This window comes from Podarcis pityusensis, assembly GCF_964106645.2.
Source record: "Podarcis pityusensis genome assembly, chromosome: 18".
NCBI lineage: Eukaryota > Metazoa > Chordata > Lepidosauria > Squamata > Lacertidae > Podarcis > Podarcis pityusensis.
In genome coordinates, this window is record NC_138043.1 from 2,714,212 (window position 1) to 2,783,653 (window position 69,442).

A 69,442-nucleotide genomic window follows, 5' to 3' on the forward strand; every position below is an offset into this window, starting at 1 on the left:
CAGGGCTGCCTTCAGATGTCTTCTCAAAGTCAGATAGTTGCTTATTTCCTTGACATCTGATGGGAGGGTGCCACCACCGAGAAGGCCCTCCGCCTGGTTCCTTGTAACCTCACTTCTCGCAGGGAGGGAACCGCCAGAAGGCCCTCAGGAGATGGACCCAGGTGTCCGGGCTGGACGATGGGGGTGGAGACGCTCCTTCAGGGATACTGGGCCATTTAGGGCTTTCAAGGTCAGCACCAACACTTTGGAAAAAAAAAGATTTTGCAGGAGAAATCGGAGCCCTGCGCCCCTTCTGCCGGTCTTGCAAATATTATGCAGATCTGTGGCGGAAGTAAAGAGAGTTTCCTGTTTGTTTGGCTGGACAGCTGCCGAGTCAGCAGAGTTGACTTGGCCAAGTTATGTATCTAGGCTAGTTCCTCTCCCTCCCAGGAACGGTCAGGAATGATGTCAGGAAATGAATCAGGAATTTAAAAGTGCAGGCTTGCGCGATATATGTAGTCCAAGTACCTGTAATGGTTTTGTTTTATTTTTGTTTTTTAAAAAGAGGGTGCAGGAAAAGGGCAAATGAAATGCGAGAATGTTCTCTGGATGAGGAAAGGACTTTGTGTGTGTGTGTGAATTTTTTATTTTATATATAAAATAAAAATTGTTATAAGTAAAATAAAATGATATATACAGCATATACAGAGAAACGTTGGAAGGGATGGAATAGGACGTCCCTATTTTCACGGGAGAAACGTTGTAGGGGATGGAATAGGACGTCCCTATTTTCAGGGGAGAAACGTTGGAGGGGATAGAATAGGACGTCCCCATTTTCAGGGGAGAAACGTTGGAGGGGATAGAATAGGACGTCCTCATTTTCAGGGGAGAAACGTTGGAGGAGACGGAATAGGACGTCTCTATTTTCAGGGGAGAAACGTTGGAGGGGATGGAATAGGATGTCCCTATTTTCACGGGAGAAACGTCGGAGGGGATGGAATAGGACGTCCCTATTTTCAGAGGAGAAACGTTGGAGGGGATGGAAAAGGACGTCCCTATTTTCAGGGGAGAAACGTTGGAGGAGACGGAATAGGACGTCTCTATTTTCAGGGGAGAAACGTTGGAGGAGACGGAATAGGACGTCTCTATTTTCAGGGGAGAAACGTTGGAGGGGATGGAATAGGATGTCCCTATTTTCACGGGAGAAACGTCGGAGGGGATGGAATAGGACGTCCCTATTTTCAGAGGAGAAACGTTGGAGGGGATGGAAGAGGACGTCCCTATTTTCAGGGGAGAAACGTTGGAGGGGATGGAATAGGACGTCCCTATTTTCAGGGGAGAAACGTTGGAGGAGACGGAATAGGACGTCTCTATTTTCAGGGGAGAAACGTTGGAGGGGATGGAGTTATCTGACCCCCGAGCCAATGACCTTTAGGAGTCTTCTGAAAGCAGCCTTGTATAGGGAACTATTTTTAAATTTAACATTTTTTTATTATTATTATTTCTACGTTGGAAGCCACCCAGAGCAGCCGGGGCAACACAGTCAGATGGATGGGGTGCAAAGAATAAAATTATGACGATGATGGAATTGGACGTCAAGCCTAGCTGTTGCGAAACCAAAGCCTCACCTGTTTGTGGGGAACCAACAAAACAGGTCAGAGACGACGATGACACCATTCCACACGGGCAAAACACCACAAGGAAGCCCCAAACAGGCGATGAGATAACCCTTTCCACGCTTGTGCCAGGTAACTTGTCATTTTAAAGAAATGCCATCCTTCTGGTTGTTGTTATGGCAAATCTTCCCAGGTAAGCAGGAGTCAAAACACATGGAGAGATGCATCTAGGATGCTATGAATCCCATAGAACAGAGCAAACTTTTTCAGCAGGGGGCCGGTCCACTGTCCCTCAGACCTTGTGGGGGGCCGGACTATATTTGGGGGGGGGGGAAATGAACGGATTCCTATGCCCCACAAATAACCCAGAGATGCATTGTAAATAAAAGGGCACATTCTACTCATGTAAAAACACGTCGATTCACGGACCATCCGTGGGACGGGTTGAGAAGGCGATAGGGACGGATCCGACCCCCAGGCCCCATGGAACAGAGGTTTCCAACTTTTTCAGGTCCACAGGTCCCTTGACCAGCTCTTCTTTGGGGTCCTCTGGACAGCCGCAGCTGCCGCCCCTGGTCTCTGAGCTGCCCCAAAGAGGGGTGCCTCTTCACATTGCCCCACAGGGGCTTAGGAAGCAGCCCCTGCCCAGCCCCAGAGGCACCATTCGACTGTGGAGCTTGTAGCCAGGGCTGCTGCAACAAACAGCTGTGCAAGACTTTGGGAGGCAGAGATGCAAGAAGGCATCTGAGGAGGGAGCGAAGGAAAGAGGGACAGAGGCCAGGGTTGCCCGTGGGACCCCTGACCACCCTTCACAGCATCCCAGGGTCCACAACAAGGGCCATCTTAAGTATATCCGTATAGTTCAAGCTATGGTTTTCCCAGCAGTGATGTACGGAAGCGAGAGCTGGACCACAAAGAAGGCTGATCGCCGAAGAATGGATGCTTTTGAATTCTGGTGCTAGAGGAGACTCTTGAGATCCAACCTCTCCATTCTGAAGGAAATCAGCCCTGAGTGCTCACAGGAAGGACAGGTCCTGAAGCTGAGGCTCCAAGACTTTGGCCACTTCAGGAGAAGAGAAGACTCCCTGGAAAAGACCCTGATGTTGGGAAAGATGGAGGGCGCAAGGAGAAGGGGACGACGGAGGACCAGATGGTGGGACAGTGTTCTCGAAGCTACCAGCATGAGTTTGACCAAACTGTGGGAGGCAGTGGAAGACAGGAGTGCCTGGTGTGCTCTGGCCCAGGGGGTCACAAAGAGGCGGACACGACTAAACGACTAAACAACAACAGCTATATATATATATATATATATATATATATATATATATATACACACACACACACACACACACAGACTAAACACGACTAAACAACAACATTTATGTTAGATTCCTGCAGCACCATTGCCTATATCTGTCCCCAGGTTTCCACCTCCCAGAAATGTTTGCAAAAGAAAGCAGGGCAAATATTTCCTCCCAGGGCGGTGCGTTCTCACCGTTTTGAGAGCAAACGGGTTCGGCCTGGCCTCAAATGACGCAGGAGACTGGAACAGCCGCATTCCCCGCAGGCCGGGGTTTTTGGGAAAGAGAATTTGGGTCATTGCTGAGCTTGGAGGAGCAGCAAAAACTGTCAGTGGAACGTGTGTCGCTAGCCATCCTTCTGCACGATGGTCTAACCCTATAGGGCTGTGTCCTAATTTGCATTGCGTTCGCAACATCACACCCAGGGCCGGATTTAGGTTTGATGAGGCCCTCAGCTCCTGAAGGTAACAGGGCCTTTTATATGTCCAGCCGTCCTTTGTCAACAACAAACGGTCGCTGTTTTTTTGTGTTGAATGCATGCTATATGGCCATTGATGGACCTAATAGGTATCTCAAGCCATTTGCACACATTGTAAAGGTGAAGGGACCCCGGACCATTAGGTCCAGTCGTGACTGACTCTGGGGTTGCGGCGCTCATCTCGCTTTACTGGCCGAGGGAGCCGGCGTACAGCTTCCGGGTCATGTGGCCAGCATGACTAAGCCGCTTCTGGCGAACCAGAGCAGCGCACGGAAACGCCGTTTACCTTCCCACCGGAGCGGTACCTATTTATCTACTTGCACTTTGATGTGCTTTCGAACTGCTAGGTTAGCAGGAGCAGGGACCGAACAACTGGAGCTCACCCCGTCATCGCGGGGATTCGAACCACCGACCTTCTGATCGGCAAGTCCTAGGCTCTGTGGTTTAACCCACAGCGCCACCCGCGTCCCTCACCCTATATATAGAAAGGAGCAAACCAGGGATATTTTAGGGAGCAGGCGGGGCCCATGACTTACATCCTAGGAGCCTGCAAAACACAAAACACTGTTGCTGTAGGTAGGTTTTGTTTTATTTGTTATATTTCGGAAATGTACATCCAGGTATTTTTTCCTTTAAATTTTTTTGGGACCCCTAAGAGAGCGGGGCCCTAAGCTATAGCTTGTTTAGCTTATACGTGAATCCGGCACGGGTCAGACCGCATTGCAGGGCTGGCGCAAGGGCACTGATCTCCCCGGTTCCTGTTGTTAGAAACAAGCTGTCTTTCACTCCCTTGAAATTTGATCAAGTGCAGGTAACTCGCAGCTTATGCGGGGATTAGGTCAATGGGAGCATGTTAGAGCCTTTGAACTTCCATCCCAAAGTCTGGGAAGCAAGGAAAAATCTACGTTTTAAAATACAAAAATGTAAACAGCTGAAAGTCTGTACCTTTTGATCATGAACCCGATTTGAAATGGGTTTTGAATCGTTTCGATTGCAACTGCATATATATACAACGTATTTTTTTGCTCTATAAGACTCACTTTTTCCCTCCTAAAAAGTAAGGGGAAATGTGTGTGCGTCTTACGGAGCGAATGCAGGCTGCGCAGCTATCCCAGAAGCCAGAACAGCAAGAGGGATTCCTGGTTTCGCTGCGCAGCGATCCCTCTTGCTGTTCTGGCTTCTGAGATTCAGAATAATTTTTTCTTGTTTTCCTCCTCCCAAAACTAGGTGTGTCTTGTGGTCTGGTGCGTCTTATAGAGCGAAAAATACGGTATATGTGTGTGTGTGTGTGTGTGTTCTTAACATAAACCTTTGCCTATTCATTTTGCATGTGTGTGTCAGCCTCGCTGAACCAAAACAGGATGGGATTTGCAAAGCGCCGTCCGGTGCCAAAGGCACAGAACATCTGGCCAACTGCAAAACAGATTTATGAATGGGGAATAAAATTCCATTCACAGCCACACCTTAGCTCCGCCTCGAAGGTTCGGCGATTGGCTGTCGGGGGGCAGGCCCAGCCAATGTCACGCTTCCTTGTCAGAAGGAGGGAATGTACAGCTGAAATTCTTGTCAATGAGAGAGCTGTTTGGGTTCACGCGAGGCTGGCACGCACCTCTCTCTTCTGTCAAAGCTGGATTCTCCCGGGAGCTTTGGCAAATCGAGAATAAACCGAAAGAGGAGCTTCGAGCTTCCGAGTCGGGGATTCTGGAAGGCGCGGCAAGGCGCTAGAACTCAAGGAAACCGCTGCCAGCTTCTGGAAGGCGCGGCAAGGCACTAGACCTCAAGGAAACCGCTGCCAGATTCTGGAAGGTGCGGCAAGGCGCTAGACCTCAAGGAAAACACTGCTATTTTCTGGAAGGCGCGGCAAGGCGCTAGACCTCAAGGAAACCGCTGCCAGCTTCAGGTCTGCTGCCGAATTCTCTGATCCAGACCAGCAGCAGAACAACAGCAGAATCACAGAAGAATCACAGATCTGCGGAGCTGGAAGGAGGGATCTCCAAATATCATCTAGTCCAACCCGCTACGAGCGCCATGACGCCGTTCGTAGGATGCTGACCATGCCCAACGGTGACCCGTGGGACCTCAGGCCTTGCCGCCGAATCCTTGCCAGGCAGCCTTCTGAAGCCTCATGGTGGCCCTCGCCCGAGAGCCGGGCGAAATTTTCTGGCATGGGTCACCAGGACCCACCGACTGCCCACGCTGCCTGGTGTTTTTTGCTGCTGGTCTGGCTTGCCAACTCCGCCCTGGGGCACGGAGACACGGCTTTGCAGCCGCACGGCGAGTATTGGTGGCCGAGGGGGGGCAGGCCCGCTCGCAGCTACCCCCACCTCCAGGGCGACGCGCGGAGGAGGCGGCTCTACTCGTCCACTCACTACTTCCTGCGCATCGGCGGGGACGGCAACGTCGACGGCACGCGTCGGGTCGAGTGTCCAGACAGTAAGTCTCGCTTGCATTTGATGCTTTCGAAGCTTCTGTTGTTGTTGTTGTTTAGTCATTTAGTCGTGTCCGCCTCTTCGTGACCCCCTGGACCAGAGCACGCCAGGCCCTCCTGTCTTCCACTGCCTCCCGCAGTTTGGTCAGACTCATGCTGGCCGCTTTGAGAACACTGTCCAACCATCTCGCCCTCTGTTGTCCCCTTCTCCTTGCGCCCTCCATCTTCCCCAACATCAGGGTCTTTTCCAGGGAGTCTTCTCTTCTCATGAGGTGGCCAAAGTCTTGGAGCCTCAGCTTCAGGATCTGTCCTTCCTGTGAGCACTCAGGGCTGATTTCCTTCAGAATGGAGAGGTTTGATCTTCTTGCAGTCCATGGGACTCTCAAGAGTCTCCTCCAGCACCAGAATTCAAAAGCATCCATTCTTCGGCCATCAGCCTTCTTGATGGTCCAGCTCTCACTTCCATACATCACTACTGGGAAAACCAGAGCTTGAACTATACGGACCTTTGTTGGCAAGGTGATGTCTCTGCTTTTTAAGATGCTGTCTAGGTTTGTCATTGCTTTTCACCCAAGAAGCAAGCGTCTTTTAATTTCGTGGCTGCTATCGCCATCTGCAGTGATCATGGAGCCCAAGAAAGTAAAATCTCTCAGCTTGCCGGTTCCTCCTCCAGGTGGATCACGTTTGGTCAAAACTCTCCACTATGACCTGTTCATCTTGGGTGCCCTGCTCGGCATAGTTCATAGCTTCTCTGAGTTATTCAAGCCCCTTCGCCACGGCAAGGCAGGGATCCATGAAGGGGAAGCAATCTTCTAGTCCTCATTAAAGCAGAAAAGTGCACTAGCGTCCCCAACGAAGCAAGCCTGGGGAGGAAAGAGTCAGGGATGTTTGGGGAAAACTTTGGTGTTCCAGATTTTGCCTGCCTCACATCCTCCCTGGGAGTTGTAGTTCAGCAGCGCCCGGTGCACTAGAGGTTCCCGATGCCAGCTTTAGGAGAGCAGAATCCTAATTTCAGATGCAGCGATGCTTCTGAATCGTGGCTGCTGAAACGAGAGGACGGGAGAGTTCTCTTGTGTTCGAATCCTGACAGGTTTCCCGCTTTGAGAACAGGTCTAGTCGTTTCTGATGTTCCTCACTTTTGAAGCAAAGCTAGCATCTTAAACCAATGGAGTAAGCTCCTTTGGGGTTCACCTCCGAGTCGACACCGTTAGCAAATGCACTCTGAACGGGCGAAACTTCCAGTTGCCAAATCAGTTTAGTGTCGGTTTTTACGGATAAGGAAGTTGCACAAGTCCTGGCGGTTCTGCAGAGACGTGTGACTGATTATTCAGAGTTTGTTTGTTTTTTTAAAATTGCAGTCTGTATGACCTCAGAGGTCCTCGCATCACAATGACTTGACTTTTTTCATGCTTCAGAGAGAGCGCAGAATCCAAAACTGTGTTGGGGGACAGACTTACCGTATTTTTAGCTCTATAAGACGCACCAGACTACAAGATGCACCTAGTTTTTGGAGGAGGAAAACAAGAAAAAAGATATTCTGAATCTCAGAAGCCAGAAGAGCAAGAGGGATCGCTGCGCAGCGAAAGCAGCAATCCCTCTTGCTGTTCTGGCTTCTGGGATAGCTGCGCAGCCTGCATTCGCTCCGTAAGACGCACACACATTTCCCCTTACTTTTCAGGAGGGAAAAAGTGAGTCTTATAGAGCAAAACATACGGTAAGCTCTAAGTTGTAGGTCAAAGCTCTCAGTTTCCAACTCCAGTTAAACTCCAGTTTTTCTGTAAGATCCTGGCCCCTTCGTCTGCAATCGCAACCAGGGCTAACGATCAATATATTGTCCGCAACCGGTTTGAGGTCCCTGTTGTGCTATTGGTTCCATCATTTCTGACCTGCCAATATATTGCAAATTGTTATACGTGTGTGCGAAAGATTCACGGAAACCGTGAAGCCAGCCAACGCGTCTACGAAGCTCCCTCCTTATTCCAGACGTTGCGATATATCGGTATATCGCCGCGTTCAGCCGGGGATAGATCACAAATCTGAAAACCAGATTATCGCCCAGCCCTAACCGGAGGCGTCAAACTCTGCTTCTCTGCCACGAGAAATAAATGTGAAGCAGGGGAGTTTTGTTTTTTAAAAGAATTTATTTCCCACCTTTTCCCATAAGGAGCTCAAGGCAACGTACTTGGTCCCTCCCCCCCCCCCCCGCTTCTCATTTTATCCTCCAAACAACCCTGTCAGGTAGTTCAGGCTGAGAGAGACAGCGGTTGCTCCATGGTCACCCAGGAAAGTGGGAATTTGAACCCAGGTCCTTCCCCAACTCTCTAACCACTACACCACACTGCCTCTCTGAGGCATCCCTCACTAGTGCTCACCTGCAATAATCTGCGTGCATTTTTAGGGGGTTAATAAGTCTCGCTCTTTTTTTGGTTGCCTACAAGATGACGATGCTTTAAGAAAGGACAACACAGCCATAGTCATTAATGACAACTTTGCAACAATGCATAATCACCAACAACAACAACTTTGCAGCAATAACAACATCCTCCTAAAGCTGTCCTCAGGGTAAGGTAAAGGTAAAGGGACCCCTGACCATCAGGTCCAGTCGTGGCCGACTCTGGGGTTGCGGCACTCATCTCGCTTTACTGGCCGAGGGAGCCGGCGTACAGCTTCCAGGTCATGTGGCTAGCAGGACTAAGCCGCTTCTGGCAAACCAGAGCAGTGCACAGAAACGCCGTTTACCTTCAGGTTACATACACTTCAGGTTACAGACTCCGCTAACCCAGAAATATTGCTTCAGGTTAGGAACTTTGCTTCAGGATGAGAACAGAAATCGTGCTCCAGCAGCGCAGCATAAGAAGGAGGCCCCATTAGCTAAAGTGGTGCTTCAGGTTAAGAACAGTTTCAGCTTAAGAACGGACCTCCGGAAGGAATTAAGTACTTAACCCGAGGTACCACTGTATTTTAGGCAAGTGTCCACAAAAATGAATATAATCGTGAATAAAACTGCAAACAAAAAAAAGTGTTTTTATTGGGATGAATTCAAACCGAAACGCCGAAGGATTTCCGCGAGGATATTTTAAAAAAAAAAACCACAAATCGCTGCAGATGTTCAGAGAGCTAAATCGAAGAAAAGTTACATATGGGGAGAAAACAAAACGGACATTTCCTTCCGTCTCTTAACTCTGGGGCTCTTCTGGCCTACCTCACTAGGTTGTCGTAAACGAGGAGAAGGAATTTAAGTGCAATTTTTAAAAATCAGAAATAAATTAAGGGCTTTTCCCCCGTCTCTTCCAGATATCGTGGAGATCCGATCTGTGCATGCAGGGATCGTGGCCATCAGGTCAGTCCACAGCGGGTTCTACTTAGCGATGAACAGAAAGGGGAAGCTCTACGGCACGGTAAATATTCACAGCAGCGTCTCCTGCAAAACAGCGCCCTGCTGTCAATCGGCTGCTGTCACCCTGTTAGGCGGGTGACACCAGTTGATGCGATGGGGCGAGATTTAGTTCTGCAGAGTCCTCCCCGCATCCACAATGGGTCAACCGGGGGAACCCATGTAATTAATAATAATAATAATAATAATAATAATAATAATAATAATTTATTTATACCCCGCCCATCTGGCTGAGTCTCCCCAGCCACTCTGGGCAGCTCCCAATCACATGTTAAAAACAATACAGCATTAAATATGAAAAACCTCCCTAAACAGGGCTGCCTTCAGATGTCTTTTAAAGATAGGATAACTGCTTATTTCCTTGACATCTGAAGGGTGTTCCACAGGGTGGGCGCCACCACCGAGAAGGCCCTCTGTCTGGTTCCGTGCAACCTCACTTCTCGCAGAGAGGGAACCACCAGAAGGCCCTCGGTGCTGGACCTCTGTGTCCAGGATGGACGATGGGGGTGCGGACGCTCCTTCAGGTATACTGGGCCGTTTAGGGCTTTCAAGGTCAACCCCAACACTTTGAATTGTGCTCGGAACGTACTGGGAGCCAATGCAGATCTCTCAGGACCGGTGTTATGTGGTCTCGGCGGCCGCCCCCAGTCCCCAGTCTGGCTGCCGCATTCTGGATTAATTGCAGTTTCTGGGTCACCTTCAAAGGTAGCCCCACGTAGAGTGCATTGCAGTAGTCCAAGCGGGAGATAACCAGAGCATGCACCACTCTGGCCAGACAGTCTGCGGGAAGGGAGGGTCTCATCCTGCGTACCAGATGGAGCTGCCCTGGACACAGAATTGACCTGTGCCTCCATGGACAGCTGTGGGTCCAAAATGACCCCCAGGCTGCGCACCTGGTCCTTCGGGGGCACAGCCACCCCATTCAGGACCAGGGAGTCCCTTGATGTCAGATGATTTGATAGCTGACTGGCCTTGCTCACCTGTCATGGTTGGGATTAGAGGGTAAGAGATAGATCTGTCCCACTGTGCCAAAAAGTTCCCCCTAGGACTGGTAGGCTCTGGGGCAGAGGCTGAACCCGGGAAGCTTTTGCATGCTCGGCCGTTGACGACTCACAGCCCTTCCCTGAGGATTCGGGCATATTACCCAAATCAGAAGCAAGAACATAGTCCTCATGGTTCCGTTTCGAAGCCGGTTTCGTAGGAACTGCCTTCTGCTAAACGACAAGGAGGCGTCTGCCTCAGCATTGTGCAAGCTGCAGCTGTCTGGGGGGCAGCCCAGATGTCAGGGATTAAAAGGGGAGGTCTCTTCTGCATGAAAGCAGTGACGGATTTAGGTATAAACTAAACAAGCTCTGGTTCGCGGGTGGCGCTGTGGGTTAAACCACAGAGCCTAGGGCTTGCCGATCAGAAGGTCGGCGGTTCACAAAAAACAACAGCAATTTGTTGTGGACAAAGGACAGCTGGACATATAAAGGGCCCCATTACCTTCAGGAGCTGAGGGCCGCATCAAACCTAAATCCGGCCCTGCTTGCAAAGGCAGGTGTCCTAACGTCCGAGTTGCGTCCGCCAGGCCAAAACCAACCTCCATCCTCCTTTTCTCTCTGCAGAAAGCGTACACCCCCAGCTGCAACTTCGTGGAGCGGATCGAAGAGAACGGCTATAACACTTACGCTTCCTTGCTCTGGCACCATGAGGGACGCCCCATGTTCCTCTCCCTCAACGCCAAGGGCGTCCCGCGAAAGGGGCCCAAGACCCGGAGACAGCACCTCTCAGCGCACTTTCTGCCCATGCTGGTCTCCTGACAGAGAGTTGGCAACACACCATGGACTCGTATTGCTTATCAAACGCCTTCTTATATTGAGTATTTAAAAACAACAGAAACTTTTGGGTGGGAGGGGGGTTATTTATTATTTTTGTACGAAAAATAAAGACATGCCGGCATTCGACGCCGGAATGGAAAATCCCAGGAGGTTTGTTGGCATCGCCTTCGTTGCTGTTTTCGGAGCTCAGCAAGGACAAAGTCTTGTTTACACCCTTGCAGGTCCACCCGGAATGTTTCGGGGAAAGGTGCTGCAAGGCTTTGGATGGAGGGCCTAAGGGACTAGCAGCAGGATCACCCAACCTCTGTTTAAAAACCTTCCATGAAGGAGGTAATAGGGCCGGGCGATATATCGGCCAGCACCGGTTCGAAGTCCGTATCATGATATCGGTTTTGTAGCTTTCGAGCTGGCAATATACAGTCGAACCCCAGCTCCTGAACGCCTCCGCTTCGGAACGTTTTGGCTCCCGGACGCCAAAAACCCGGAAGTACCGTATTTTTTGCTCTATAAGACTCACTTTTTCCCTGCTAAAAAGTAAGGGGAAATGTGTGTGCGTCTTACGGAGCGAATGCAGGCTGCGCAGCTATCCCAGAAGCCAGAACAGCAAGAGGGATTGCTGCTTTCACTGCGTAGCGATCCCTCTTGCTGTTCTGGCTTCTGAGATTCAGAATATTTTTTTTTCTTGTTTTCCTCCTCCCAAAACTAGGTGCGTCTTGTGGTCTGGTGCGTCTTATAGAGCGAAAAATATGGTAATTAGAACACAATGCACCCATCCCAAACCACTCCCTCTTGTTCCGATGTTCAGGAGTGTGTCCCTTTGCTTTCGTAGCCATAACAGCACCACATGGCAGACACAAAGTGGGGTGCGTTATCAGGGGGCTCAGGGGAACCCCAAAACCGTGAAACCAGCCAATTCCTTTCCATAGGTAAAGGTAAAGGGACCCCTGACCATTAGGTCCAGTCATGACCGACTCTGGGGTTGTGGCACTCATCTCGCTTTATTGGCCGAGGGAGCCGGCGTACAGCTTCCGGGTCATGTGGCCAGCAGGACTAAGCCGCTTCTGGCAAACCAGAGCAGCGCACGGAAACACCGTTTACCTTCCCGCCAGAGCGGTACCTATTTATCTACTTGCACTTTGACGTGCTTTCGAACGGCTAGGTTGGCAGGAGCAGGGACCGAGCAACGGGAGCTCACCCCAGCACGGGGATTCAAACCGCCGACCTTCTGATCGGCAAGTCCTAGGCTCCGTGGTTTAACCCACAGTGCCACCTGTGTCCTTTCCTTTACATAGCTTTGCCCTTATTTCAGACATTGTGATATATCGGTTTCTGTTGGTTCGGGTCTTCCCCTCCGGAGCAAGAGGTAAAAAACCGGCTCTAACTCCCACAGGGGAGGGCTGCCATACGTCCGGAATTTCTCAGGATTCAAACAGCGATAATAGGACCCAGGGGGCGGAATTTGGAATAATCGGCACAGCGTCTGGGGTTTCTGCTAACAGAACCAGGAAGCGTGTGTTTGGGTATCAATTTTTGCATTTGGGGGGGCGAATTCTCCCCAAAAAGCTCAATAACTTTTTTTGGGATTCCCTCCCCCACAAAAGCTTTTGTGTCCCGATTTTGACACAACCCTACCATAGGGTTGATGGGAGAGCTGAGAGTTTAGGAACCTGCAGAGGGGCTCACAGATATTCTCCCCCCCCCCCCCCAATATCAGTGCCTCAAGAGAGACTGTCACTTGCAAGAAATGGGTGAATGCGTCAGTTTGGGAGAGACAATCTCTCCTGTCACTAGACTCCCCAACCAAATAAGCAAAACACAACACAAAGGAATACGGAGAAATACAGAATATCAGCTCAAGCAACCCTGTATGCAACTATATAGGAAAAGGTAAAGGGACCCCTGACCACGAGGTCCAGTCGTGGCCGACTCTGGGGTTGCGGTGCTCATCTCGCTTTACTGGCCGAGGGAGCCCACGTACAGCTTCTGGGTCATGTGGCCAGCAGGACTAAGCCGCTTCTGGCGAACCAGAGCAGCGCACGGAAATGCCATTTACCTTCCCGCCAGAGCGGTACCTATTTATCTACTTGCACTTTGAGGTGCTTTCGAACTGCTAGGTGGGCAGGAGCAGGGACCGAGCAACGGGAGCTCACCCCGTCATTGCGGGGATTCAAACCGCTGACCATCCGATCGGCAAGTCCTAGGCCCTGTGGTTTAACCCACAGCGCCACCCACGTCCCATGCAAGTTTGGCGAGTTTTTGCTATTTATTTTGTGCTTTCGTTTTTGAGGCTTTTTCAGTTAATTTGTTTTTGTGGCTGTGTGGAACCCAGTTCAGCTACTGATTGATTGATTGTGTGACTGCGGACATGGATTAAAAAAAAACCCATTCAAACAATGACTATCATCAGTGCAGGTAAGAAAAAAAAATGTTTTAATTTTTTTTCATCTACAATACAGTGGTACCTCGGTTTATGAACTTAATCCGTTTCGGAAGTCCGTTCTTAAACCAAAACCGTTCTTAAACCAAGGCGCACTTTCCCTAATGAGGCCTCCCGCCGCTGGTGCCCTTCCACCGTTCGGCTTTCGTTCGTAGACAGAGGTAAAGTTCTCAAACCGGGACACTATTTCCGGTTTTGTGGACTTTGCAAACCAAATTGTTCTTAAACCGGACTGTTCTTAAACCGAGGTACCACTGTACTGTCTTACTTATTTTGTAGAACAGCCCATTGATTATTGCTTTCATTTTATGGATCGATGGTCTCGTTAGATAGTAACATTCATATTAAACTGCTGTTTTAGGGGTTGTTTTAAAAGCCTGGAACGGATTGATCCGTTCTGCGTTACTTTCTATCGGGAGGCGCGCCTTGGTTTTGGAACGCTTTGGTTTTGGAACGGAATTTCTGGAACGGATTAAGTTTGAGAACCAAGGTATCACTGTATTGTCTACAAGGTACACAGCAAATTAAAAATTTACATTTGGCGGGGAAACAGACGGTTCGTGACGTCACAGGTTTGGGCCAATACGCCGAGACTCCTGAGCTTGTGGAACCCCCAGCTCCAGAGGCCGTCTATTTGGATTCCTAGGCTCTATCTATGGGGGAATTTGGCCACTGCGAGGGCAAAAGGCTGGACCACATGGGCCACTGGCCTCTGATCCAGCAGATCAAGTTTCTAGTCCCCATGAAGGGCTGATCTGAACTACAAAATGGTGATTTTCTTGAGTTAAAATGAGACCATCCCTAAATGTATTTTGGGGGTGAAAGCACTGATTATTATTATTTTTTAAATAAAGTATTTTCTACACGGACTGTGAATCTCTCGCAGCCCTAACCGAAGATGTTCAAGCTTCTAGTCCCTGTGAAGGAGCAATTTAAACAGGAAACCTAAGAGAACCAGGGTACCACTGTAGAGACATTCCCTCCGGAAGAGAAGAATTGCTTCTTCTAAGAACCGGGACATCCCTGCAGATGTAAAAGGACTTTCAACTCCTATTGTTGCTTGCCAACATGGATGACAGCGGGGGATCAAGAAGATGTCAAGTTGGCCATCCCCGACTTAGATCTGAGGCCTGATTTTTCCATTCCAGGACAAGTTCATAGATCATAGTGTTGGAAGGGACCACAAATGCCGTGCAACGCAGGAATCTTTCGTCCAACTTGGGGCTCGGACCCACGGCCCTGAAATTCAGACTCTCACGCTCCACCGACTGAGGGTTTCTCCCAAGAAGGCGATAAAATTAGGCCACCGTGTCAAATCAGGCGTTTATAACTCGAAGATGCGGGAACGAACCCAAACATGCGTGTACAGGATCCGAGCTGAAATGTCCGTTTATTTCAACAGCAGTAATAATTTAACATTATAAAAACCCCTTTCTCAACGCCGGGCTGCCCAAAAAAGAAAAAAAAAGGGGGGGGGGAGGGAAAGGGTGATGTTAAAACAGGGGAGGGAGCGGGGCAGAGGAAACTAACGAGTCTGAAAATGTGGGTCCGGTTGTTAGGGTATGCTTTCCGCACACGACCTGTCCCGTCCCCCCCCCCAAAAAAAACCCTTCCTTGGCTGGCTTTCTTTCTCCCAGCTAGGAAGTAGAAAAATCCATTAGGTTGGGACAGGAGGGAAGAGGGAACGTCAAAAGGCTTGAGGAACTGAAAAGAGACCCCCCTCAAAAAAGATGGTCAAAATGCTTTAAAAAAAAACAAACCAAGCTACTAACAGAAACGATTTCCGCTCAAAAAAAAAAAAAAAAAAAAAGGAGAAAACCCAAAAAAGTCTCACTTCAGTGCTTCCACGTTCCTTTGCCGGGTTTTTCCACAAAGAGTCCTCGTTTTTTTAAAAAGGGTGGGCTTCCCTCGTACCCCCCGCACCCACCCCGGAGGAAACAAAACGGGAGAGTGCCCGAAACACCCTTGCGGGGGGGGGGGCGAAGAGACAAGGGTGTGTGTTTGTGTGTGTGCGCGAAGGACCTCGGTGTCATCGCGGTTCAAGGGGGAAATATGTCGTGGGGGGGGGTCGCGTTCTGCTTCCCCTGCCCCACACCCTGCCCCCTTTGCTCTGTGTTCCAGGGCTGGGGGGGGGTTCCTCTCCCATTCCCACCCCTCCACAGACAGCCGCCCGCCCCCCCCAGTTTCGCCAGGTGGGGAGGAAGAGGGCGAGGCGACAAAAGGGGCGCGAGAGCAGCGACGTTTTTGTTTCGTTTTTTGCTTGCGATCGAAAGGTGTGTTTCGTTTTCCGACCCGACTCCCCCCCCAAAACCTCCCGCCCCGCCGTTCCGCTCTCACGAGTTGTTCGCCGCGTTCTCGTTACTCGGCGAGCTAGAGGAGGAGGAGGAGGAGGAGGAAGACGAGGAGGCGAAGTTCATCGCCGAGAGTCCCGGGGGGTTGGTGGCAGTGTTCTGTCCGCTGAGGCTCTTCCGGCAGACGGGGCAGGTGTCGTGCTGGAACGAAACGCGAAAAGGGAGAAATTGAGACGGGCCGTCGCTTCCGTAGACGCCCGGTCTAATTTCTAACACTGGCACTTGACTAATAATAATGATTTATTATTTATACCCCGCCCAATGGGACGCGGGTGGCGCTGTGGGTTAAACCACAGAGCCTAGGACTTGCCGATCAGAAGGTCGGAGGTTCGAATCCCCGCAATGACAGGGTGAGCTCCCGTTGCTCGGTCCCTGCTCCTGCCAACCTAGCAGTTCGAAAGCACGTCAAAGTGCAAGTAGATCAATAGGTACTGCTCTGGTGAGAAGGTAAACGGCGTTTCCGTGCGCTGCTCTGGTTCGCCAGAAGCAGCTTAGTCCTGCTGGCCACATGACCCGGAAGCTGTACGCCGGCTCCCTCAGCCAGTAAAGCGAGATGAGCGCCGCAACCCCAGAGTCGGCCGCGACTGGACCTAATGGTCAGGGCTCCTTCTTTTTCACCAGCCACTCTGGGCGGCTTCCAATTGAGTGTTAAAAACAATACAGCATCAAAGATTAAAAGCTTCCCTAAACAGGGCTGCCTTCAGGTGTCTTTTAAAAATAGGATAGCTGCTTATCTCCTTGACATTTGACAGGAGGGCGTTACACAGGGCGGGGGCCACCACCGAGAAGGCCCTCTGTCTGGTTCCCTGTAATCTTGCTTCTCACAGCGAGGGAACCGCCAGAAGGCCCTCAGCGCTGGACCCCACACTTGCCCTATCCAAACAATGACCATCATCAGTGCAGGTAAGGGAAAAAACTGGTTTTAATTTTGTCTTGTTTATTTTATAGCACAGTGCATTGATTCTCGCGTTCGTTTCTTGGATCAATGGTCTCGTTAGATAGTAAAACTCATGTAAAATTGCTGTTTTAGGGGTTGTCTTTGAAAGTCCGGAATGGAATAATCTGTTTTGCATGACTTTCTATGGGAAAGCAGCGCGCCTTGGTTTTGGACCGCTTTGGTTTTGGAACGGACTTCCTGAAGGGATTCAGTTTGAGAACCAAGGTGCCACTGTATTGAAATTCTCTCTCTTCGCGACTCACCTGCTCCAGCCATGGAACTATGCAGCCGTCGTGGAACAAGTGATTACAGGGCAACTGCCGCACGCTCTCGCCCGCTTCATAATCTTCCTTACAGACGGGACACTCCAGACCGGAACCTGCGGTTGCAGAACAAGGAACCTTGGGTTGATTTACTGGCCCACGTTGCAATAAATAAACAAAGAAATAAAAAGGGGGGAGGGGAAAAACCTGGCAAAAGAAGCAACGACGTTTTGTGCGGTTGTGGGCACACTTTTCCTTCCACGTGGGCTGGGAGATTTGTGATCCTTAAAAAATATTTACAGCCCTGCTCCCCCGGAATTTCCACAACAGTCAAGTGAAACACTCTCTGGCCCCCACCATGAATTTACTTGAATTTAACTGGAGTTATATATGGTACAGAGACACGGGTGGTGCTGTGGGTTAAACCACAGAGCCTAGGGCTTGCCGATCAGAAGGTCGGTGGTTCGAATCCCCGCAATGACAGGGTGAGCTCCCGTTGCTCGGTCCCTGCTCCTGCCAACCTAGCAATTCGGAAGCACGTCAAAGTGCAAGTAGATAAATAGGTACCGCTCCGGTGGGAAGGTAAACGGCGTTTCCGTGCGCTGCTCTGGTTCGCCAGAAGCGGCTTAGTCCTGCTGGCCACATGACCCGGAAGCTGTATGCCGGCTCCCTCGGCCAATAAAGTGAGATGAGCGCCGCAACCCCAGAGTCGGCCACGACTGAACCTAACGGTCAGGGGTCCCTTTACCTTTTTATATGCAGTACGATCGCATCCAGGGCCAGATTTAGGTTTGACGAGGCCCTCAGCTACTGAAGGTAATGGGGCCCTTTATATGTCCAGCTGTCCTTTGACCACAACAAACGGTCACTGTTTTTTTGTGCTGAATATATGCTATAGGTAATTTATGGACCTAATAGGTATCTCAAGCCATTTGCACATACAGAATGTAGGCACCCTATATATGGAAATGAGCAAACCAGTGATATTTTAGGGCAGGCATGGGCGAAACCTGGCCCTCCAGATGTTTGGGACTACAATTCCCATCATCCCTGACCACTGGTCCTGTTAGCTAGGGATGATGGGAATTGTAGTCCCAAAACAGCTGGAGGGCTGGAGTTTGCCTATGCCTGTTTTCGGGAGCAGGCGAGCAGGCGGGGCCTATGACTTACATCACAGGAGCCTACACAACACAAAACACTGTTGTTGTATGTTGTTTTATTTTGTTTTTATCTTATATTTTCTCTTCTATTATATTTATGTAAATCCGGCACTGATCGCGTCGTTTGCACAACCAACGTTTCGACCCCTGGTCCCTGGCCTCTGGCCGTGCCGCCGGCTCGACTGGATGAAGGGTTTAGAAAAGGGGGTGCGAGTCTGTTTTTGTGCAGAAACTGGCTCTGCTATGTCCCTTTTCCCCCCATCCCGAAGAATGCCCCCACGTTGACCCTGTCTGAAGTTACAAATGCCATATCTATCTATCTCAAAGGGCAAGAGGAAGAAATCAGCAAAACCAAGCATAAAAACAAGCGATGTCATGAGATGTTACCGTAGTTTTCACTCAATAAGACGCACCTAGTTTTTAGAGGAGGAAAGCCCCGGTTTTGGGGGGGATCAGTTCACAGTTTTTTTGCAAAGGGGAAAAGCCCCCTTTTTTGAGGATCAGCTCAAAGCGGTTGAGTTTACTTTGCAAAGGGGAAAAAATCCTGTTTTTATGGGGTTCAGCTCACAGTTCTGCAGCTTCTTCCCAGACAGATAATCTAATCAGCCAGTCACATGTCACTGGGGAAACAAACAGCCTCTGTCTGCAGAACATTCAGCAATGGAGGCCTGGGCAAGGGAGCCAGCGATCGACCACACATTCGCTCTATAAGACGCACAGACATTTCCCTTTACTTCTTAGGAGGATAAAAAAGTGCATCTTATGGAGTGAAAAATACGGTATATTTTGGGGGGAGGGAGTGAGAGGAGAAAAGAAACGCGGAAGAAAAAAAGAGACTAACCTACGTGTTCCTCTGTTATGTGGATCGTGGGGAGCGCTTGGATTTTCTCCTTGTCCGCCGGAGGAGGCCCCGTGTTCTCAAACTGATTCAGAAGCTGGAAGAGAACAGGGATGCGGGAGGTAAAGGTAAAGGTACCCCTGCCCATACGGGCCAGTCGTGTCCAACTCTAGGGTTGTGCGCCCATTTCACTTAAGAGGCCGGGGGCCAGCGCTGTCCGGAGACACTTCCGGGTCATGTGGCCAGCGTGACGAAGCTGCTCTGGCAAGCCAGCGCAGCACACGGAAACGCCGTTTACCTTCCCACTATAAAGCGGTACCTATTTATCTACTTGCACTTAAGGGTGCTTTCAAACTGCTAGGTGGGCAGGAGCTGGGACCGAAAGACGGGAGCTCACCCCGCCGCGGGGATTCGAACCGCCGACCATGCGATCGGCAAGCCCTAGGCGCTGAGGTTTTAACCACAGCGCCACCCGCGTCCGGGGATGCGGGAGAGAGTGAGGCAAAAGCCCCGAGATGCTTCGAGTCCTCGCCTTGTTGCAAAGGGGTGGGGATTCCAGATAATATCAAGAATTAACTTATTACTTGTACCCCGTCCATCCGGCTGGGCATCCCCAGCCACTCTGGGCGGCTCCCAACAGAATATTATAAACACGATAAAACATCTAACGTTAAAAGCTTCCCTCAACAGGGCTGCCTTCAGATGTCTTCTAAAAGTCAGATCGTTGTTTATCTCCTTGACATCTGCTGGGAGAGCGTTCCACAGGGCGGGACTACCAAAAACACCCTCTGGTTTTAACCTCTAATAAATAATAATAATTTATTTATACTCCGCCCACCTGGCTGGGTTTCCCCAGCCACTCTGGGCGCCTTCCAACAAAATATTAAAATACAGTAGTCCAAATGATAAAAGCTTCCCTAAACAGGGAATACCAAACCTACAACATAAAAAAACACACAAATTACGTAATAAATATAAGAACGGAAACAAAGCTATCATTTCCCAGTCCCAGAAACACATTTAAAAGGATATAGGGTGTCAATTAGCTGAAGACCCAGTGGAAGAGGAATGTTTTTGCCTGGTGTATAATGAAGGCGCCGGGTGAGACTCCCTGGGGAGAGCGTTCCACAGACGGGGAGCCACTGCAGAGAAGGCCCCGCTCTCGTGTTGCCACCCTCCGGACCTCTCGTGGAGGGGGCACACGAAGGAGGGCCTCAGAGGATGATCTCAGGGTCTGGGTAGGTTCATATGGGAAGAGGCGGTCCTTGAGGTATTGCGGACCTGAGCAGCTTAAGGCTTTATAGGTCAAAACCAGCACTTTGAATTGGGCCTGGAAACTGATCGGTAGCCAGTGCAGTCGGACCGGCATCGGGGTAATATGCTCAAACCGTCTTGCCTTCCGGTGAGCAATCTGGCCGCTGAATTCTACACTGGCTGAAGTTTCCGAACTGTCTCCAGAGACAGACCTACATAGAATGCGTTGCAGTAATCTAACCTTGAGGTTACCAGGGCACAGACAACAGTAGTTAGGCCGTCCCTGTCCAGATACCTACAGGACCGCCTCTCCTGGTATGTCCCACAGAGGAACTTACAATCTTCAAACAAAAACATCCTGAAGGCCACAGAGAGGTTAGGCTGGCCTCAACCAGAGCCAGGGCCTTTTCGGCTGTGGCTCCGATCTGGCGGAACGCTCTGCCACAAGAGACTAGGGCCCTGCGGGACTTGACATCTTTCCGCAGGGCCTGCAAGACAGAGCTGTTCCACCTAGCCTTTGACCAAGGCACAGCCTGACTCCCTCCTTTGGCAATCTTCACAGAACTCTAGCCCAATGGTTGCCACCAATTTGATTTGAATTAATTTTATAATGAAATGATTTTAGAATGTTGTATTATTTTATTGTTGTTAGCCGCCCCGAGCCCGGCTTCGGCTGGGGAGGGCGGGATATAAATAAAAATTATTATTATTTATTATAGGGGCTTAGCTGGGCCACCAGCCGAAGCTGATGGAAGGCACTCCGGGCCACTGAGGCCACCTGAGCCTGGAGCGACGGCAAAGGATCCAGGAGGACCCCCAAGCTATGAACCTGCTCCTTCAGGGGAAGTGTGACCCCATCCAGAGCAGGCTACCCCCCAGCCACCTGGTCTATGGGTCTGGGTCGGTTCATATGGACAGAGGCGATCTATGGCTATCAACCTTCCCCCACTTTTAGGCCTGAGAAGCTGAGATTCAATGGCAGCATGCTTCTGTACATGGAGATTTTATTTAACCTGGGCTTCTTGGTGGGCTAGCTACCGTATTTTTCGCTCTATAAGACGCACCAGACCACAAGACGCACCTAGTTTTTGGAGGAGGAAAACAAGGAAAAAAGATATTCTGAATCTCAGAAGCCAGAACAGCAAGAGGGATCGCTGCACAGTGAAAGCAGCAACCCCTCTTGCTGTTCTGGCTTCTGGGATAGCTGCGCAGCCTGCATTCGCTCCATAAGACGCACACACATTTCCCTTTACTTTTTATGAGGGGGAAAGTGAGTCTTATAGAGCAAAAAATACGGTAATTTTTATTTTAGTTTTGGAAACGCGGACAGTGTCTCCGCAGAAGACGGAAGCGACGCAGATTTCGAAACCAACGATTCCCCCCAGGAGGGCAGAGAGGTTTTACCTGGGTAATGATGGCGTCCAAGCCGTTGGCTCCCCAGGCGTAGTCCATCGGATTCGAATGCAGGACTCCCCTTCAGGAACGTAACGATAAATGGGGTTTGGGGGGGGGAGAAGCAGAGAGGAAGGGTTAAGATTTCCGCCGGGACCAAAAGGCCTCTGGGAAAAAGGACGGAGTGGGGGGGGCGGGAACTCACCAAGGCCCCACGCCTAGGTTCGGTATCGTGGTGGGGGCGATGATGCCGTTGACCAGTTGCTGAATGATTCTGCAGAAAGAGGAGGGAGGTGGAGAGAAGGAAAAGTGAGCCGACTGCCGGGAGAAAGAGGAAAACTCGCGAACGCCGCTCCTCAAGGCTTTGGGACTCCGACCCAGCACCAATCCTGACCATCGTATCTGTATCTTTTCTCTCATGCTCCATCTGCAGCTCTCAGTTCCATCAGGCGGGGCGGGAGGAAGGGGGGGGGAAATAGTGCCCGAAGTAAACCCGCAGATCAGACCATCTATGCTAGTCACTACAAATCTATGGGAGAAGCGCTTGCGGTCCTTCCTCCGCTTTCCCCCAATACAGTGGTGCCACGCAAGACGAAATTAATTCGTTCCGCGAGTTTTGTCGTCTTGCGGTTTTTTTCGTCTTGCGAAGCACGGTGTCGGGAAAGTTTTGGAAAAGCTTCAAAAATCACCAAAGTCTTTAAAAACCTCAAAAAAGGCTACCACACCGCGTTCTATGAGTTGCTCCTCGAAGTCAAGTCGCAACTGTATTAACGGCGTTAAGGAAAAGGAAACAAACTTGCAAGACGTTTCCGTCTTGCGAAGCAAGCCCATAGGGAAAATCGTCTTGCGAAGCAGCTCAGAAAACAAAAAACCCTTTCGTTTTGCGCGTTTTCCGTCTTGCGAGGCATTCGTCTTGCGAGGTACCACTGTATGGTTAGCCCTTGGAACACCTGCCGGCGCCTCCGCCTCCTCTGAACTGCTTTCTCCATGGTTGCCCTCGCTCTCCTCTCAGGGCTCCTCAGCAATTCATAGGCTATGCCAGGCTGCCCATCTCATCCGGGTCCTTCGTTGGCGCAACTGCAGTACGGCCTAGTGGGAGCGGTGGCGATGGACAGAGGGGAGGCCCCAGGCAGAGATGCCCAGTTCGGTGGCCGCGAGGAGGATGGCGGCGGAAGGGCCCGAGGCTCCCGCCAGTCCTGGTGGGGAGGGGCTCCCAGAGGCCGAGGCTGGTGAGAGGAGGCCGGAGGGGGGCGGGCCGGGCAGCCAAGCAACACAGTTGGAGCCTCCCTCCTCCCTGGCCGGCAGGGAGGGAGGGCGAGGAGCTGCTTCCTTTGAAACCCGGGAAATTTAAGGGACATATTCAATAAGTGACAGCAGCGGGACACGGCGCTGGGATAAGGGACTGTCCCGCCAAATAAGGGACGGTTGACAGCTATGCTGGAGTCGTGTCCTCTCACCCTTCCAGCGTGGGGACGCCTTCGTGCCTGCCGGCGGCCCTCCGCGCCGTGAACCTCGCCCGGGGCTGCCTGGTGCCGTATCTGTGCCGGGACTGGTGTTCCCTCTCGCGCCGGTTCTCCGCGTCCCGGTTGTCCTCGGGCTGAGCGTTGGACCCGAAGGCTGGGAACTCGAAGGTGTCGTCGATGATGCCAAAAGCAAACTGCCCGTAGCCCTGGGGCAGGGTGAATAAGTGCTGGTCGGCGTTCTGGAGCGGAAGGGGAGAGGGTCAGGGGCGTTGGGAAGACGCCTTGTCTACAGGTGCGAGGTTCTAGCTCCGCCTACTCCTGCCTCTGACCCCGCCTAGCGCTGGGACGCCCCGCCCCAGAAAGGTACGCTGCCCTCATTAATTCATCACCGTATTTTTCGCTCTATAAGACGCACCAGACCACAAGACGCTCCTAGTTTTGGGAGGAGGAAAACAAGAAAAAAATATTCTGAATCCCAGAAGCCAGAACAGCAAGAGGGATCGCTGCGCAGTGAAAGAAGCAATCCCTCTTGCTGTTCTGGCTTCTGGGATAGCTGCGCAGCCTGCATTCGCTCCATAAGACGCACACACGTTTCCCCTTACTTTTTAGGAGGGGAAAAGTGAGTCTTATAGAGCAAAAAATACGGTAATTTATATACAGCCCTATACCTGGAGGTCTCAGGGCGGTTCACAAAAAAGATCAGGCAGAGGCCTCTGCTTCCAGCCAAAGATAACCTCCACCGGGCAAAGCTAGTCGCCTGGAAATGACCCCAACTCACCCAAAGGCGAGTGGCTATTTTGCCAGCAACCCAACTCCATCCGTTCCCTCCCAGCTTCCAAATTCTGGCAAAAATGCGACAGTGCAGAATCGGCCTGCCACACTTGGTGCCTCACCTCGAACGGGTGCCTGCTCTGCTCGCTGGTCGACGCCGAAGAGTTGGATCCATTTTCGACGTTCCTGAAAAGATTTCGAAATAAAAGAGCGAGCTGAAGGCAAGCAGGCAAGAAAGCAGCGTCGACATTTGCTTAGAAAACACACCTCTAAGGCAGGAGAAACTCTGAACAAGTCTGGGTTTTTTTCTCTATCTCTCTCAAGGCTGCCGATTCCTTAATGTGGACTAGAAACTTGCAGAGAGCCTGTGCCCTTCAATCCGCGATTGGTCTTTGCTTGACAACAGTGGGGGCGTTAATTAAGGACTCGTCGTTCCTCTTCCTTGTCCCCCCAGGCTGTCTGCCCACAAGCTGTAGCCATCTGGGGGTCTGACCACCGCCCACTGCCCGAATGCAGCCTGAAAAGGGGACCCTGCCCTGGACCCAAAACTGCAAACCGGCAAAATCTCATTTTGTCCCCAATCAGAGAGTTGGGCTTTACCTAGGTTCTTCCGGCAACTCTTCGATAAAGCCAGATTCGCACCGCGGGCAGATGTAGTCCTGCAGGGGGGGGGGAAACAGTGCAAATCAGCTTTAGAAAACAACAACAATAAATGCACGCAATTAGGACTCTCTCGCACCCAGAGAAAGATGGGGCGCTTGCAAAATGTAACCCGCATTTAAGAATTGATGTTTGCCGTGACCAAGGCTTGTCCCTTTAAAAGGGCTGAGAACCTTCTTCCTTTTGCAAGGAGATTCCTTGCAAATGCTTACAGCAGTAATACTAATAATAATTCAAATTCAAATTTTATTAAATGGTCACAGACCAGGTTAACTCGTACAGCTAGTCAGCGAAGCATAACACCGGAAAAAACAAAGGACAATTTCAATACAGATTAGGCCATAACAGCAATTTGAAATTAGACAGCATAAATAAAATTAAGTATTTGCCTTCGCCTGCATATTGACATTGGAAAGCTCTTGTTTCCTGCGCCTAATAGCGGCTACACAGAATTTAGCAACATTGATCGTAATTTCAGGAACCTTATCTTCTGCCAAGGCTCTCATACGTTGGGGTTCTGGTACATTTTTAAGCTTTTGTAGAACTGGGGCAATAAAGGTCAGGCGTAGATCCTCGTAGTAACTACAGTGCAGCAATACATGCAGACTTGTTTCCACTTCCGATGAGCCACATGGGCAAACACGTGATTCATATGGTTTGCCCTCATATCTGCCTAGCAGCAGGGCAGAGGGCAGAACGTTAAATCTGGCCAGGGTAAAGGAGTGTCTGTACTTAGGTATTTGTAAATCAGCCAGATAATTTGCGGGTGAGAACCCTCTTCCAAAGTCTCTAATTGTGGCATGTTTATCCATTTTGCCCATATGACATTGCAGCTCTATGTCCCTAATGCGTTGGAGCACTTGACTTCTGGCTCTCTCATATCCTGCCGCTATCAAGATCTGCGGGGAGAATCCCAAGCTTCTTATCTTTTCAAACAGGGAAGCTTTCCAGGTAGAATGAAAGGTGTCTAAGAGTGTTAAAGGAGCCAAACCGGCCGGGAAAAAAATAAGTTTTAACCAGTAGTGTATCTTTAGAATCCACAACCGCACGTTAACGGGTGGTTGTCCAACTTCTAAGCGGACAGCTATATTAGATACACAGGGGGGGATCCCCAATAAACACCGATAGAATTTTGTTTGAAATGCCTCCATAGGCGCAAAATTTTTAAAACTGCAAACCTGGGATCCATAAGTGAGTTGTGGGTACTAATAATAATAATAATAATAATAATAATTTATTTATACCCTGCCCATCTGGCTGGGTTTCCCCAGCCATTCTGGGCGGCTTCCAACAAAATATTAAAAATACAATAAAACTCCAAACATTAAAAGCTTCCCTAAACAGGGCTGCCTTCAGATGTCTTCTAAAAGCCAGATAGTTGTTTATTTCCTCGACATCTGAACGGAGGGCGCCACCACCGAAAAGGCCCTTCGCCTGGTTCCCTGTAACCTCGCTTCTTGCAGGGAGGGAACCGTCAGAAGGCCCTCGGAGCTGGACCCCGGTGTCCGGGCTGAACGATGGGGGTGGAGGGCTGGGTGATGTATCTGCGAATCGTCCCGAAACCGGTTCGAAATCGACATGGCGGTGTCGATTTCGGAATTCCAGACCAGGCTATATACAGCGAATCGTCGGCGTTTCGCGCAAGGCCTCCTCATTCCCCAAAGAACCGCCCGAAGCCCACTCCCTCCATAGCCTGGCCACCCCATAATATACTGGCGCAGGTCCAATTGTGACCACATGGAAGATGTTCAGGTGCCAAATTTCTGCCCGATGTCTCTATTTAGCAGGTAAGAAGAACAGCTCCTCTATGGCATTTATCTCCCAACCTTTTTGGTCTGGGAATGAAGTTTTACAAAGTACGCAAGCCGCCATTCTGCTACATCCTCGTGTTTAAAAGGTTCTCAGGTCTACTCGGAAGGCAGAAATCGTTTTCCCACTATCTTTATTCTTCAAAGCCGTTTGCTCCGGAGACAGGCTAGGTCTGCCTGGGGCTCTCTGTTATTTCCACTTTCATTTTGTGCTGTACTTTTTTTGCTTCCGCTGAGTGCAGGAAGCTCCTGCGACCAACCAGAAGGCGCGCCTTGGTTGTTGAACGTTTCGGAAGCCGAACAGGATTACGTTCGACAACTGAGGTTTGACTGTATAAGGTAAAGGGACACCTGACCATTAGGTCCAGTCGCGGACGACTCTGGGGTTGTAGCGCTCATCTCGCTTTACTGGCCATGTGGCCAGCAGGACTAAGCCACTTCTGGCGAAGCAGAGCAGCGCGCGGAAACGCTGTTTACCTTCCTGCTGGAGTGGTACCTATTTATCTACTTGCACGAGCAACGGGAGCTCACCCCATTGGGGGGATTCAAACTGCTGACCTTCCGATCGGCAAGCCCAAGAGTTTTGTATTTCACTTTATAAAGGTAAAGATAGAGGGACCCCTGTCCATTTGTGGCCGACTCTGGGGTTGCGGCGCTCATCTCGCTTTATTGGCTGAGGGAGCCGGCGTACAGCTTCCAGGTCATGTGGCCAGCAGGACTAAGCCGCTTCGGGCGAACCAGAGCAGCGCACGGAAATGCTGTTTACCTTCCCGCCAGAGTGGTACCTATTTATCTACTTGCACTTTGACGTGCTTTCGAACTGCTAGGTTGGCAGGAGCAGGGACCGAGCAACGGGAGCTCAGGCCGTTGCAGGGATTCGAACCGCCTACCTTCTGATCGGCAAGTCCTAGGCTCTGTGGTTTAACCCACAGCGCCACCCGCGTCCCTCCCTTGTATGTATACAGGGCTGTATTAAACATATGCGGCGCCGGGGTGCACAGATCCACCTTGGCTAGTCGCCTGCAAGCGTTCTGTACTCACCCAAAGGCGAGCAGCTACTTATATGCAGCCTAAGCCCCGGGGAGAGGAAGGGGGCTTTATGCTAACAGGCCTGTTCTCCCTCCTGCAACTCAATTGCTTCTCCAGACAATCCCTCATTGCCCAACCAGACTAAGGCGAAACGGCCGGCGCAACTTGTACTCTCAGTGCGGTTAAATTATACCCGTTATGGAAAACAAAATCTAAACAAGACTATTATCTCCAGCACATAATTGAGCGCTGCAAGGAAGGCAACAATGACAGATTATTATTTTTTAAAGAAGCTCTTCTGCTTAATGGCTTAAGAAATCTGGAGGGGGTCGGTCAGGGGGAAATGTCTGTCACAAGAATCAGGCGCCCAGAGATCTTCACAGGGCCGCAAGTGGGCCCGCAGCGGACGCAAAACATGCCAGGCAAATTTCTGATGCTGGCTGCCGCACACCCAGAGCTTCCTGGACGTATTCGGGATCCGTTCAGCAGAAAAAGCGTCCGGGTGGAATCTTAGAAAATCAGTCCAAACGCCCAGCTCAATAAGCCCTGAGATTTTTCAAAACGAGCTCAACGGCACCAAAAGAAAGCTCGGCCGTTTTTGCGTCCGGATTTTCGCTTCTTTTGCAAACACGGAAGCTCTAGTTGAGGACTACATTTCCCATCATCCTGGACGCGTGAAGCTCGGGAAAGGCCTGCGAGCTGGATCGGGCCCAGCTTCCTGTCCCGAAGCCCCCTGAGCAGGGCCTGAGCAAAACTGCAACAGCCCCCAATTGGTATTCAGAAGGAGAACACAGCCATTATGGTTGGTACCCATTGCCAGCCTCCTCCTCCTCGGATCGGTCCTGTGGCAATGAGTTCCATAGGTTTTTGTTATATACCGCCCTATACAGGGGGCGGGTGGCGCTGTGGGTTAAACCACAGAGCCTAGGACTTGCCGATCAGGTCGGTGATTCGAATCCCCGCCACAGTGTGAGCTCCCGTTGCTCGGTCCCTGCTCCTGCCCCCCTAGCAGTTCGAAAGCACGTCAAAGTGCAAGTAGATAAATAGGTACCACTCCGGCGGGAAGGTAAACGGCGTTTCCGTGCGCTGCTCTGGTTCGCCAGAAGCGGCTTAGTCCTGCTGGCCACATGACCCGCAAGCTGTACGCCGGCTCCCTCGGCCAGTAAAGCGAGATGAGCGCCGCAACCCCAGAGTCGGCCACAAATGGACCTAATGGTTAGGGGTCTCTTTACCTCTACCGCCCTATACACAGGGGTCTCAGGGCGGTTCACGGAATAAAATCAAGGTATAAAAACCACAAAACACACAATACAAGTAAAAGCAACAACCCAACTGCCCCACTCCTACAAAAAACCCCACATTTTAAAAGGGCATAGGATGTAAATCAGTTCAACCAACTGATTTGCCTGGCGCCTAAAGGTGTATAATGAAGGCACCAGGTGAACTTCCCTGGGGACAGCATTCCCACAAACAGGGAGCCACTGCAGAGAAGGCCCCGTTTTTGTGTTGCCACCCTCCGCACCTCTCGAGGAGTTCAACTCACTGATGCCTGGAGGAGAACTTCCCTTTTAGCCGTCCCAACAATCTCCTGACATTCAGCTTCCTTGGACTTACATGAATTCTACGGTTATGAGGAAGGCGGGTAAAATATACTGTATTTTTTGCTCTATAAGACTCACTTTTTCCCTCCTAAAAAGGGGAAGTGTGTGTGCGTCTTATGGAGCGAATGCAGGCTGCGCAGCTATCCCAGAAGCCAGAACAGCAAGAGGGATTGCTGCTTTCGCTGCGCAGCGATCCCTCTTGCTGTTCTGGCTTCTGGGATTCAGAATATTTTTTTTTCTTGTTTTCCTCCTCCAAAAACTAGGTGCGTCTTGTGGTCTGGTGCATCTTATAGAGCGAAAAATACGGTACTTTTCCCTACAGCACATTGTTTTGCACACTGTCAGTCGCATTTTCCCTGAACTCAGCCCCCACCCAAAAAGCCTTTCCTTATAGGCGAGGAGTTCCCCAGGTTCAACATTGGTCACTTTGGGTACCGTTCGATCAAACCGCCTGCGCTTTTTCAAAATAAATAAAATGTGTTGCGAGGGGCTTGGGACTGGATGAACGGGTGGGACCTTTCCAGAGCTCCCGTTCTAATTCTGTGAAAATAAATATATTTCGGCACGGCCACAGCTCCATGCACAACTGCCAGGGGTTTTTTTGGGGGGGGGTGGCAGAGGGAGAAAAGGATAAAACGTTCCGGGATTTTTCTTTTCAGCCAGCAGTTGAGGAAAGACATGGGCGGGCAAGGCCGAGAAAGAGATAGTGGAAGAGAAAGAGAAAGCAAGCCTTGGAAAAGACCGAAGTCATGCTGACTGAGTCGATTTCATCTGCAAACGCAGAATGGAACCTCTGTGTTCCAGCATAGTCTATCCCTGGATACCAGCTGCTGGCAGGCGAAGAGGGGAAGCTGTTCTTTTCAGGCACTGCTCGTAATAATAAATAATAATAAATTGTATTTATACCCCGCCCTCCCCAGCCAAGACTGGGCTCAGGGTGGCTAACACCAGATATAAAACATTTGATTGAAATACAACTTAAAAACAGTAGGCCAAACAGGAATCCTGATAGGTCTAGGAGTCTTGGTTGACCACAAACTTGACATGAGCCAACAGTGTGACGCGGCAGCTAAAAAAGCCAATGCAATTCTGGGCTGCATCAATAGGAGTATAGCATCTAGATCAAGGGAAGTAATAGTGCCACTGTATTCTGCTCTGGTCAGACCTCACCTGGAGTACTGTGTCCAGTTCTGGGCACCACAGTTCAAGAAGGACACTGACAAACTGGAACGTGTCCAGAGGAGGGCAACCAAAATGGTCAAAGGCCTGGAAACGATGCCTTATGAGGAACGGCTAAGGGAGCTGGGCATGTTTAGCCTGGAGAAGAGGAGGTTAAGGGGTGATATGATAGCCCTGTTCAAATATATAAAAGGATGTCACATAGAGGAGGGAGAAAGGTTGTTTTCTGCTGCTCCAGAGAAGCGGACACGGAGCAATGGATCCAACTACAAGAAAGAAGATTCCACCTCAACATTAGGAAGAACTTCCTGACAGTAAGAGCTGTTCGACAGTGGAATTTGCTGCCAAGGAGTGTGGTGGAGTCTCCTTCTTTGGAGGTCTTTAAGCAGAGGCTTGACAACCATATGTCAGGAGTGCTCTGATGGTGTTTCCTGCTTGGCAGGGGGTTGGACTCGATGGCCCTTGTGGTCTCTTCCAACTCTATGATTCTAGGTGGCCTGGTGTATAATCAATGCCCTTATTAAGTGGAACCTCCTTGGGAAAGAGAAGTCTACCCTCGCTTGACAAACTGGGGGGGAAGAGGGGAGAAGAGAGGTGGGGGTTCAACACCCCCAACCCAGCCAACCCACATACAGCGGCAAGGCTTGTGTTTGGAGGAGATGGGAGGGAGACCCCCCCTTGGCCAGCAACTGGGATGGGCGCCCCCAACGACGGACACAACTCCACCACTTTTAGAGGAGCCCCCCCCCCCCCGTTTACCAAAGCAAGGGAGCAAAACCCTCCGTTGCAAACAGGCCCAAAACACCCCCTGCAAGAAAGGACTTATATAAATGGGAGGAAGGAACATCCAGCAGTGGAGCCTCCAGGGCAAAGAGCAGTCTACCCCCCCCCAAAAAAAGAGGAGACAAGGGGGGAGGGCAACACCTCCCCACCCAACCCTTCTTTACTTTGATGGGCAAAAGCCTCCGCTGCAAAAAGGCCACCCCCCCAAAAAAGGACTTAAGTGGGAGGAAGCAAAGCCTGGCTATGGAGCCTCCAGGTGGAAGTGCAGTCTACCCCCCTGCCCCTCAAAAAGGGAGAGAGAAGGGGGGAGGGCAACACCCCCCAACCCTTCTTTACCTTGATGGGCAAAACCCTCCACTGCAAACATGCCCCCCCAAAGACTTATATAAGGGGAGGGGTGGAGCCTCCAGGGCAAAGAGCAGTCTACCCCTCCCCTCCTCTTTACAAGGCTTGATTGGGGGGGGGCTTGGGAGAGAACCCCCCCCCCCCAGAAAAGGACCTATATAAGGGGAGAAGGAGTGGAGCCTCCGGGGCAAAGAGCAGTCTACCCCTCCCCTCCTCTTAATTGGGGGGGTCTTGGGAGAGGGAAACCCCCCCCCCCAGAAAAGGACCTATATAAGGGGAGAAGGAGTGGAGCCTCCAGGGCAAAGAGCAGTCTACCCCTCCCCTCCTCTTAATTGGGGGGGGGTCTTGGGAGAGGAACCCCCCCCCAGAAAAGGACCTATATAAGGGGAGAAGGAGTGGAGCCTCCAGGGCAAAGAGCAGTCTACCCCTCCCCTCCTCTTAATTGGGGGGGGGGGCTTGGGGGAGACCCCCCCCCAGAAAAGGACCTATATAAGGGGAGAAGGAGTGGAGCCTCCAGGGCAAAGAGCAGTCTACCCCTCCCCTCCTCTTAATTGGGGGGGGGCTTGGGAGAGGAAACCCCCCCCCCCAGAAAAGGACCTATATAAGGGGAGAAGGAGTGGAGCCTCCAGGGCAAAGCGCAGTCTACCCCTCCCCTCCTCTTAATTGGGGGGGGGGCTTGGGAGAGGAAACCCCCCCCCAGAAAAGGACCTATATAAGGGGAGAAGGAGTGGAGCCTCCGGGGCAAAGAGCAGTCTACCCCTCCCCTCCTCTTAATTGGGGGGTCCTTGGGAGAGACCCCCCCGAAAAGGACCTATATAAGGGGAGAAGGAGTGGAGCCTCCAGGGCAAAGAGCAGTCTACCCCTCCCCTCCTCTTAATTGGGGGGGGGGCTTGGGAGAGACCCCCCCCCCAGAAAAGGACCTATATAAGGGGAGAAGGAGTGGAGCCTCCAGGGCAAAGAGCAGTCTACCCCTCCCCTCCTCTTAATGGGGGGGGGGGCTTGGGAGAGACCCCCCCCCCAGAAAAGGACCTATATAAGGGGAGAAGGAGTGGAGCCTCCAGGGCAAAGCGCAGTCTACCCCTCCCCTCCTCTTAATTGGGGGGGGCCTTGGGGGAGACCCCCCCCAGAAAAGGACCTATATAAGGGGAGAAGGAGTGGAGCCTCCGGGGCAAAGAGCAGTCTACCCCTCCCCTCCTCTTAATTGGGGGGGGGGCTTGGGAGAGACCCCCCCCAGAAAAGGACTTATATAAGGGGAGAAGGAGTGGAGCCTCCAGGGCAAAGAGCAGTCTACCCCTCCCCTCCTCTTAATTGGGGGGGGGGGCTTGGGAGAGACCCCCCCGAGAAAAGGACCTATATAAGGGGAGAAGGAGTGGAGCCTCCAGGGCAAACAGCAGTCTACCCCTCCCCTCCTCTTAATTGGGGGGGGGGTCTTGGGGGAGACCCCCCCAGAAAAGGACCTATATAAGGGGAGAAGGAGTGGAGCCTCCAGGGCAAAGAGCAGTCTACCCCTCCCCTCCTCTTAATTGGGGGGGGGGGCTTGGGAGAAACCCCCCCCCCAGAAAAGGACCTATATAAGGGGAGAAGGAGTGGAGCCTCCAGGGCAAAGAGCAGTCTACCCCTCCCCTCCTCTTAATTGGGGGGGGGCTTGGGAGAGACCCCCCCCAGAAAAGGACTTATATAAGGGGAGAAGGAGTGGAGCCTCCAGGGCAAAGCGCAGTCTACCCCTCCCCTCCTCTTAATTGGGGGGGGGGCTTGGGAGAGACCCCCCCCCAGAAAAGGACCTATATAAGGGGAGAAGGAGTGGAGCCTCCAGGGCAAAGCGCAGTCTACCCCTCCCCTCCTCTTAATTGGGGGGGGCTTGGGGGAGGAAACCCCCCCCCCAGAAAAGGACCTATATAAGGGGAGAAGGAGTGGAGCCTCCAGGGCAAAGAGCAGTCTACCCCTCCCCTCCTCTTAATTGGGGGGGGGGTCTTGGGAGAGGGAACCCCCCCCCCAGAAAAGGACCTATATAAGGGGAGAAGGAGTGGAGCCTCCAAGGCAAAGAGCAGTCTACCCCTCCCCTCCTCTTAATTGGGGGGGGGCCTAGGGAGAGACCCCCCCCCAGAAAAGGACCTATATAAGGGGAGAAGGAGTGGAGCCTCCAGGGCAAAGAGCAGTCTACCCCTCCCCTCCTCTTAATTGGGGGGGGGGCTTGGGAGAGACCCCCCCCCCAGAAAAGGACTTATATAAGGGGAGGAGGAGTGGAGCCTCCAGGGCAAAGAGCAGTCTACCCCTCCCCTCCTCTTAATTGGGGGGGGGCCTTGGGAGAGAACCCCCCCAGAAAAGGACTTATATAAGGGGAGAAGGAGTGGAGCCTCCAGGGCAAAGCGCAGTCTACCCCTCCCCTCCTCTTAATTGGGGGGGGGCTTGGGAGAGGAAACCCCCCCCCCAGAAAAGGACCTATATAAGGGGAGAAGGAGTGGGGCCTCCAGGGCAAAGAGCAGTCTACCCCTCCCCTCCTCTTAATTGGGGGGGGGCTTGGGAGAGGAAACCCCCCCCCCAGAAAAGGACCTATATAAGGGGAGAAGGAGTGGAGCCTCCAGGGCAAAGAGCAGTCTACCCCTCCCCTCCTCTTAATTGGGGGGGGGGCTTGGGAGAGGAAACCCCCCCCCCAGAAAAGGACCTATATAAGGGGAGAAGGAGTGGAGCCTCCAGGGCAAAGAGCAGTCTACCCCTCCCCTCCTCTTAATTGGGGGGGGCTTGGGAGAGGAAACCCCCCCCCCAGAAAAGGACCTATATAAGGGGAGAAGGAGTGGAGCCTCCAGGGCAAAGAGCAGTCTACCCCTCCCCTCCTCTTAATTGGGGGGGGCTTGGGAGAGACCCCCCCCCAGAAAAAAACCTATATAAGGGGAGAAGGAGTGGAGCCTCCGGGGCAAAGCGCAGTCTACCCCTCCCCTCCTCTTAATTGGGGGGGGTCTTGGGAGAGGAAACCCCCCCCCCAGAAAAGGACCTATATAAGGGGAGAAGGAGTGGAGCCTCCGGGGCAAAGCGCAGTCTACCCCTCCCCTCCTCTTAATTGGGGGGGGTCTTGGGAGAGGAAACCCCCCCCCCAGAAAAGGACCTATATAAGGGGAGAAGGAGTGGAGCCTCCAGGGCAAAGAGCAGTCTACCCCTCCCCTCCTCTTAATTGGGGGGGGCTTGGGAGAGACCCCCCCCCAGAAAAAAACCTATATAAGGGGAGAAGGAGTGGAGCCTCCGGGGCAAAGCGCAGTCTACCCCTCCCCTCCTCTTAATTGGGGGGGGTCTTGGGAGAGGAAACCCCCCCCCCAGAAAAGGACCTATATAAGGGGAGAAGGAGTGGAGCCTCCGGGGCAAAGAGCAGTCTACCCCTCCCCTCCTCTTAATTGGGGCGGGGCTTAGGGAGAACCCCTCCCCCCGCCTCCCCCTCCCCCCCCCAGTAGGCCCAGGCGCCCTCCTCGCGTAGTGGAGCCTCCCCCCGGCAGCGCAGTCTACCGGCCTCCCCCGCCGGGCGTTGCGGAGCGGCGGGTCCTCCGTCCCCGGAGCGGGTGGGGAAGGGCCGGCCCGCGGCCCCCCGGGACTCACCGGCAAGCGCGGGGCGATCTCGGCCGAGCAGCAGTGGCAGAAGTAGCGTCCCGGCTGCGGCGAAGCCTCCGCCATCTTGTCCCCTCCTCCCTCCTCCTCCTCCCGGACGGGAGGCCAAGCCCCGCCCACGACGCGACGGCGACGTCACCGCGTCGGGGCGACGGCGACGACGACGGCGGCGGCCCGCAAGGGCCAGAAAGCCAAGGCGCGCGAAGCACTGCCTCCTCCGTCAACGCTCAGCGCGTTGTTCTAGAGCGGCCGCTTCCGGTCTCGGAGGCGGGATTTCCTGTGTGTGTGTGAGGGGAATGGGTGGACTCCTCTCGAAGCGAGGGTTGCCCATAGTCATGCGCAGGCGGGCCCGCGCGTCCGGAAGTTCCCGGACGAGGCCCGGGGATTGGCGGAGGGCGCCCGGGGATATCCGGACGGCTGGCAGCCCGTGCCGGAAATGCAGATTTGGGGCGGATTTCCTTGAAAATAGCTCAGAAATGTCATTCCCCCCCCCCTTTCAAAATAATATATGTATAACAGATCAACAAATAAAATAAATAAAAGGAGAAAAATAAAATAAAAGAAATAAAATAAAATAAAGGACTAAGAATAAAAGAAATAAAATAAAATAAAGGACTAAAAATAAAAGAAATAAAATAAAACAAAACAAAAGGACTAAAATCTGTGTCCAGATTTTCAATTATTATTATTGAAATACTGTAAATAATGTTCTTTTCTTTTCCTCTTTTGAATTTTTTTACTTCGCATCTTTATTTTTTTTCTTTTCCTCTTTTTTGTTCCTTTACAAATTTTCTATTCCCTACATAATTTCCTTTTTTCTTCATATATAAAGAAAGCATATCATGTTTGTATAGATATGTACATTTTTAATCAGCAAAGAATTAAAAGCAAATTCAAAAAAGAAAAAGAAAGCAAGCACGCCAGTGCAAGTAGATAAATAGGTACCACTGCAGCAGGAAAGTAAATGGCATTTCCTTGCTCTCTGGTTTCCGTCACGGTGTCCCGTTGCGCCAGAAGCGGTTTAGTCCTGCTGGCCACGTGACCTGGAAAGCTGTCTGCGGACAAACGCCGGCTCCCTCGGCCTGAAAGCAAGATGAGCGCTGCAACCCCAGAGTCACCTTTGACTGGACTTAATCGTCCAGGGGACCTTTACCTTTTCCATAGGGGAACGGGTGACTCTGTGGGTTAAACCACAGAGCCTAGGACTTGCCCATCAGAAGGTCGGCAGTTCGAATCCCCGTGACGGGGTGAGCTCCCATTGCTCGGTCCCAGCTCCTGCCAACCTAGCAGTTCGAAAGCACGTCAAAGTGCAAGTAGATAAATAGGTACCGCTGCGGCGGGAAGATAAACGGTGTTTCCATGCGCTCTGGTTTCTGTCATGCACTAGAAGCGGTTTAGTCCTGCTGGCCACACGACCCAGAAAGCTTTCTGCAGACAAACGCTGGCTCCCTCGGCCTGAAAGCGAGATGAGCGCAGCAACCCCATGGTCACCTTTGACTGGACTGAACTGTCCAGGGGTCCTTTACCTTTATCTTTTTACGTACATAATGTAACAGAAACACTTCGGGCTTTTTTTGTATGTTCTCATGAAGACAGACTTACCCTGCCATCTATCTATCTATCTATCTATCTAATCTCTCTCACTTCACAGACTCAAACCCAAAGTCCATCTAGTGGCCAGTCTAATGGTTCCAAAACGCTTAAGTTCAAAGGCACCACCCTCCCTGTACAGTGGTGCCTCGCAAGACGAAATTAATCCGTTCCGCGAGTCTCTTCGTCTTGTGGTTTCTTCGTCTTGCGAAGCACGGCTATTAGCGGCTTAGCGGCTATTAACGGCTTAGCGGCTATTAACGGCTTAGCGGCTATTAGCGGCTTAGCGGCTATTAACGGCTTAGCGGCTATTAGCGGCTTAGCGGCTATTAACGGCTTAGCGGCTATTAGCGGCTTAGCGGCTATTAACGGCTTAGCGGCTATTAGCGGCTTAGCGGCTTAGCGGCTATTAACGGCTTAGCGGCTATTAGCGGCTTAGCGGCTATTAACGGCTTAGCGGCTATTAACGGCTTAGCGGCTTAGCGGCTATTAACGGCTTAGCGGCTATTAGCGGCTTAGCGGCTTAGCGGCTATTAACGGCTTAGCGGCTATTAACGGCTTAGCGGCTTAGCGGCTATTAACGGCTTAGCGGCAATTAGCGGCTTAGCGGCTTTAAGAAAAAGGAAACAAACTCGCAAGAACTCGCAAGACGTTTCGTCTTGCGAAGCAAGCCCATAGGGAAATTCGTCTTGTGGAACGACTCAAAAAACGGAAAACTCTTTCATCTATCGAGTTTTTCGTCTTGCGAGGCATTCGTCTTGCGGGGCACCACTGTACATGAATGCCCACCGCTGCTAGTTTGCAGCAAGACTGCTCCTGTATATGGAGGCTCCATGGCGCAGTCCCGGCTGACGGCCTTTGGAAGACAAAAAGCCCGACCAGTGGCATTTTATCCAAATCCCCTACCGACGCCCCGTAAGCCACTGGCCCGCCTTGGTACATCGCAGGTTGAAGGCGAGATGAGCGCCGCAACCCCATACTCTCTTTTGACTGGACTTAACTGTCCAGGGGTCCTTTAGCTTTTCCTTAGGGGAGTGGGTGGCGCTGTGGTCTAAACCACCGAGCCTCTTGGGCTTGCCGATCAGAAGGTCGGCGGTTCAAATCCCCGCGATGACGGGGTGAGCTCCCGTTGCTCGGTCCCTGCTCCTGCCCACCTAGCAGTTCGAAAGCACGTCAAAGTGCAAGTAGATAAATAGGTACCACTCTGGCGGGAAGGTAAACAGTGTTTCCGTGCACTCTGGTTTCCGTCATATGCCAGAAGCGGCTTAGTCCTGCTGGCCACAGGACCCGGGAAGCTGCCTGCGGACAAACGCCGGCTCCCTCGGCCTGAAAGTGAGATGAGTGCCGCAACCCCATAGTTGCCTTTGACTGGACTGAACTGTCCAAGGCAGGGGTCAGCAAGCTTTTTCGGCCATGGGCCGGTCCACTGTCCCTCAGACCATGTGGGGGGCCAGACTTTACAGTGGTACCTCTGGTTGCGGACATGATCTGTTCCGGGGTGCCGTTTGCACCCTGAAAAGTCCGTCACCAGAGCGACACTTCTGCGCATGTGCAAAGTGCAATAGAGCGGTTCTACATATGCGCGAACCACGCAGAACGCTTCTGCGCATGTGCGAACCATGCAAAACGCTTCTGCACATGCGCCAAAAATGCTTCTGCGCATGTGCCGAAAACGCTTCTGCGCATGTGTGAACCATGCAAAACGCTTCTGCGCATGTTGCCGCATTCTTAACCCGAAAAGACGCAATGTGAAGCGTTTACAAGAAGAGGTATGCCTGTTATTTTGGAGAAAGAAAACGAACGAATTCCTATGCCCCACAAATAACCCAGAGATGCATATTAAATAAAAGGACACATTCTACTCATGTAAAAATACGCTGATTCCCGGACCGTCCAGGGGCCGGATTGAGAAGGCGATTGGGCTAGATCCGGCCCCCGGGCCTTCGTTTGCCTACCCCTGCTCTGGGGGTCCTTTACCTTTGCTGTGTGAAAAGTTGAGGAATGATAGAGGCACCCCCTCTTTGGAGCATGGTGTGCCTCTTCTGGAGATCAGGGCTGGGGGAAGCACCCTGGGAACTATAGTTTGCTCAGGGTGCCGGTGGCGCAGGACGTGGGTGGGGCTGTGGGTTAAACCACAGAGCCTAGGACTTGCCGATCAGAAGGTCGGCGGTTCGAATCCCCGCAACTACGGGGTGAGCTCCCGTTGCTCGGTCCCTGCTCCTGCCAACCTAGCTGTTCGAAAGCACGTCAAAGCGCAAGTAGATAAATAGGTACCACTCCGGCGGGAAGGTAAACGGCGTTTCCGTGCGCTGCTCTGGTTCGCCAGAAGCGGCTTAGTCCTGCTGGCCACATGACCCAGAAGCTGTATGCCGGCTCCCTCGGCCAATAAAGCGAGATGAGCGCCACAACCCCAGAGTCGGCCACGACTGGACCTAATGGTCAGGGGTCCCTTTACCTTTACAGGGTCCTGGGCGGTGTTGTGAAGACCCCCTACTCCCTTCCCAGAGCTACAACTCCCAAAGCAAATTAATAACCAATCCCTCTTCCTGGAGAACTGGGCTCTCCCATCGACTCTCAGCACCCTCAGCCAACTACAATTCCCAGATGCGTTGGGGCTGTTCAAAGTCGTATATACTGCTTTAAATGCATATAAAGGGGTCCCTTGGTTCTCAAACGCCTTGGTCCTCAAACAACTTGGAACCCAAACACTGCAAACCCGGAAGGAAGTGTTCCGGTTTGTGAACTTTTTTCAGAAGCCGAACGTGCTCCGTTTTGAGTGCCACGCTTCCGTTTTGAGTGTTACGCTGAGGTCTGTCTGTTTTTGCTATTTACCGTATTTTTCGCTCTATAAGACGCAGCAGACCACAAGACGCACCTAGTTTTTGGAGGAGGAAAACAAGAAAAAAAATATTCTGAATCTCAGGAGCCAGAACAGCAAGAGGGATCGCTGCGCAGTGAAAGCAGCAATCCCTCTTGCTGTTCTGGCTTCTGGGATAGCTGCGCAGCCTGCATTCGCTCCATAAGACGCACACACATTTCCCCTTACTTTTTAGGAGGGAGAAAGTGAGTCTTATAGAGCAAAAAATACGGTATTTTGCATTTTTGTTTTCGCGGCTCTTTTCCGTTTTGCTTTTGCGACTGTGCGGAACCCAGTTCAGCTACTGACGGATTGACTGTGCGACTGCAGTACACTGTTTCTTGCTTTCATTTTATTGATCGATGGTCTCGTCAGACATCTTCCATCTTCTGTTGCTGTTTTAGGGGTTGTGTTTTGAAAAGTCTGGAACGGATTAATCCATTTTGCAATACTTTCCATGGGAAAGCGCGCCTTGGTTTTGGAACGCTTTGGTTTTGGAACGGACTCCTGGAACGGATTAAGTTTGAGAACCAAGGTGAACAGGATCAGGGAACTTCATAGGCTTCCAAAAAACAAGACACACAAAACACACGCACAGATGACAAGACCACCTTCGGACAAATCTCCTTTCCTCCTCTTTTTCCTTTTTTTAATATTTCTCCAACTTTACAAGGTTACAATCGTTTTAAATATTTCTGAAGTTTAAATACAATCTGTAATAATAATGTTATAAAATGTAAACTTTTTCAGTGTTTTTTTTTATTATTTTATTTCTCTCTTAAGTCACAAAGGTTAATAATACCTGAATGTTTTGCGAAAACGTGATATTCTTTCTTAAGGAAAAAAAAACCAACAACAACACACAAAACAAACAAACGAAAAAAACGAAACGAAAAATAAAAAGCGCAAAACGCAAAGGCTGCCTTAACCCCCCCCCCAAAAAAATACCCCCGCCGTGACGAAAGGCAGCCCGCTGCGGTTTTCAGAGGTAGAATGTGGTTTATTTTTCGATTTTTATTTTCTTTCCTGAGTCAAAAATCTACCTACGTGGTACAGATTGCATATCTTTGCTGCTCGTTCAAATCTGATTATTTCCTTTGAAGAAGAAAAAAAACAAAGACAACCCCAGAGTTGGGAAGAAAAAACACACCCTGAAATTACGTCTTATTTAAAACTTGATATGCAGAGAGAGAGAGAGAGAAAGGAGGAAGGGGCTCTGAGCTTGCACACCCCCCCCCAAAAAATCAGAACCCACCCCGCAAAAAAACCCACAGTGTTTGTACAAATGTAACACAAATCCTATTACTACCAGCTAAAGTCTTCCCCTTTTTCGCTTTTCGCAAGCGAATTAGACGTAAAATGGAATTGCGAGTTGGGGGTCTGCTCAGAAAATCCTTGCTTTTGTGGGAAAGGCGTAACTGAAAAACAACAAAACCCCGAAATCCTGCAGCTATTTTTAAAGGTTTTTTGGGGGGGTCCACAAACCCAACCTAAGCAATCTCGCTCCCACGAATCTTGCCTCGAACGGAGTCTCTTTTGTGAAAATTTGCGCAGAAATCGAGAACCCGGAAAACGTTCCTCTTGATAGCGGGGTGCGATCGAGCGGCGAAACATTCCCCCCAAAAAATTAAATTTAAAAAGGGGTTTTCCCAAGCGTCGCCCTGTTCTTGGGAACGCGGAAAGCCCTGGGTCGGAATTCACACCCGGCACACCTCCAGCCACCATCACCGCAAGCAAATTTTATTTTATTTTGGTTTGTTTCCTGTACACCCAACCCAAACCCGTATGCCACCCCGACCCTCGCAGCCCCTCCAGAATACAATCAAGATCCAGATAGCATTTTCCACATTACCCCTGAGTCGCCATCGAACCCTTAAAAAGCAAAATTTCTGGCCTGAGAATGAAGGAATTATGCCACATTCCTTTAGAGACAGACACACACCACGCACACCCTAAATAAACAACAACCCACAAACATACACACATTTATATATATTTATATAAATTTGGATATAGAATTTCTTACTCGCCCACCCACGCTAAAAACTCCCCTCTCTTTCTCTCTCTCTCTCTTTTTTTTAAAAATATGTCTAGGGCGGGGGAAATTTCACACAAACACACCCAACACACACACGCCCGGCAACAACTCCTCCTTCCCACAAGGAAAGTGGGTTGCACGTAAGAGAGGAAGGGTCTCTTCTTTAGGGAAAGGCGGGCAGAGGTTCTGGGTTCGAGTCCCGACGACTCCGGCCGTTTCGCAGCCGCGGAGTTGTCGACACGAGGACAGACCAAGTGTGCGAGGCAGTCATTTGGGCAGGGTATAAATAACAATATTATTATTATCAGACTGGTCCTGTGCACACCGGACAGCGCCCAAAGCCTGGCATTTAAAATTCAGATGATTGTATCGGCTTAGGGCCCTTTGCTTCCAAAACCAGACCGCAAAAACGCCTAACCGCAAAGTTCTGCCTTTCACCTCGAACCCAAAACCCTCTTTTTTGGGGGACAAGCGTCGGTTCACCCAACCGACTTCAAATCGTAGTTAAAAGCAACGTACGCAACATCCCTCCAAAACACCTCCCCTAAAAATAAAGGAGTCTTGGGAACTGTAGTTCACCCCCTGACGGTGCTATAGTTCCAAAGACCCTCAAACTAGAATTCCCAGGATTTGGGGGGGGGAGGTTTAAAAAAGGGATGGTGCATATTCTGCCTTAATAACAGAGGTATTTCCTATACTTTCCAAGTTTGAAGACAGACAGCTGTGGTTTAACCAGGTTCCATCGAAGCAGCCAGATTTGCGTATCGGGTTCGTAAACCGATTTTTGACCCATCTCTGTGTCTCCAGGCAGAAAGGGAGGGTTTCACACCCAGGATTCGGCGCGGCAGCTCGAGGACCCGAAAGGAAAGAAGGCAGGCTTGCCCAATGGGCAGATTTTTAAAAAAGAAATTATTTTCAGGGGTGGGGAAGGCAGGAAAGTCTGCGAGGGGAAGACCCACATAGAGAGCCACAAGAGAGATTGGTATGTGGTGGGTCAACGCACCTGAAAACGGAGTTTAAAAAACAAAAATACTAGGCAGAGGTTGAAGGAACAGTTTGCCCCCTCTCCTCTCCCTAGATCCATACCTGCCCCATGGCCGACGGACCCCCCTGGGTCCGTGCGAGGCCGTTTAACCCGCAATTCAAAGCAGACACTTTTGTGATCCGCGGTACCCGTACGGTTCGATTAGTAAGCTTTCAAAAAAATAAAAAGGAGGGGAAAGGGGGGGGGACCTGTTTGCGATACAAAAGGATTGGTGTCAGCGGTGGGATCTTGCGGGCAATATATTTCTATATATTTCTGGGCTGGTTAGCTTGGGGGTGGATTCTCAGAACCGTCTTAACGCAGCCCCCAAATGCAACCTTGCTTTGGTGATGGGGGGTGTCGCTGCCCCGTCTCTCCCCACTGATATCAGCCGCCAATTGGGGCCCATTCGCTTCAATGGGTCTACTCAGAGGAGGAGGTAAGCAGGATACAACACGCCCAGACCGTCCCAAGTCCGGGGTTCACTTGCAAAGTCCTTAAATTCACGATAGGGAGACTCAACCGGCAATGGTGCCCTTCTCTCTCTTCCCTAGAGAAAAAGTGAAAATGGGGGCCAGTTCAGAGGGGGGGTGGGATGTTAACTGCTACCGCGCTGGAAGTGGGGGCCCAACGTATTCAGGGTGCAAGAAATAGCCGGAACCACACTGCCGGCTCCAAAGGGTTTTGAGGTGCGCCGAAAAACTGCCCAAAGCAGTTCCGCAAAGGAGTATAAAATCCGATTTACGGACATCTGCATCTCTGTTTGCTGAGCTGTCGTTTTGAAAAAAGAGGAGCGGGAAGCAAAGAGCTATTCCCGACGGGATCTGAGAGAGCTTTATTATTATTATTTAAAAATAATATTTTTTATAATAAAATAATATTTAAAAATAATAATAATAAAAATAAAAGGACGCCGAATTTAAAGGCTATCAGTGCCCCTCGGGCCGGAACTCCCATTCCAGAAATTGGCAAGCGCAATTTTTAATTTTTTTTAAAAGCAACATCGATAATTAAATGTAAAAAACGCTCGCAGCGCTACAATTCCCAGTGCTTTGGGCAAACTACGGTTCCCGCGAGGTTGGGGAGGGGAACGTCGTGTGCTTTTAATTTAATAACGCAGCCTAAAAACCCCCACAAAAACCACCTTAAGATATTCTCGGTTGTGCTCTCCAAAATTTTTGGCCACGTTCCGAAAGCGGGAACGATGTGGGCAGAAAATGGATTTTTGTTTTTCTGGGTGGCAGCATTCTTTGGGGTTCGTGGAGAAGAGATATCCCTTTGTCCGTTCCTCTGCCAGCATCTAAATATAAGGTAGGGGAGACTTCTTTGACCACAGGCCTCAAAATAGGCTCCGGAAGAGTCAAATCACGTTTAAGCACTGCAATGCCCCTGGAAACCGTCGTGGTTTTCCCCAAAGAGAGCTGTAGTTTTGTTACGGGCGCCAGGAGCCATCAGGAGACCCAGGAAATTCCCCTCTATAACATCTTAAGAATGGCATAGCAACCAACCCCTCTTCCCCAGGTGAGCCCCGGGAACTGTAGCTCTGGCCGAGGGGAACAGGGCGCTTGCCTCACAACGCTCAGACCCGGCACAAAACTACAGCTCCCAGGAACCACAACGGTTTCAAGGGGTATCGCAGCGCAGGGGACGAGGGCGCTCAGTGTCTACAGGGTTCGCCGCCAATCTAGAGCCGTCCGGGTGCGTTGCGCTACAACTCCCAGAGTGCACGGGACCCAAAGTCCGGAGGGCGCCAAGTCGATACCCAATTGAAGATATATTAGTGAGTTTGGGGGAAATAGGAGCGAGTAGATGCACCCTGTAAAATTTCCTAGAGCCTTGAACAGAAAATTTAAAAACGTTCCCAAGCAAAAGTCTGGGTTCTACAGCCTTATTATTAACAGGGGGGGGGGAGGGAGAGTTGTCGCTATTTGATCCCAGAAAGCGACAAATTCTAAAAATCATTTTTAAAAATATAAAGAGAGAGAAAGAGAGGGATAAGCCTTTTGTTTGTTCCAAAAAGCAACCGTCCGCTTAATGGTGCCGGCTGAAACAAAACAGGACTGGATCAAAGTGGGGTCTCCTTTAGGGGCACAATAATCTGTTTTGCTGAGGGGGATCCCAGTGGGGTCTTCTCCCAGCCCCCAACCCCCAGTTAAGAAATTTAAACCAGCACATGAGAGGACAAGGAGGTGATAGAGAGATGTTTTGAGAGCCCATGTTAGTAGTAGTTGTTGTTTACTTTGAGCGTTTTGCTTCGCTTCGTTAAAGGAAAGCTGAATTTCTAGAAATATTTCCGGGGAGGGGGTCCGGCAAAGAGAAGACACTGGGGGGGGGGGGGAGATATTCTGATTCAAGAATCCTCTCCAATCTGCCCACCCCAGGGGGAACTGGAAAGGAGGAGAAAGGGATACGATGAGGTAGATATGCCAACACAACAAATTGTCGTTGTCAAGTCGAGGGGGTTCTCTGGCGGCTAGCCGCAAATATTTGGACCCCCTCTTCGTCTGCATCTGAAATGGTGGGCTTCCCCCCGCCTGGTTCTGCAAGAAGCGAGACCCATAACCTCTCCGATTCCTGCCAAAGTCAAGGATGCGCCCCCTTACCCGGTCCCTATATTCAAAGGAAACAAATGAGTTTGGAGGGAGTAAGGGAAAAGAAAACCACAACCCCAAATTTTATCCTCTCCACCAGCTGCGCCCCCAAAACGTCGCCAAAACCCCAAGCTTGCCACGCTGCTCCTCAGCAACGCACCGTTGCGGGAAATCTGAAAGAACTGCAACCTGGCGCCCTCTGCAAACTACATTTCCCGGATTGTTTGCAGGGAAGCCCTGTGCTTCGAATGCACTCGGAAGATGCGATATCTGGAAGCTAAGTTAAAAAACGGGTTTCGTCCTGGCAAAAGCCGGTCCGACGTCTGAGGTCCCCAGCACCCTCTGCAAACTACGTTTCCCGGGATTATTTGCAGGGAAGCCACATACTTCAAATGCACACAGAGGATGCGATGTTAAAAAAAAGGTTTCGTTCCTGGAAATGGTGACGTCTGAGGTCCCCAGTTTTCCTGGGCGTTGGGGAAACGTCAAGCCCCACAGACTTTGCAGATGTTAATACTGTGGTTTTTAAATTATTTGGGGGCTGGAGGCGAGTAAAAACAGCCCAGTGGGTTTGTTGTTGTTGTTGTCTTGTCATCGCAAAAGGAGCAATGTTTGAGGGTCAGGGGAGCGAAGCACTAAGAGGCAGGAAGGCTGCCTCATTCGATTCTCCAATTTCCACGCAAAGAAATCTCCGTACAAAAATATCATCCCGTGAAATCCCAAAGCAATTGCTTGAGCGCGCCCCGACTCACCCCAATATGTAGGAAAAAAACCACCTGAGCTCGTTCATCAAAGACAATTTTCCCCGAGAACCTACCCGCAAAAAAAGCCCCTGCCAGTGTTACACGAAAAGATTTGGGGAGGAAAAGTGCAGCCATATCGTCAGTGGAAAACACACCTGAAGCAACACGCGTTAAGAGGATAACCGCCAAAATAAAAACTTACAGAATTTGCTCTATAGCAATTTCATTTTTGGTTGTCTGTTGAGAATCGTATTCCAAAAACAAAAGAAGTTTCTATTTACACACCCACCCCTGAATTTTCCTTATATATGTTTCGAGAGCGGTTGTTTTTTTGTAAAAAAGGAAAGAAAACAAAAACGCAATAGCTAAAAGCTTTCCCGCCGCCCACCTTCCCCCCCCCCGCCCCCTTTTGTAAATGCTGTTTGGGATGGGGTTTAAAAAAAGGATTTCGTTCTGAGACCGCCCTGCACCCTGAGACCGCCTAACGAGAGCTGTCTCCCCACCACCGCCCCAGACAAAATAAAAATAAAACACAGTGCAAAAGTGTGAGTTCGCATGAGGTAAGGAGTTCTGTGTCTACAATGCATTACGTCAAAAAAAAACCCAAAAGAGCTAAAACCACACAGTGTTTTCCATCTGGCTCAGAAATCATCGGCGCTCAATGCGCCACCCCCGGCCCTCCAAAATCCAGGATGAAAGCTTTCTTTGTTTTCGTTTTTTGGTTCTTCTATTGATATCTTTAATGCTGGGAAAATATTTGGTGGAAGAGGGGAGAGAAAGAGGAGGGAGAGATTAGGACCCAGCGGCTCCCCCACCTATTTCCCCCCAAAAAGGTTTGGTTATTTTGGTGTCAAGCTGAGATTGGTTGGGATACCTCCCTCCGTTCCCGGTTGGGGCAGGATCAAAACATCTCCCTGCAGCAATGGCAAAGAGGTTCCTTTATTTTGGGGGGGGGGATTTGGGGGACAGAAGATGGCGCCTTCCAGACCCCCCCTTGCCCCCCGGAAACAAACAAGGCGTGTGCGGGTCCATCTCTCCCCTCTCTCCGGAAAACATCCCCCAGGAAATCCCCGTCCAGACAGGCGGATAAGGGTCCAAACCGGGGATATTTTCTCGTCGACCGTGCGTCGCCGAGACGGGGGCTATCAGCTTTGGCAGGATGAAGAGGAGAAGCGGGGAGGGTTTCCTTAAGGCGACGAGGAATTGGTTGAGGTAGATGTCGGCGCGGCGGGGAAAGCAGTCTGCGGGGCGCTGGCGGCCTGCCCGCCCTGCGAGCCGCCGCAGCCGCTGTTGGAGTTTCCTTTGCTGTGGGAGGATGAGGGCCCCGGAGTTTGGGCAAACAGCACACCTGGAGGAGGATGGAAGAAGACACTTGGTGGGCCACCGAAACCCTGGACCTGTTCCTTCTCCCCAGCCTAAACACCCGACTGGTCCCTTAATCCCGGTTGCATCAGACGTTTCTGAGCACAATTCAAAGTGTTGGGGCTGACCTTGAAAGCCCTAAATGGCCCAGTATATGTGAAGGAGCGTCTCCACCCCCATCGTTCTGCCCGGACACTGAGGTCCAGCACCGAGGGCCTTCTGGCGGTTCCCTCCCTGCGAGAAGTGAAGCTACAGGGAACCAGGCAGAGGGCCTTCTCGGTGGTGGCGCCCGCCCTGTGCAACGCCCTCCCTTCAGATGTCAAGGAAATAAAAAACTACTTTTAGAAGACATCTTAAGGCAGCCCTGTTTAGGGAAGCTTTTAATGTGTAATAGATTATTGTATTTTTATACTCTGTTGCAAGCCGCCCAGAGTGGCTGGGGAAAACCAGCCAGATGGGCGGGGTATAAATTATTATTATTAATTATTATTAATATTATTAAGAGACCCTACAAAAGCCGCGGCTGCTGCCTTTCAGCAATTGCTTTGAGAGGAGATAGGGTAAAGGTAAAGGGACCGCTGACCATTAGGTCCAGTCGCGGCCGACTCTGGGGTTGCGGCGCTCATCTCGCTTTATTGGCCGAGGGAGCCGGCATACAGCTCCCAGGTCATGTGGCCAGCAGAACTAAGCCGCTTCTGGCGAACCAGAGCAGCGCACGGAAACGCCGTTTACCTTCCCGCCGGAGCGGTACCTATTTATCTACTTGCACTTTGACGTGCTTTTGAACTGCTAGGTTGGCAGGAGCAGGGACCGAGCAACGGGAGCTCACCCCGTCATTGCGGGGATTCGAACCACCGACCTTCGGCAAGCCCTAGGCTCTGTGGTTTAACCCACAGCACCACCCGCGTCCCTGGCAATTTTATTGTGCAGTGAGAAATATGGGTTCTGCAATGGGGTTTCCACCCATTGCAACAGGTACCAAAGGAGGGGAGGAGAATGGCTCATTTGCTGTGCCTGCAAACACATTTTCAACCCTTAGATGGCACCTATCAGCCTTTGTGGTGGAGCTGCTCAAAGGCAGGTGAATTTTGGAGCAAGGCATTTGCAGAGATTTCCTTGGCAACTACAGCGGTGCCTCAGGTTACATACGCTTCAGGTTACAGACTCCGCTAACCCAGAAATATTACCTCAGGTTAAAAACTTTGCTTCAGGATGAGAACAGAAATCGTGCAGCGGCAGCAGGGGGCCCCATTAGCTAAAGTGGTGCTTTAGGTTAAGAACAGTTTCAGGTTAAGAACGGACCTCCGGAACGAATTAAGTACTTAACCCGAGGTACCACTGTATAAGCTTGTGGATTTGAAAAGTTAAGAGCTTATTTTTATTCTCTTAACAGGGGCCCGGGGTCACACTGCCAAATCCTGGAAGACTTTCAGTCTTCGTAAATTGGATTCAGAGAGTTGGCAAATTGCCCTCCCGGAAAAGGGCAGAAATTGAGTTACCATTAAAAAGGGAATTTTATTTCTTATACAAACATTGAGGCACGTGGTGTCCCTAGTACATGCAAATTCCGGCTCAATTAAGACTACATTCAGCTTTGATTCTCAATAGCGATGCAACTCACAGGGGCAGAACGTTTCCATTTTTATATTTATAGCTTTATTATGTGCAAAGGGAACATTTGCGTGACTTACAAACTTTACTATCCCTTTGCAGCAGAGCTGCATTTATGTACTTCGTCCTTTGAGGCTGCAAATAATAATATTAATAATATTAATAATATTAATAATATTAATAATATTAATAATATTAATAATATTAATAATATTAATAATAATATTAATAATAATAATACACTTCACAGTTTAAATCTTTCGATTCATTGTCTTCTTTCTTTCTTTCTGGGATGCTTGCACCTGTTTCAGGTATGTTCTTTTTGCAAACAATTTTTATTTTAAATGCAAAAACCCGTCCTCACCTTTCATCTTACAGGTGTAGGTAAGGTCATCTTTCAGCCTTCGGAGCTTGCGACCTTAGCAAACTTAAGACTGGGCTATAATTTGGTCTTTTTTATTTTAGTTTTTTATTTTAATGGGGGTAGTAGTATGATTGGATATATGAATTGGATGGTTTTTATTGGAAAATCAATAAAAATGATTTTTTTTAAAAAAAAAAGACTGGTTTTGTGAGGCTGTCCGAAACCTCCTTTCCGAGGTTCCTTCAACCGGGTTTACCTGTATAAACGATGCCGTTGAGCTCAACCGACATGTTGATGCTGTTTGTCCCGTTGGTGGCCAAATTCATGGCGGAGTCTTGGCGGTTTTCTGGAAGGCAATAAAGGAGGGGGGGTAAAGACAGAGGCAGGCAGACAGCCGTTTCCCTTCTGGGGGCGGGGCCAGGGGCAAAAGTGGGCGGGAAAGACATGCAAATTTCCACACCTGTACAGGTGCCTAAGGGACGCGGGTGGCGCTGTGGGTTAAACCACAGAGCCTAGGGCTTGCCGATCAGAAGGTCGGCGGTTTGAATCCCCGCGATGACGGGCTGAGCTCCCGTTGCTCGGTCCCTGCTCCTGCCAACCTAGCAGTTCGAAAGCACATCAAAGTGCAAGGAGATAAATAGGTACCGCTCCGGAGGGAAGGTAAACGGCGTTTCCGTGCGCTGCTCTGGTTCACCAGAAGCGGCTTAGTCCTGCTGGCCACATGACCCGGAAGCTGGACGCCGGCTCCCTCGGCCAGTAAAGCGAGATGAGCGCTGCAACCCCAGAGTCGTTCATGACTGGACCTAATGGTCAGGGGTCCCTTTACCTTTATCTTTACAGGTGCCTAATGTCCACACACAGATCTAATAATAATAATAATAATAATAATAATAATAATAATAATATTGTTTATACCCCGCCCATCTGGCGCGGCTTCCAAAAAAATATTACAATACTGTAATACATCAAACATTAAAAGCTTCCCTAAGCAGGGCTGCCTTCAGATGTCTTCTAAAAGTCTGGTAATTGTTGTTCTCTTTGACATCTGGTGGGAGGGCGCCACCACCGAGAAGGCCCTCTGCCTGGTTCCCTGTAACCTCGCTTCTTGCAGGGAGGGAACCGCCAGAAGGCCCTCAGTGCTGGACCTCAGTGTCCGGGCTGGACGATGGAGGTGGAGATGCTCCTTCAGGGATACTGGGCCGTTTAGGGCTTTCAAGGTCAGCACCAACCCTTTGAATTGTGCTCAGAAACGTCCTGGGAGCCAACTGAGGTCTTTCAAGAACGTTCTCTCCATCTGGGCAAGGCAAGAGATCAAGGATACCTGGAGAGCGCGTCCCTTGGCTGTTGATGCGGATACTCATGGGGAGCTGAGCAGTCATGGCCAGGAGATTTTGCTGGAGCGCTCTCTGCATCAACCGCTGCTGCTCGTCCGTCACGAGAGCAATCTTCTTCTGCGGGGGCTCCCCGGACTCCAGTTTCTCCCGCAGGTGCTCCAGTGCGGCGGCCTGAGCCGCCGCCGCCGCCTGGGCCGCCGCCGCTTGGACGGCTTGGGCCGCGATGGCCGGGTGGCCCGCCAGCGAGACGGGCAGGCGGCCGGGCACGCCGATGGGGATGGCCGTCTCCTCCTCTGCAGGTGTTGCAAGAACAACAACAAAAAGGAAAGCTCCTTTAGCGCAAAGAGGTGCAGACAGGTGAGATGGAGAGCGATACAGGGAGATTATTATTATTTTTTTAGATAGATAGATAAACTTTATTCGCCTTAGCCAATGGCCATAGCAACATAAAACAAGCAATACAGTGGTACCTCAGGTTAAGTACTTAATCCGTTCCAGAGGTCTGTTCTTAACCTGAAACTGTTCTTAACCTGAAGCACCACTTTAGCTAATGGGGCCTACTGCTGCCGCCACGCCGCTACTGCGCGATTTCTGTTCTCATCCTGAAGCAAAGTTCCTAACCTGAAGCACTATTTCTAGCTTAGCAGAGTCTGTAACCTGAAGTGTATGTAACCCGAGGTACCACTGTACATACAAATAAAAAGACAGCAAATCAAATGACCAAGACTATCGTTCAGATAGTATCATTCAGACGGGGTGAGCTCCTGTTCCTCGGTCCCTGCTCCTGCCAACCTAGCAGTTCGAAAGCAAGGCAAAGTGCAAGTAGATAAATAGGTACCGCTCCAGTGGGAAGGTAAATGGCGTTTCTGTGCGCTGCTCTGGTTCGCCAGAAGCGGCTTAGTCCTGCTGGCCACATGACCGGAAGCTGTACGCCGGCTCCCTCGGCCAGTAAAGCGAGATGAGCGCTGCAAACCCAGAGTCGGCCATGACTGGACCCAGTGGCGTAGCGTGGGGGGGGCAGGGGGGGCCGGCCACACCGGGCGCAACATCTGGGGGGGGCGCGCTCGCACTCGCAGCTCTCTGCCCCTACCTGGCTCACTCACTCTCTCTCACTGCAGTGCTGGCTGTGCGAATCCGATCCGAGCCGCTGGGTCGCCGCCCACTGTGGAGGGGGTGGGTGCCAGGCGTGCGGTGCGGAGAGAGAGCGAGGGACTATCTGGGGGAGGGACAGTGCAGCGGCCGCCCAGCGCAGCGCTGAGCGCGGGAGAGAACCACACCAGACCAGACCAGGCAGCAGCAAGAAGAAGCTGGCAGCGGCGGCAGGTTAGGGGTTAGGGGGCGCAAATTACTTGCCTTGCCCCGGGTTAGGGGGCGCAAATTACTTGCCTTGCCCCGGGTTAGGGGGCGCAAATTACTTGCCTTGCCCCGGGTTAGGGGGCGCAAATTACTTGCCTTGCCCCGGGTTAGGGGGAGCAAATTACTTGCCTTGCCCCGGGTTAGGGGGAGCAAATTACTTGCCTTGCCCCGGGTTAGGGGGCGCAAATTACTTGCCTTGCCCCGGGTTTTGACAACCCACACTACGCCGCTGACTGGACCTAATGGTCAGGGGTCCCTTTATCTTTTTAAGCCAACCCGGGAGACCTTTTAGGTTGAAGAGAGGGGCACAAAACGTGTGTGGAACCAAACGCGCGAGGCAATCGGCTGCCGTACCTTTTTTGATTTTCGGGACGGAGGCCAAGGAGCTGCCATTAGTGGTCGACGGCAGCCCCAGCGTTGGCACTTGGAGCTTGGGCGAGGACAACATGCCATGGGTGGCGCTGGGCGAGTACGTGAAGATAGAGCCGCTGAAGCCTTGCCGGCGACCTTCACGGCGGTTGCTGTCAATGGCGGCTTGCAACTCATTGGGGTTGCTCAGACCTCTCTTCTCACACTCGTAGGGGTACAAATACTTCATGTACCTTTCCAGGGAAAAAGATACACACAAAAAAATCAACCGTTTGCGCTTTGTTCGATTCAACGCACGCTGCCAAGATGGACAGAGTTGGCCCCCTATTCCAATGGAATGGGACGTCCCTATTTTCATGGGAGAAACGTTGGAGGGGATGGAATGGGACGTCCCTATTTTCAGGGGAGAAACATTGGAGGGGATGGATTAGGACGTCCCTATTTTCATGGGAGAAACGTTGGAGGGGATGGAAAAGGATGTCCCTATTTTCATGGGAGAAACGTTGGAGGGGATGGAATTGGACGTCCCTATTTTCAGGGGAGAAACGTTGGAGGGGATGGAATAGGACGTCCCTATTTTCAGAGGAGAAACGTTGGAGGGGATGGAATAGGACGTCCCTATTTTCAGGGGAGAAACATTGGAGGGGATGGAATTGGACGTCCCTATTTTCAGGGGAGAAACGTTGGAGGGGATGGAATAGGACGTCCCTATTTTCAGGGGAGAAATGTTGGAGGGGATGGAATAGGACGTCCCTATTTTCAGGGGAGAAACGTTGGAGGGGATGGAATAGGACGTCCCTGTTTTCAGGGGAGAAACGTTGGAGGGGATGGAATAGGACGTCCCTATTTTCAGGGGTACCAACAAAGGTCCGTATAGTTAAAGCCATGGTCTTTCCAGTAGTGATGTATGGAAGTGAGAGCTGGACCATCAAGAAGGCTGATGGCCGAAGAATGGATGCTTTTGAATTCTGGTGCTGGAGGAGACTCTTGAGAGTCCCATGGACTGCAAGAAGATACAACTTATCCGTTCTTAAGGAAATCAGCCCTGAGTGCTCACTGGAAGGACAGATCCTGAAGCTGAGGCTCCAAGACTTTGGCCACCTCAGGAGAAGAGAAGACTCCCTGGAAAAGACCCTGATGTTGGGAAAGATGGAGGGCGCAAGGAGAAGGGGACGACAGAGGACGAGATGGTTAGACAGTGTTCTTGAAGCTACCAGCATGAGTTTGACTAAACTGCGGGAGGCGGTGGAAGACAGGAGGGCCTGGCGTGCTCTGGTCCAGGGGGTCACGAAGAGTCAGACACGACTAAAAGACTAAACAACAACAATTTTCAGGGGAGAAACGTTGGAGGGGATGGAATAGGACGTCCCTATTTTCACCGGAGAAACATTGGAAGGGATGGAGTTATGCAACCCCCAAGTCAAGGAGATAGGGATAGGGAAGTTTTTTTTAATGTTTGATGGTTTATTGTGTTTTTCTAGGTGTTCTACACACACACACACACACACACACACACACACACGGTGCTTTTTCGAATCTTCTGGCAGCATTTAAGGACAGGCAAGACGCTGCTTCTTTTTTTAAGAGAAAGGAAGTCGGGTTTACAGCTACGAAGGAGTTAACAGCTCTCCTCCCACTCACCTCCCCCCCCCCGGGCCACCCCTCCCTCCCCACCCACAAATCCCCACCCACAAATCCTTTTTCCGCCACCTGGTCCTCTGAATTCCAGACTAATTAACTTTAGCCTTGATTAGGGTGGATGTAATAGGTGGGGGAAGAGAATGGGAGAGAAGGAAGAAGAAGAGAGAAAGAGAAAGAGAGAGAGAGAGGAGGGGGAGAAAGGACGGGGTCAGAATGAGCCCATTCCCCCGCTTTCAAAAATTCAAGGGTGCGTCTCCATATAGAATTATACGTAAATTTCTTCCCCAAGCACCCTTGATCCACTGGAAACCACCATATTTTTTGCTCTGTAAGACGCACCAGACCACAAGACGCACCTAGTTTTTGGAGGAGGAAAACAAGAAAAAAAATATTCTGAGTCTCAGAAGCCAGAACAGCAAGAGGGATCGCTGCGCAGTGAAAGCAGCAATCCCTCTTGCTGTTCTGGCTTCTGGGATAGCTGTGCAGCCTGCATTCGCTCCATAAGACGGCACACACATTTCCCCTTATTTTTTAGGAGGGAAAAAGTGAGTCTTATAGAGCAAAAAATACGGTAAGCCTTCCTAAAGAATTACGAACCCCCCAAAAAAGAAAATAGGATGAAAACCGCCTCCCACCCCACGGCCAAACGTGGAGTCAGAATCTCCTTCCTTCTGACGTGAAGCCACGGGTTCAAGTCCTGCCCTCCGGAGTGGGAGAAAAGAAGCTCGCTCCGTCTTCCGCAGGACAGCTCTTGAGATTTATTTATTTCTGAAGACGGCCCTCCCATCATCTCCGTTTTCTCCGGCCCCAAAACGGCACCGCGGCTTTCCGTTTCGGCAGCCGCAACCCTGGTTTAAAGGAGCCGCTTGGCGCCAGGTTTATAGATAATGTCTCTATCCTATAGAGATATACAGGGGTACCTTGGTTCTCAAACGCCTTGGTACTCAAACAACTTGGAACCCAAACACTGCAAACCCGGAAGGAAGCGTTCCGGTTTGCGAACTTTTTTCGGAAGCCGAACATGCTCCGTTTTGAGTGCCACGCTTCCGTTTTGAGTGTTACGCTGAGGTCTGTCTGTTTTTGCTATTTAGTGTTTTTGTTTTTGTGGCTCTTTTTGGTTTTGGTTTTGTGACTGTGTGGAACCCAGTCCAGCTACTGGTTGTCTGACCGCAGTACATTGTTTATTGCTTTCATTTTATGGATCAACGGTCTCGTCAGATAGTAAAATCCATGTTCAATTGCTGTTTTAGGGGTTGTTTTTAGAAGTCTGGAATGGATTAATCCATTTTGCATTCCTTTCTATGGGAAAGCGTGCCTTGGTTTTGGAACGCTTTGGTTTCGGAACGGACTTCTGGAACGGATTAAGTTTGAGAACCAAGGTACTACTTTACCGGTTTGATATACTGTCAAAAGAACCGGTCTTCTACAGCGGTACCTTAAGAACGGAAGTCCCTTCTTAAACCAAAACTGTTCTCAAACCAAGGCGCACTTTCCCTGAGGCCTCCCGCCGCCAGTGCCCTTCCACTGTTCGGCTTCCGTTTTCAGACCGAGGTAAAGTTCTCAAACCGGGACACTATTTCCGGTTTTGCAGAGTTCGTAAACCGAATCGTTCTTAAACCGGACTGTTCTTAAGCCGAGGTACCACTGTACCAGAGCTTCTTGTTGATCACCTCCACCAAGCCGCCAAGTGGTTTCATATACAGTGGTACCTCGGGTTAAGAACTTAATTCGTTCCGGAGGTCCGTTCTTAACCTGAAACTGTTCTTAACCTGAAGCACCACTTTAGCTAATGGGGCCTCCTGCTGCCGCCGCGCTTCCAGAGCACGATTTCTGTTCTTATCCTGAAGCAAAGTTCTTAACCCGAGGTACTATTTCTGCGTTAGCGGAGTCTGTAACCTGAAGCGTATGTAACCTGAAGCGTGTGTAACCTGAAGCGTATGTAACCCAAGGTACCACTGTATTGTCGAAAGAACTGGTCTTCTATTTTAACTGATTGTCTGATTTTATGTTAATGTGTTATACATTTGATGTTAGCCGCTCTGAGCCCGGCTTCGGCTGGGGAGGGCGGGATATCAATAAAATTTATTATTATTATTATTATTATTATTATTATTATTATTATTATTATTCTATATATGCCCCGGGCAGCTCAAATAATAATTGCAGACCAACGAAAAACAGCTTTAATTCTTAAAACTGGACTCTGGGTACCAGTCACTCTGCAGCTTTGCAGCAGAGAAAACTACACAGGATTTGAGATTATGAGAATTTCACACGGGGCGAAAACCACCACTATGAACCGGCAGCTGCGCCCCTTTCCTAAAGCGGTAGCTCCGGCCCCTGGGAACATCCCGGGGGCCGTTGTGGGTTGCGGGGCAAGACTTACTGAGTGCGCAAGGTGAAGGCCGCGCTGGTGATGGACGTGGGCAGGTTCAGCCCCTTTGTGATCTCCCGCCAGAGCTTCTTGTTGATCACCTCCACCAAGCCGCCCTTCTCGGTCACAAGGACATAGAGCATGTACAGATCGAGGACCTGCTTGGCCATAATGGGGATGCGGTTGACCGGAGTCCCTGCAGAGGAAGAGAGAAAGCAGCAAAAATAGCAGATGGGCACGGGCTGAATCGCAGCCTCGCTCGCCGGCTGAAGCTGACCGTGGCGGCGGCGAAAGTCTCTGTGCTTTCCGATCACTCTCCTAAAGACTGCGGCAACCGAATTCGGCACGGAATCACAGAATCGGAAGGGACTTCCAGGGCTCATCCTAGCCAGCTAAAAATATCCATGACTAATAATAATAATAATAATAATTTATTATTTATACCCCACCCACCTGGCTGAGTTTCCCCAGCCACTCTGGGCAGCTCCCAATCAAGTGTTAAAAACAGTACAGCATTAAATATTAAAAAGTTCCCTGAACAGGGCTGCCTTCAGATGTCTTTTAAAGATAGGACAGCTGCTTATTTCCTTGACATCTAAAGGGAGGGCGTTCCACAGGGCAGGCGCCACCACCGAGAAGGCCCTCTGTCTGGTTCCCTGTAACCTCACTTCTGGCAATGAGGGAACCGGCAGAAGGCGCTCGGGAGATGGACCTCAGTGTCCGGGCAGAACGATGGGGGTGGAGATGCTCCTTCAGGGATACTGGGCCATTTAGGGCTTTCAAGGTCAGCACCAACACTTTGAATTGTGCCCGGAAACGTCCTGGGAGCCAATGCAGATCTCTCAGGACCGGTGTTATGTGGTCTCGGCGGCCACTCCCAGTCACCAGTCTAGCTGCCGCATTCTGGATTAGTTGCAGTTTCCGGGTCACCTTCAAAGGTAGCCCCACGGAGAGCGCATGGCAGTAGTCCAAGCAGGAGATAAACAGAGCATGCACCACTCTGGCCAGACAGTCCGTGGGCAGGGAGGGTCTCATCCTGCGTACCAGATGGAGCTGCCCTGGACACAGAATTGACCTGTGCCTCCATGGACAGCTGTGAGTCCAAAATGACTCCCAGGCTGCGCACCTGGAAGCTTGTTGTGAAATGATTCCATCAAAGCCTTTAAAAGTTCCTTTCGTTTTTATTTTCATTACAACTGCTGCTGCTATGACGGACCAGACCAGCAAGTTCGGGTTACGAGGCGGGATTCGAACCGGCAGCTCCCTCGACTCGCCCCTCAAGTTTCTGAGCCGCGGGGCACAGTCTCCGCCGGCAGAACCAGGCATTCAATGGCAAAATCAGAAGGGCAGGTTCCCTTCCTGATATAATTAGACAATTATAAGGATTAGGGAGGCATTGCAGGGATTGATGTAGACTGCCACTCGCTGCATTTTGGGGTAGATGTATTTTCCTGTGCTTGTCCATGGGCAAATGCCCCTGGAAAGAACCTCTCCACCCCCATTGTCCAGCCCGGACACCGGGGTCCACCTCCGAGGGTCTTCTGGCGGTTCCCTCCCTGCGAGAAGCCAAGTTCCAGGGAACCAGGCAGAGGGCCTTCTCGGTGGTGGCACCCGCCCTGTGGAACGCCCTCCCACCAGATGTCAAAGAGAAAAATAACTACCAGACTTTTACAAGACATCTGAAGGCAGCCCTGTTTAGGGAAGCTTTTAATGTTTTAATCTTCTGATCGGCAAGTCCTAGGCTCTGTGGTTTAACCCACAGCGCCACCCGTGTCCCTTAGATAGATAGATAGATAGATATCAAGATAGATATAAAAGCTAATCGCCAAATGGCCTTCTTGGTGGTGGCGCCCATCAGGTCTCTAGGAGATAAAGAACTTTTAGAAGACACCTGAAGGCAGCCTTGTTTGGGGAAGTTTTTAATGTTTGATGCTTTATTTATATACGCTGTAAGCCGCTCAGAGTGGCTGGGAAACCCAGCCAGATGGGCGGGGTATAAATAATAAAATTATTGCTATTATTATTATTATCACCATCATCCTCTCTCAGATGGAGTGCTTTGTGTTTCAGGGCTTGTTACTTTCCCCTGCTGTTGCCCTGGCTCCAAATTTAATCTCCACGATGACCCTGAAAACACAGGGAAGTTCTTAAAGTTTTATTTTTTATTGTGTTGGGTGTTTTAACTTGTTGGAATCTCCACAGAGCAGCTGGGGCAACTCAGTCAGATGGGTGGCATATACCGTATTTTTCGCCCCATAGGACGCACCGGCCCATAGGACGCATCAAGTTTTTTGGGGGGAAATAAAGAAAAAAAAATTTATTTCCCCCCCAGGCGCTTGTGGGGCAGGCAGCGGGGAGAAGCGCTCTTCTCCCCGCCGCCCGCCTTGAGATCAGGTCCGGGGACAGCAGGAAGATGCGCTGCTTCATTTTTGGAAGGGAAAAAGTACGTCCTATAGGGCGAAAAATACAGTAAGTAACAAATTATTATTATTATTATTATTATTATTATTATTAGTTGTTGTATTCTACCTTTCTCCCCTATTAGGAACCCAAGTTGGTTTATAGCGTAGATCTGGGTTATTTTGAAAGTTGCGTGAAGTTTTTCATTCAGCGTTCAGTGCTTGACAGAACCGACCGCATTATTTCACTGCTTTCTGCTATTATTATCATAATCAGAGGGTTGTTTTTATAGGGGGGGGATTTGATCCCTGGTCTCTCCCAGAACCAGCGCTCTAACCATTACACCGCGCTGCCTCTCTTCGTCGGATGTGCTCTATTTGCACGCCTGCCTATTCTGAAACAAACACCCTGGCAGGTTTCAGAAAGCAAACAGGACTCTGTTGCCGCTTCCTCAACACCTTTGACCAAAGACAAGCCACAGAGCTTCCAATTTGCATCAGGCTGTTTTTCCCCGAAAGGTCTGGTGCATTCAAATCGAGACCTTTCCGCATCTGCTCGGGGCCGAAATGAGAGAGAGGGAGAAAAACAGAAAGAGAGGGGGGAGAGAAAGAGAGAGAGAGAGAGAAGGAGAGAGATAAAGAAAGACAGAAAGAGAGAGAAAGAAAGAAAGAAAGAGAGAGAGAGAGAGAGAGAGAGAGAGAGAGATGGGAGAGATCATCAGGAGTTTTGGGCTGGGTGTTCATCAGTATGCGGATGATACCCAGCTCTACCTCTCTTTCAAATCAGAACCAGTGAAGGCAGTGACGGTCCTGTGTGAGTGCCTGGAGGCGGTTGGAGGATGGATGGCGGCTAACAGATTGAGGCTGAATCCTGACAAGACAGAAGGACTGTTTTTGGTGGACAGGAGGCGGGCAGGTGTGGAGGATTCCCTGGTCCTGAATGGGGTAACTGTGCCCCTGAAGGACCAGGTGCGCAGCCTGGGAGTCATTTTGGACTCACAGCTGTCCATGGAGGCGCAGGTCAAATCTGTGTCCAGGGCAGCTGTTTACCAGCTCCATCTGGTACGTAGGCTGAGACCCTATCTGCCTGCGGACTGTCTCGCCAGAGTGGTGCATGCTCTGGTTATCTCCCGCTTGGACTACTGCAATGCGCTCTACGTGGGGCTACCTTTGAAGGTGACCTACAACTACAACTAATCCAGAATGCGGCAGCTAGACTGGTGACTGGGAGCGGCCGCCGAGACCATATAACACCAGTCTTGAAAGACCTACATTGGCTCCCAGGACGTTTCCGAGCACAATTCAAAGTGTTGGGGCTGACCTTGAAAGCCCTAAACGGCCTCGGCCCAGTATACCTGAAGGAGCGTCTCCACCCCCACGGTCCAGCCCGGACACTGAGGTCCATCTCCCGAGGGCCTTCTGGCGGTTCCCTCGCTGCGAGAGGCCAAGTTACAGGGAACCAGGCAGAGGGCCTTCTCGGTAGTGGCGCCCACCCTGTGAAACGCCCTCCCGTCAGATGTCATAGCGATAAACAACTACCTGACATTCAGAAGACATCTGAAGGCAGCCCTGTTCAGGGAAGTTTTTAATATGTGACATTTTAGTGTATTTTTCATCTTTGTTGAAAGCCGCCCAGAGTGGCTGGGGAAACCCAGCCAGATGGGCGGGGTACAAATAATAAATTATTATTATTATTATTATAGAAAGAGAGATATATATAAAGAAAGACAGAAAGAGAGAGAGAGAAAGAAAGAGAGAAAGAGAAAGAAAGAAAGAAAAAGAAAGAGAGAAAGAAAGAGAGTAAGAGAGAGAGAGAGAAGGAGAAAGAGAGAGAGAGAGAGAAGGAGACAGAATGAAAGAAAGAAAGAGAAAGAAAAAGAAAGAGAGAGAAAAAGAAAGAGAGAAAGAGAGAAAGAGAGAGAAAGAAAGAAAAAGAGAGAGAGAGAGAGAGAGGAGAGGTGGGAGAGAAAGAAAGAAAGAAAGAAAGAAAGAAAGAAAGAAAGAAAGAAAGAAAGACGCTTTTAACTCTCTGCAGGTCCAACGTTTTGCATTCGCCTCAAAACGTTTATATCCTGCGACGATTCAAGCCGCGAATCTCATCGGGCGATTTCGGGGAACAGTATCTCTCCATCTCTCTCTCTCTCTCTCTCTCTCTCTCTCCTACCTCACAGGGTTGTTGTCAGGACAAAACAGGGTGGGGAGGCAGAGGATCATGGCCACCAGCCCCGACCTCCTTGGAAGGAAAAAGGCAGAGCACAAGACTAATAATAGCCTATAATAATGATGTTGATGATGCCGTCATGAGGTCTAGAACCTTGAACAAGCAGCGAAAACCCGAGGTTCTTGGGGAAACTGAATCCTGGCCCATGAACAAAAAAAGACCATTTTGGCACACAAATGGGTATGGACACTCCTAGTTAGCGGACAAAAGGAGCGGCTTTCAAAAGGGTGGCAAAACAAACCCCGCTTCCCCCTCTAATTGATTTATTGCTTCCTTAAAGCCAAAAGGAACAATCGGGAGGAGAAAACAAGAGCCGACGGCAGCCGCCCATCAGCCAGAAGATGTTTGTGTGATGGTGCACTCGTCCGACCGTTTTATTGCAGGAAGGAACGGGCCATTTTCCGGGATTAAACCGTGTCCGGCCAGAGGATGGGCCGGCCGGCCTATGGCTTGGATCCCAGGAGAGAGAGACTTTAAGGGAGGATGCTGGGGGGGTCTTGGGGGTTGGGAAGGAGGAGAGGTCTTTTTGCAGTCTTAACTATCCTACCTGTAAAATGGGCAGTTTATTTACAGCCTGTGAAATGGAGGCAGTGAGAGATTTTGCTTTCTTGGGCTCCGTGGTCACTGCAGGTGGTGACAGCAGTCACGAAATTAAAAGACGCCTGCTTCTTGGGAGAAAAGCAATGACAAACCAAAACAGCGTCTTAAAAAGCAGAGACATCTCCTTGCCGACAAAGGTCCGTATAGTTAAAGCTCTGGTTTTCCCAGTAGTGATGTATGGAAGCGAGAGCTGGACCATAAAGAAGGCTGATCGCAGAAGAATGGATGCTTTGGGATTCTGGTGCTGGAGGAGACTCTTGAGAGTCCCATGGACTGCAAGAAGATCAAACCTCTCCATTCTGAAGGAAATCAGCCCCGAGTGCTCACTGGAAGGACAGATCCTGACGCTGAGGATCCAAGACTTAGGCCACCTCATGAGAAGAGAAGACTCCCTGGAAAAGACCCTGATGTTGGGAAAGATGGAGGGCGCAAGGAGAAGGGGACGACGGAGGACGAGATGGTGGGACAGTGTTCTTGAAGCTACCAGCATGAGTTTGACCCAACTGCGGGAGGCAGTGGAAGACAGGAGTGCCTGGCGTGCTCTGGTCCAGGGGGTAATGAAGAGTCGGACACGACTAAATGACTAAAGAACAACAAAGGGACCCCTGACCATTAGGTCCAGTCGTGGCCGACTCTGGGGTTGCAGCGCTGATCTCACTTTACTGGCCAAGGGAGCCGGCGTACAGCTTCCGGGTCATGTGGCCAGCAGGACTAAGCCGCTTCTGGCGAACCAGAGCAGCGCACAGAAATGCCGTTTGCCTTCCCGCCGGAGAGGTACCTATTTATCTACTTGCACTTTGACGTGCTTTCGAACTGCTAGGTTGGCAGGAGCAGGGACTGAGCAACGGGAGCTCACCCAGTCATTGCGGGGATTCGAACTGCCGACCTTCTGAGCGGCAAGCCCTAGTCTCTGTGGTTTAACCTACAGCGCCACCCGCATCCCTTAAACCCACAAAAGCATCTTGCAATTTCCTTTACGCCCGGCCTCGCCCATTGCACACACCCCCGTAATCGTTTCCTAGATGCACATTCCGGTCGTGCAAAGCTCCTGGGACAAGGCCATCTGCTTCTCTGCCCCCACAACCACCCCCCCTCCCCACAATCGGATTCCTTGACTTAAGGTAAATCTCTCCTCTCCCCACCACCTTTGTCGACACTCCCTTCAGCTGCCAGCCAGCGTGGGTTTTTATTGCCTAGTAAAACCCACATTAAGGGACGCGGGTAATGCTGTGGGTTAAACCACAGAACCTAGGACTTGTCGATCGGAAGGTCGGCGGTTCGAATCCCCATGACGGGGTGAGCTCCCGTTGCTCAGTCCCTGCTCCTGCCAACCTAGCAGTTCAAAAGCACATCAAAGTGCAAGTAGATAAATAGGTACCTCTCCGGCGGGAAGGTAAACGGCGTTTCTGTGCGCTGCTCTGGTTCGCCAGAAGCGGCTTAGTCCTGCTGACCACACGACCTGGAAGCTGTACGCCGGCTCCCTCGGCCAATAAAGCGAGATGAGCGCCGCAACCCCAGAGTCGGCCACGACTGGACCTAGTGGTTAGGGGTCCCTTTACCTTTACCTTAAAACCCACATTAGGCAACGTAGCAGCAGGAGTCTCGGCGTATTGGCCCGAACCCGTGACGTTACTAACCATCTCTTTCCCCAACCCCTGCGACTGCTGCAAAGCAATTCTTTTAATTCTTTTCCCAGGCAATCTTTGAAAACATCGCAGGTTTTGCTTTTTAAATGGAATGGGTGAGATAAACGATTCACATCATTGATTAATTTTAAGGACACCTGAAGGATGTGGTCTCTATATCACAGACCCAACCTGCTTGCCCTTTAATTAACATCGTTACTCGTTCATTATACACCTTTGGGCGCCGGGGGAAAATGTTCCTTTTTAACCAGGCCTTTGGTCGATCCGATTTACACCCTATGCCCTTTTAGAATGTGGCTTAGGTTACTGCTTTTCATTTGATTTTATATGTTGTGGTCTTGTTGTGAACCGCCCTGAGACCTCCGGGTATAGGGCAGTGTATACCGCATTTTTCGCTGTATAAGACACACCAGACCACAAGACGCCCCTAGTTTTTGGAGGAGGAAAACAAGAAAAAAAATATTCTGAATCTCAGAAGCCAGAACAGCAAGAGTAATAGCTGCGCAGCGAAAGCAGCAATCCCTCTTGCTGTTCCGGCTTCTGGGATAGCTGCGCAGCCTGCATTCGCTCCATAAGACGCACACACATTTCCCCTTACTTTTTAGGAGGGGAAAAGTGAGTCTTATAGAGCAAAAAATACGGTAAGTTGAATTAATAATAATAATAATAATGAATAAATAATAAAATAATCTCTAAGCTGTTTGTGCACTTCCACCTCTTAGGTAGGAAATTACCTATTTTACATAGATCTAGTTCCAGGGTCTATGTCATGGGTAGGCAAACTAAGACCCGGGGGCCAGATCCGGCCCAATCACCTTCTCAATCCGGCCTGCGGACAGTCCGGGAATCAGCGTGTTTTTACATGAGTAGAATGTGTCCTTTTATTTCAGATGCATCTCTGGGTTATTTGTGGGGCCTGCCTGGTGTTTTTACATGAGTAGAATGTGTCCTTTTATTTCAAATGCATCTCTGCGTTATTTGTGGGGCACAGGAATTCGTTCATGTAATTTTTCCTTCAGAATATAATCCGGCCCTCCACAAGGTCTGAGGGACAGTGGACCAGCCCCCTGCTGAAAAAAGTCTGCTGACCCCTGGTCTATGTAAAATATTGTATAAGGGTGTTAACATGACGTGTAAATGTAAAACTGGAAAAAACGCATAAACGATTTTTTTTAATTGCCTTTTTTTCGTCGGAGGAGGAGCAGAGATTGATGCAACAGAAGTATTTTCCTGCAAACTGGCACGCCCCTCGCTGTGAGTATGTGTGTGACCTTAGCAAGCACAGAGGAAGATTACCCAAAGCTGGCTTTGCAAATGCCTCCATTGCAAAAAGATTTGCCGGACAGACGGACAGACAGGCAGGGAGGGAGAAAGGGGTGGGTCGTCGTCTCACCTCGCTTCTGCATGAAGCTGAAGAGGTCGTCCAGGAATTCCTTCCTTTTCGGGTCTCCGTCGAGTTCGTAAAGCTGCAGGCGACATAAGACGAAGGAGACACGTTATTCGGAGACCATTTCCAACGGGGAGAAGCAAAAACGCCACCCTAACTCCCAGCGCCGAGACCCAGAAATCTCGTTTTTGCTTTTGGTATTTTTATATTTGTTATTTTTCCTCAATTAATAAAGAAGAGTGTATTTTATTTCAAACTTATATGGCATTCCAAACGTTGTTGCTCTTTTTTTTTTTTAATATGCTGTTTATTAAGTTTTCATTTTCAACAAACAAAAATATCAAGTCTTTTGACATCTATCTTACTTTATGCTCCATAGAGCCATTGACTTCCCTCCTTCCCTTCGGCAGGTTTTCTTATTCCAACCTTTAATTCACAGTTTCATTAGTAAAAGACTAAAGCATGATATTTATGATATCGCTTTTGGTATTTTTAAGGTTCGCAATCAGGTCTGCAGCAAAGCAATACGTTTACAAATACGTTTACAACCAAGTTCCCAATTACCGTATTTTTTGCTCTATAAGACTCACTTTTTCCCTCCTAAAAAGTAAGGGGAAATGTGTGTGCGTCTTATGGAGCGAATGCAGGCTGCGCAGCTATCCCAGAAGCCAGAACAGCAAGAGGGATTGCTGCTTTCACTGCGCAGCGATCCCTCTTGCTGTTCTGGCTTCTGAAATTCAGAATATTTTTCTTCCTCCAAAAACTAGGTGCGTCTTGTGGTCTGGTGCGTCTTATAGAGCAAAAAATACGGTAATTTCCCCCTCCCCAATGAACCGAAAACACTTGGCTGCAGGTGATGGTTATCGCTGAAATTCCAAAAAAACAGGAAAAATAGCCATTTCTTCATAAATTCAGTTCGAGTTGCTCAGATTCTGCTACTGATGATCAATTTCATCACGGTCTACATCTTTCTTTCTTTTTGGTAAAGATTTTTTAATGTCGTTTGATAAGTTCTATAAAACCAGAGAGAATCGCTTGTGAAAATCAAAACATGGAAAGCAAAACTACAAAACAGGCACACGGAATAAGTACATTTACTTGCGAACAGAGTCCACATGAAGAATATTGGCGATTCTCTGGTTATAGAGATAAATAAAGCGAGATGAGCGCCGCAACCCCAGAGTCGGCCGCGACTGGACCTAATGGTCAGGGGTCCCTTTATCCTTTACATGATATTGAGTGTAAGAACAACTTGGCCACAATAAGGATATTTTGCCCATGGCATGACTGTTTTCCACCTTCCCACTTTGACTCTCTGGCACCCTCTCTGCATCACCTAGCAATTCTAAAATACAGACGCACTTTTACTCTCACAAGATTGAATGTCTTGCCCTCGGCTGTTCTTGAGGGACTATTCGAACAGATTCCATAGAAAAAACGCTTCTGTCTATGTGGAGATGGCAGACCCGAATCGGTGGCACATGCCCTTCTGGCTTGCCCACAGGGTGGTTTGCAATATAGAATCACAAACAGGGACATGGGTGGCGCTGTGGGTTAAATCACAGAGCCTAGGACTTGCCGATCAGAAGGTCGGCGGTTTGAATCCCCATGACAGGGTGAGCTCCGTTGCTCGGTCCCTGCTCCTACCAACCTAGCAGTTCAAAAGCACCTCAAAGTCCAAGTAGATAAATAGGTACCGCTCCGGCGGGAAGGTAAACGGCGTTTCCGTGCGCTGCTCTGGTTCGCCAGAAGCGGCTTAGTCCTGCTGGCCACATGACCCGGAAGCTGTACGCCGGCTCCCTCGGCCAGTAAAGCGAGATGAGCGCCGCAACCCCAGAGTCGGCCACGACTGGACCTAACGGTCAAGGGTCCCTTTACCCTTTACCTTTAAAGCAAGCAAGGAAAATGAATTACCCGCTCGGAAAACTCAGGGCACGGTCAGAAAAGCACCCTCGACCCCAAAGACTGGTCTCTTCGTGGGGAGCCGGCGAATTGCTAATTTCCCGAGGTTCCCCGGGAAAGAGACTCGTCAGGTTTGTCTCAGCCTTGATGGTTAGGCAGGAAGATGTGTTCTTTCAACCCAGAGGCGCCTGGCTCGAGGCAAAGGGAGTGGGGGACACGGGGACGGGTGGAAACTTTTGTTTTCATTTTTTTTTTTTTTTAATAAATGTTTATTAGGGTTTAACATACAGAATAGATATAATAAACAATGTAGCATATGTCTTAACATAGTTTCACATCTTCTTTGGACTCCCTCACATCTCCCGCTCCCACTTTCATCGTTATAACTTTTTGCCAGCAATTTATCATCTTGTTTGCATTCTTATGTCCCATCTATTTATTTATAATCTTGTAATTCTCGAAGAAATTTATATTTTCTCAATCTCACATTATCATCTTAAATCATCTAATTTAGTGGTGCCCAATTATTTATGATCTAGCATCCTGCTTAACATTCACTCAAATTACAATATTTTTGTAGATAAATCTTGAATTTCTTCCAGTCCTCCTCCATCCTCTCCTCTCCCAGGTCACGGATTCTGCCGGTCATCTCGGCCAGTTCCATATAGTCTATCAGTTGCATCTGCCATTCTTCCAGTGTGGGTAGATCTTGAGCTTTCCAGTGCTTTGCAAGAAGTATCCTTGCTGCTGTTGTTGCGTACATAAAAAATGTCCAATCCTTCTTTACCACCCCTGGAAACTTTTGTTTTCAAAAACCGAACGCGCCGCCGAGCCCAGCCCTGCAGCTAATGAGAGGCTCCGTGGGCAGAGAAAACTGCCGGGTCAGCAACTCTGCAAAAAATGTACACAACGTCCAGAGCCCCGTGTCGTCCCGCTCTGGGCGAGAGAGAGGTGCGGTGCCGTGTAGAGCAGCAGTCGAAAAGCACGGGGGAATTAGCAAGCTGTTGCTCAATTTCCCATGCTTTGAACCTAAGAACAGCCCTGCGGCTGGATCAGGCCCAACTGGGACCCTCCTAACGCAGGATCCTGTCCTCACCGTAGACCACTAGATTCCCCAGAGGGAATCTATACAGTGGTACTTCGGGTTACAGACGCTTCAGGTTACACACTCCGCTAACCCAGAAATAGTGCTTCAGGTTAAGAACTTTGCTTCAGGATGAGAACAGAAATCGTGCTCCGGCGGAGTGGCAGCAGCAGGAGGCCCCATTAGCTAAAGGGGTGCTTCAGGTTAAGAACAGTTTCAGGTGAAGTACGGACCTCAGGAATGAATTATGTACTTAACCTGAGGTACCACTGTAATTGGGATCAGAGTAAAACAGCAACTCTCCACACATGCGAGATCCAGTAGAGCGGTACCTTTGTGCTCCAACTTAATGCGTTCCGGATGTCCGTTCCGAAACCAAAGCGTTCCAAAACCAAGGCGCGTTTTCCCATGGAAAGCAATGCAAAACGCATTAATCCGTCCCAGACTTTAAAAAAAACCCCTAAGACAAGCAATTCAACATGGATTTCACTATCTAACGAGACCATCGATCCATAAAACGAAAGCGACAAACAATGTACTGCAGTCGCACAATCAATCCGTCAGTAGCCGGACTGGGTTCCACACTGTCCCCCCCAAAAAGAGAGCCACAAAAAGGCAGAATAAATAGCAAAAAGAGACAGACCTCAGCGTAACGCTCAAAACGGAAGAATGGAACGCAAATCGGAAGCTAACAATCAAAGCGGAGCACGTTCGGCTTCTGAAAAAAGTTCTTAAACCGGAACGCTTACTTCCGAGTTTGCAGTGTTTGGGTTCCAAGTTGATTGAGTACCAAGGCGTTTGAGAACCAAGATACCACTGTAACTAGCATTCTGAGGCATTTACGGCCAACGCCGCTGTGGCTTGTCTTCCCTCAACAAATTTATCCACTCCTATTTTAAGGTTGGGATGTGGGTGGCGCTGTGGGTTAAACCACAGAGCCTAGGACTTGCCGATCAGAAGGTTGGCGGTTCGAATCCCCGCAATGACGGGGTGAGCTTCCGTTGCTCGGTCCCTGCTCCTGCCAACCTAGCAGTTCGAAAGCACCTCAAAGTGCAAGTAGATAAATAGGTACCACTCCAGCGGGAAGGTAAACGGCGTTTCCGTGCGCTGCTCTGGTTCGCCAGAAGTGGCTTAGTCGTGCTGGCCACATGACCCAGAAGCTGTACGCCGGCTCCCTCGGCCAGTAAAGCGAGATGAGCGCCGCAACCCCAGAGTCGGCCACGACTGGACCTAATGGTCAGGGGTCTCTTTACCTTTATTTTAAGGTTGTCCTTCCTTGGGATTCATCCGCAACGCGGTCACACTCCCCACACTGCACACCTGGATATTAAAAGGGTGACGTGGAAAAAACACAGTTGCATTTCCGGCCGCGACTAAAGGTATATCTCCCCTATATACATTGAAACTTGGGTTACAGATGCTTCAGGTTGTTTTTCGTCTTGCGGACTGCCGAAACCCGGAAGTTCAGAAGTGCCGAATCGCAACCCGCGCATGCACAGATGCGCCGCTGCATGTTGCGGACATGCCTCTGCCCGGATCACGTTTGCAACCCGAGCGTCCACTATAATTTATTATTTATCCCCTGCCCATCTGGCTGGGTTTCCCCAGCCGCTCTGGGCAGCTCCCAACAGAATATTAATAACATTAAAGGAACACGCACGCAGGGGGAGACGCTACGCAAACCCGTCCGACCATAGCTGTCAACTTACAGATTTGAAAATAAGGGACCAGCAGCCTCAAAAATAAGGGATCAGCAGCCAAAATAAGGGATTTTGCTGTTGTAAAGAGTTACAAACATTGGAAGGATTGACAGATGCTGTCAATCCGGAATGAGGCGGTTGTAGCGCCGCCGCGGCCGCTGAAGCGCCACCCTTCTGCGTCCCTCCCCATCCCCTCCTCTTCCTCCTCCCTCAGGCCGCCTCCTCAGCCGCCGCCACCGCTGCCACCTTCGGGCTTGCGGGCGGCGTGAGCGAGAGTCTCTCTCCCTCCCCCTCTCTCTCTTGGGCGGGGAAGGGCAGATGGAACTCCTCGCACCAGGACGACGGCGCCAGTGCACTCTCTCTCGTGCAGC

At 50.4% G+C, this 69,442-nt stretch overlaps 3 protein-coding genes and 2 long non-coding RNA genes across 7 annotated transcripts in view; 2 read left to right on the top strand and 3 right to left on the bottom strand.

The window, feature by feature from the left end:
- The first annotated feature begins 5,332 nt into the window (after nt 1-5,332).
- Nucleotides 5,333-15,048, top strand: FGF22 (fibroblast growth factor 22). The gene is made up of 3 exons (XM_080989246.1): nt 5,333-5,807; nt 9,097-9,200; nt 10,804-15,048. The coding sequence occupies exons 1-3, from the start codon at nt 5,420-5,422 to the stop codon at nt 10,996-10,998; spliced, it is 687 nt and encodes a 228-aa protein (XP_080845372.1). The 5' UTR covers nt 5,333-5,419; the 3' UTR covers nt 10,999-15,048.
- On the bottom strand, nt 5,862-7,971 carry LOC308467572. The gene is made up of 2 exons (XR_013981228.1): nt 7,516-7,971; nt 5,862-7,254 (listed from the first exon to the last, which is right to left on the bottom strand). It is a non-coding gene; the product is annotated as an uncharacterized lncRNA (long non-coding RNA).
- Nucleotides 14,825-35,025, bottom strand: RNF126 (ring finger protein 126). Its single transcript, XM_080989155.1, has 9 exons — nt 34,870-35,025; nt 24,483-24,541; nt 24,005-24,068; nt 23,106-23,350; nt 21,854-21,922; nt 21,661-21,730; nt 19,006-19,099; nt 17,005-17,120; nt 14,825-15,945 (listed from the first exon to the last, which is right to left on the bottom strand). The coding sequence occupies exons 1-9, from the start codon at nt 34,942-34,944 to the stop codon at nt 15,787-15,789; spliced, it is 951 nt and encodes a 316-aa protein (XP_080845281.1). The 5' UTR covers nt 34,945-35,025; the 3' UTR covers nt 14,825-15,786.
- On the top strand, nt 29,034-30,848 carry LOC308467570. Its single transcript, XR_013981226.1, has 3 exons — nt 29,034-29,081; nt 29,171-29,992; nt 30,652-30,848. It is a non-coding gene; the product is annotated as an uncharacterized lncRNA (long non-coding RNA).
- A 6,982-nt stretch (nt 35,026-42,007) lies between the features above and the next one.
- ARID3A (AT-rich interaction domain 3A) overlaps nt 42,008-69,442 on the bottom strand; it is a 70,580-nt gene continuing 43,145 nt past the window's right edge. For all 3 annotated transcript variants that reach the window (XM_080988970.1, XM_080988969.1, XM_080988971.1), the window contains exons 4-9: nt 64,392-64,464; nt 56,145-56,328; nt 52,103-52,350; nt 50,380-50,685; nt 49,315-49,404; nt 42,008-47,069 (exon numbers count right to left, since the gene is read on the bottom strand). In XM_080988970.1, coding sequence (XP_080845096.1) covers nt 46,909-47,069; nt 49,315-49,404; nt 50,380-50,685; nt 52,103-52,350; nt 56,145-56,328; nt 64,392-64,464 — 1,062 coding nt within the window. In that variant the 3' untranslated portion in view covers nt 42,008-46,908. The remainder of the gene's footprint in view (nt 47,070-49,314; nt 49,405-50,379; nt 50,686-52,102; nt 52,351-56,144; nt 56,329-64,391; nt 64,465-69,442) is intronic.

Coding starts and splice junctions, on each gene's coding strand:
- FGF22 (XM_080989246.1), top strand. CDS start 5,420: ATGCTGACCATGCCCAACGGTGACCCGTGGGACCTCAGGCCTTGCCGC. Junction 5,808..9,096: donor TCGGGTCGAGTGTCCAGACA/GTAAGTCTCGCT, acceptor CGTCTCTTCCAG/ATATCGTGGAGATCCGATCT. Junction 9,201..10,803: donor AGGGGAAGCTCTACGGCACG/GTAAATATTCAC, acceptor TTCTCTCTGCAG/AAAGCGTACACCCCCAGCTG.
- RNF126 (XM_080989155.1), bottom strand. CDS start 34,944: ATGGCGGAGGCTTCGCCGCAGCCGGGACGCTACTTCTGCCACTGCTGC. Junction 24,542..34,869: donor AGATCGCCCCGCGCTTGCCG/GTGAGTCCCGGG, acceptor CCCCCCCTGCAG/GACTACATCTGCCCGCGGTG. Junction 21,731..21,853: donor AACCTAGGCGTGGGGCCTTG/GTGAGTTCCCGC, acceptor ACGTTCCTGAAG/GGGAGTCCTGCATTCGAATC.